This window comes from Cervus elaphus, chromosome X (assembly GCF_910594005.1).
Source record: "Cervus elaphus chromosome X, mCerEla1.1, whole genome shotgun sequence".
In the NCBI taxonomy this organism is placed as follows: Eukaryota; Metazoa; Chordata; class Mammalia; order Artiodactyla; family Cervidae; genus Cervus; species Cervus elaphus.
Window position 1 is genome coordinate 121006182 of NC_057848.1, and position 59995 is coordinate 121066176.

The 59995-nt window shown below is 47.0% G+C and overlaps 2 protein-coding genes and 1 long non-coding RNA gene across 3 annotated transcripts; 1 reads left to right on the forward strand and 2 right to left on the reverse strand.

The window, feature by feature from the left end:
- The first annotated feature begins 5909 nt into the window (after positions 1-5909).
- On the forward strand, positions 5910-17381 carry LOC122689207. The gene is made up of 3 exons (XR_006339745.1): positions 5910-6330; positions 16190-16256; positions 17067-17381. It is a non-coding gene; the product is annotated as an uncharacterized LOC122689207 (long non-coding RNA).
- Positions 17382-33963: 16582 nt separating this feature from the next.
- On the reverse strand, positions 33964-47325 carry SUV39H1 (SUV39H1 histone lysine methyltransferase). The gene is made up of 6 exons (XM_043895418.1): positions 47136-47325; positions 44927-45072; positions 42881-43543; positions 36589-36735; positions 36365-36494; positions 33964-35630 (listed from the first exon to the last, which is right to left on the reverse strand). Exons 1-6 carry the CDS (start codon positions 47152-47154, stop codon positions 35497-35499), a joined length of 1239 nt encoding a protein of 412 aa, XP_043751353.1. The 5' UTR covers positions 47155-47325; the 3' UTR covers positions 33964-35496.
- A 4406-nt stretch (positions 47326-51731) lies between these two features.
- Positions 51732-59566, reverse strand: WAS (WASP actin nucleation promoting factor). The gene is made up of 13 exons (XM_043895417.1): positions 59551-59566; positions 58804-58967; positions 58332-58472; positions 57115-57201; positions 56904-57006; positions 56758-56799; positions 56611-56664; positions 55659-55833; positions 54632-54674; positions 54275-54428; positions 53655-54067; positions 53281-53395; positions 51732-52031 (listed from the first exon to the last, which is right to left on the reverse strand). Exons 2-13 carry the CDS (start codon positions 58933-58935, stop codon positions 51976-51978), a joined length of 1515 nt encoding a protein of 504 aa, XP_043751352.1. The 5' UTR covers positions 58936-58967; positions 59551-59566; the 3' UTR covers positions 51732-51975.
- Positions 59567-59995: the final 429 nt, after the last annotated feature.

The window sequence follows — 59995 nt, forward strand, 5'->3', positions numbered from 1 at the left end:
TGAACTCTCTAGGTGAATTCAGATTCTCTGGTGACTATGATTAGGCTTCAAGGACTTTCTGGGGGACCTGTAATGCATAGTGTGAAATCTCTGGGATATTTTGGATCCTGGTCCCAACACAGGAGGTCTGTGAACTCATGGGCATCTGTGTTCATGGCCTGATGTCTCCATTTGTTTCCTGGCCTCTGTCCACGGGTTCGAGTTCTCTGAGCTTTTTAGGGTCTGGGTCCCAGGATGTGAACTTTCTGCGATTTGGGGATCTATGTTCAGAGTATGAAATCTGTGTGTTTTTTCAGGGGGAGGTTCTGTGACTCATGATGGGAATTATGAGCCATTTGGATATGTTTCCAGGTGCGTGAAGAATATCTTTCTATGGACAATCACTGATAAGGGTATGATATCTTTGACCTCTGTTCTGTTTCTAAGGGGTGGAGTCTGTTTAGTCATCTGTGTAACTGTGTGGGAGCACTGTTTGTCCGTGGATTGGGGTTCCAGAGTGTGAGACCTATGAACTGTTTAGGGTTTTGTGTCATATCCTCTGAACTGTTTTGGAGAGCTGAATCTCAAGGAAATGAGATCGCTGAGGTACTTACCACCTATGCCCCTGAGTGAATTGCTTGAGCCCTTAGGGGGTTGTGCGTTCCTAGGGTGTGAATTGCCAGAGCTGTCTGGGGTTTGTGTTTAGGTCTAAAGGTCTCTGACATGTTAGGATTCTATGTGACAGGATGTGAGATCTCTGCTTTGGATTTTCTCTGAACTTGCGAGGTCTGTGAGGTTGGCCAGGAGTAGGGGGTGAAGAGAGTGGACCCAGTCCAAAGCTTGAGGCGTCAGAATTGTTTTTTGCTGTGCCCACAGTGTAAGATTGCTGAGATCTTTGGGACACTGTGTCTCAGGGTGTGAAGTCTCTGCAGTGTTTCCGAATCATTGTCCCAGCTTATGAAATCTCTGAGTTTCTTGGGAATTGCTGTCCAAGGCCTCAGAATCATGTTCTGTGTCCAAGGGTGTGAGGTCTTCATGCTTGAATAGTCTGGTACCAAAGAATGAGATTGTTGAGATGTTCATTGTTCTTTTTGTTGCAGTGTAAGTTTTCTGGGCTGTTGGAGTGTATTTTCTGCATGTGTGTGAGGATTTGTGCTTTGCAGGGGGATATGGGTCCAGAGTTTTAAGTTTCTTAACTTTGTAGAAGCCTCTGTCAAAGATGTGGGAACTCATAACTCTTATGGGTCTAAATCTTACCACATGAAATCTTCGAGCTATTTGGCAGATGTTTTCATGTGTGAGGTCTTTGATGCTTGTGTGGGTCTCAGGTACGGGAATGAGGTCTTTTTTATTAAAAAAAATTATTGAAGTATAGTAGCCTTATCTTTAGCTCATGGGTTTCCTTGGTGGCTCAGTGGTAAAGAATCCATCTGCCAGTGCAGGAATGAGGGTTCAATCCTTGGGTCAGGAAGATGCCCTGGAGAAGGAAATAGCAACCCACCCCAGTATTCTTTTCTGGGAAGTCCAATGGACAGGAGAGCCTGGCAGGCTACAGCCCATGGAGTCACAAGTGTTGGACATCACTTAGGGACTAAAACAGTAACATCAACAAAACAACAAATAGTTGTTTTACAATGTTGTGTTAGTTTCTGCTGTACAAGAAAGTCAATCAGCTATATATATACATATATCCCCCCCTTTTTGGATTTCCTTCCCATTTAGGTCACCACAGAGCATTGAGTAGAGTTCCTTGTGCTATTCTGTAGGATCTCAAGAATAAGGCTTTTTATTTATTTCTGGGATCTGTTTGCAGGGTCTGGGTCCCTGAGGTATTTTTGTGAGTGTGTCATGCCATGGTGTTACACCTTTAAGGTATTTCAGGGTCTGTGTCCTGACGTGTGAGGTCTCTGAGCTGTTTAGGGTCTGTGTCCAGGGTCTTAGTTCCCAGAGCTGTTTCAGCCTTTGTGTTTCAGGGTGGGAGGTATCCAAGCTCTTTGGATTCTGAGCTCCATATGGTGATATCCTTGAACGATTTGGGATGTGAAATCTCTTTTCCTTTCAGATATGTCAGTCCCAGGATGTGGTGTCTTTATCCTGTTAGAGATTACTTTCTTTCTTTTTTCTATTTAATTAATTTTTTTTTCGGGCCATTCTGCATAGCATGTGGGATCTTAGTTCCCCGACCAAGGATGGAACTCATGCCCCTGCATTGGAAACATGGAGTCTTTTTTTTTGGGAAGCATGGAGTCTTAACCACTGGATTGCCAGAGAAGTCCTCTTTCTTTTTTAAAAAATAATTCAATTTATTAAAATATAGTTGATTTCCAATGTTGTGTTAATTTTTGCTGTACAGCAAAGTGAATCACTATATATTACTATATATAGTTATATATATATTTTTTTTTCATTCTCTTTTCCATTATGGTTTATCATAGGATATTGAATGTAGTTCCCTGTGCTATACAGTAGGACCTTGTTGTTTATCCACTTTCTATATAATAGTTTGCATCTACTAATTCCAAACTCCCAATTCATCCCTCCCCTACCCACCTCCTCCTTGGCAACCAGAAGTCTGATCTCTAGGTCTATGAGTCTGTTTCTGTTTCCTATATAGGTTCATTTGTGTCATATTTTAGATTCCACATATAAGTGATATCATATGGTATTTGTCTTTTTTTCTGACTTACTTCACTTAGTATGATCATCTCTAAGTCCATCTATGTTGCTGAAAATGGCATTATTTCATTCTTTTAAACAGCTGAATAATAGTCCATTATATGTATGTGTGTGTGTGTGTGTATATATATATATATATATATATATATATCTCCATTCATCTTTCAAAGGACATTTAGGTTGCCTCCATGTCTTCCATATCTTGGCTATTTAAATAGTACTGCTATAAACAGAGATTAGGGCTGCATGTATCTTTTTTTTTTTTTTGCATGTATCTTTTTTAATTGGAGTTTTCTCCAGATATATGCCAGGAGTAGGATTGCTGGATCATCTGATAACTCTATTTTTAGTTTTTGGAGGAATCACCGTATCATTTTTCTACCGTGGCTGCACCAATTTACATTCCCACCAAGAGTGTAGGAGGGTAGGGATTACTTTCTTGATTACGATGTCCCTGCCCTATTTGGGGTCAGTTTCCAAAATTATTTATGGGAGTGTGTCACAAAGTAGGACATCGCTATTCCCTTGGCAGGTCTCTATCCCAGAATGTGCAGTCTTAGAAATGTTTTAGAAGTCTGTGTCTAGTGTATAAAGTCTGTCAGGTGCTGTGTACCCATGTTTGGAGATCTGTGAGTGGTTTGGGATTCTTGGTTTTAATGTGCAAGTTGTTTGAGGTCATGTGCATCCTGAATTTTTGGATGTCAGATTTTTGAGTAAGCTGAGTTTTGTTTCCAGGCATGAGGTTTTTGATCGTTTTGGTGATCTCAGTTCCAGAGAGTGATGTGTCTACATTAGGGTCTACGTCCAGACAGTCAGGTCACTGAATTGTACAAGTGTCCCTTTTCCAAGGCATCTATGTTTTTTGAGTGTCTGAGTTCTTGGGTATGAAGTCTCATAGGCTACTTGTCGTTTATTTCTAGGGTTTGAAATCTTCTATTTTTTCATTTAACTTGTGTTGTAAGGTCTCTGAACTGTTTCCAGGTCTGCGTCCAAGATATGAGGTCTCTATGTTGTTGTGAACTTTGTGTCTTGTGTTTTGGGGTACCTGAGATATTTGGGCCTTTGTAACAGAGGGTTATATCTCTGCAGTGTTTTGAAACCTCTCTTCCAGGGTGTGGGGGGGTCTATGAGTATTTGGATGTCTGTGTTCCTGAGTATAAAGTCTCATTAGCTGTTTAGAGATCTGTTTCTGGGGTCTCAGGTTGCTGTACTATATTTATTTATTTGGTCACGCTGCATGGCATAAGGATCTTAGTTCCCCCACTAGGTACTGAACCTGTGCCCTCTGCAGTGGAAGTGTGGAGACTTAACCACTGGACCACTGGGGAAGTCCCCGCTATTCTATTTTTTGGTTCTCTGTCTTGTCCCAGGGTGTGAGAGTCTCCTGAGTTGTTTGGGAACTTATGTGCAGGATGTCACCTTTTTGAGCTCCTTGGGTCAATATCCTAGGGGGTGTGATCACTGAAGTGATTATGATTTGGGGCACAAGATTTGTGTCTGAGTTGCTTCTCTGAGCTGTATGGGTATGAGTTCTCAGAACACTTTGCAGGGCCAGTGCTCATCTCATGTCTTTGAGCATTTTTTTTCCACCTGCATTCCTACTTGCTTTCCCATTAACAGTATGTCTTTTAAATAGTCCCTCCAGCACCCTCATTCTGTTTGTGTTCAGGCCTCTGAATTGTTTTGCGGTCTATGTCAAGAGCCAGAGGTCTTTGCCTAGATTTTTAATGTAAATCTCAGTTGACAAGATCTCTGAGCTGTTGGGGGGTCTGTGTCTGTGGTAGGAGGTATGTGAGCTATTTGGGGTTTGTGTCCCAGTGTGAAGGGTCCCTGAGGCATTTTGGTGTCCCAGAGAGTAAAATCTCTAAGATGTTTGTAGGAGTCTGTGTCCAAAGGATGAGATCTATGAACTGGTTATCTATGCCTCATCATGTGAGTTCTCCAAGTTCTTTTGTGCTATGTCCAATGATGTGACATTCCTGAGCCATGTAGGGTATGTTTCCAGTGTTGAGGTCTTATTTTGTCTCACAGCCCATACTCTGTGGTATTGAAGAGGAAAAGTTAAAATTTTACATAACCTCCTGCTCCTTCTGCCTCTGTAATTCAGCTTGCTCCTTGCAAAGTCTGGATCACGTAGGTCACATAGTCTCAGAAAGTGGGGACTTACAATACTAGGAACTGGAGCTTATCTCACTCACCCTTGTCCTGTTCTTTGCGATTGCCCAGCACCTGCAAACCTGCAAACCCACTTAATCATGCCTGTCCGTATATAAAAATTCTGTAACCCCTTTGTTTGGGGCTCAGAGCTTGGGCCCACTCTGGGCCCAACTCCTCTGGGCCCACCGGCGTAATAAACCTGAGTTCTCCAACTCTCCGAGTGTGGTGCTTGGTTTCTAGATTACTGGTTTCTACAACAGTATGACATCGATTACCCTGCACCCCAGTTGTGTGTTTCTCATATTCATGTGCACACAAACCGGTGCATGTGTATTTCCTTAGAACACATATTTAGAAGTGGAACTGCTAGGTCAAAGGACTCAATTTATTCAACAACCCCCCACCCCCCACTTTGAGCACCTACTGTGTACAGGGCACAGTTTTAGGTGCTGTGGGGACACAGGGGAACTAGAAATCTCTATACACCCTGGTAGTACTGACATTCTAGTAGAAAGAGGTGTCTGTTTTTTTTTTTTTTAATTCTTATAGATGCTGGCACATAAATTCACACTTCCATCAGTGGCATCAGGGGAACGAATGCCTTTTTATGGGCCAGGGATCTGCAGCAGGGGGTTGGATCCCTTAGCATGGCTCTCAACAAGATCTTTAGGCTAGGATGCTCTATTGAGGGACATTTGAGAGGGAGACGGAGGATGGAACATGGGCAAGGGGAGGAAGATATGAAAGAGAAAGGGCGTCTTTAGTTATGTCAGCGTGAATCGAAGTGTGAATGATCCTTAGAGTATTGACATAAAACAGCTCTTTTTAGGTCACACACACAAAGAGCGTGAGGTTTGGGAATGAAGTTACTGACGAGACTCTGCACCTTCGGGACACTCCATTGCGCGACGCAGAGATGGAACAGTCCGCTGTGGGAGGTACCACGGAGGTGGGTGGGTAGTGTACTTTGGAAGAAACCATTTCATGTCTGGGGACACGAAATATCCCGCGCGTGTATCGGCCCCTTCCCCAAACTGAGAATAGCGATGCCCTGACCGACCTCGGCCCCGGGGGCCGGGGTAGGGTAAACTCCACCCTCAGCCACCGCCACGATCTTATATTTAGCCCCGCTTGAGTTGGCTACCGCTTCTAAGCAACAGCGGGGTGGGTGGAGTGGGGTGGAAGGTCGTGGAGTGGTGATTGGATCCTAGATGAGGAGGGCGGGATCAAATCTTGCCCTGAGCTTTGATTGGCCGCCGCGAGATTCCCTACTGAAGCTCTTCCAGGGTACCGAGGTTTTCTGGAATCACTTAAAGGCTACGAGCCCGGGGTTCACCGGCTGCGGGATGCCATTGGCTGCTGGTTTGGCGCAGGCGCTATGGCTCCCGGGTTGGCGTTCGGGGTTGCTGAGGCAGGGCTTTGGCTACTGGAGAGTGTAGGTTCGAATCCCATCTAGGAACTTCAGTTTGCGCACCTGTAAAAGAAGCTGGTATTATTGGCTGGCACAGAATGTGTCGGGTAATCTTTTCTATTCTCTTTTACCTGTTGTTTCTCTTTTTAGAACAATGCTTATTGCATCCCATTATATTGATTTCAGGATCCACTCACCATTCACAACAGCAACTGAGAAAAATTCTTCTCCAGGGTTCCTGATATCACTGTATTAGGCTGCCTTTGTAGGTCTGAGTCCGGCAGAGAAGGTTCAAGGCGATCTCATGATCCTCCTCCAAGCCATCCCCTCCTCCCCCGGGAGAGGATGACTTGGACGTTTCATACCCCTTCTGGACCAGGCCTGACTCGGGGTGTGTGGCAGTGTGTGTGTGTGTGTGTGTGTGTGTGTGTGTGTGTGTAGGAGTTAGGGTGAGGGGCTGGGTCATAAATGACTAGAGAGCGATGCATGATTTCACGCTCTAGGACAGAAGGATGTGTGACAATTAAAGGAGAATTTTGAAGGGGAGAAAGACAACTCAAAGGAGTAAACTTTGATGATGGGATTTTAAGCATCAGGCAGGGAATGTGTTTGGTTGAGTGTAAGTGAGTAGGAGGATAATGGTTTTTAAGTCAGTCGACTTATTATATGCTGTGTGCATTTTGGAGGACTGTGTTCAGAATGTGAAATCTCATTGCTTGGAATCTCAGTTCAAAGTATGACGTCTGTGGGCCTACAGTGAAGTCTCTCAGCTGTTTTGAGGCTCTTGTCACAGGGGTTGTGGTTTTCCAGACGTTTGTGGATTTCTGTCCCAGGGTATAAAATCTCTAAGCTGTTTGAGGGTCTTTGTCCTTGGGTAAGTGGGGTTTTTTTTCACTTAAAGTTGAATTCCTTTTTTTTTTTTTGGCATTTCTTTGACTACTAGAGGGACATAATGTTGTTTTCTGAGCTTGTGGAACCATGTATTTAAGGTTTATAAATTCCGTTCTATGTCCTTTGATCTTTTTTCCTTTAAAAAGCTTATTTTAAAAATCACTTTAGACTTAGAGAAAAATTGCACAAATAGTGCAGAGTTCTTGTATACCCTTTGCCCAGCTTCCCCTAATGTAAAGCACTTAAATAAAGATAATACAGTTTTAGAAGCAGGAAATGAATGATACTATTGTTCTTGAGCTGTTCACCTATTTGGTGTGTGTTCAAAGTGTGAAATATCTGAGCATTTTGGACCCAGAGCTCTCTTAGTTTTCCTGTCCCATACTTGATGTCTCTGAGCATTTGGTTTCTGTTTCTAGATGCTAGGTTTTTCATCTTCTTGGTGGTCTTTGCCCCAGAGAATAAAGTTTTTGACTTATTAGGGGTCTCTTGAAGGCACGTCTTCTCTGAGCTGTTTAGGCTTCTGTATTCAGGGTGTGGGGTCTTTGAGCACTTTGGGGGATCTATGTCCAAAGCTGTGTGTACTCTGTTACTTTTTATGGGTCTTTATCAGAGATTCTGAGGTTAGTAAGTACTTTTGGGTTACATGTCTAGGGCAGGATTCTTCAACCTCAGCACTGTTGACAGGTTTTTTTTTTTTTGGGATATTGCTGAAATTTATTACGTAAATGAAAACTCAAGACCATGAATCTTAAGATTATGATATTCTACACGAATTTCCCCCAAATCAAGAATAAGTGGATAGCATAGGAAACTTTACTCAATATTCTTTAATAACCTATATAGGAAAAGAATCTGAAAAAAGAATGAATATATGTATATGTATAACTGAATCACTTTGTTGTACACTTGAAACTAACACAACATTGTAAATGAACTATACTCCAATATAAAATAAAAATTAAATTAAAAAATAAAATGTGTGAAAGGAAAAAACTGTTTAAGCCAATGTGAGTAGATTTCTGTTGTTCATAACAGAATTAAATCAACCATTAAACTTAAAAATAATAAAAAATAAAGAGGAATACACAGAAAAAAATAATAATTGGATAAATAATACATTTTAAGTTGAAATATAATTGATCTACAACATGATGTTAGTTCCAGGTGCATAGCAATGATTTGATATTTCTATACATTACGAAATGATCACCACACACTATTGACATTTTGGATTGGAAAATTTTTTATGGAAGGTGTTGTAGGATGTTGTATTCATTTGCTAGAGCTGCTTTAAAAAATAGCACCACATCAAGGGCAGGAACAGAGACACAGATGTAGAGAACGGATGTGTGGACATGGGAGTGAGGGGGAGTAGGATGAATTAGGAGAGTAGCATTGACATATATACATTACTATGTGTAAAGTAGCTAGCTAGTGGGAGCCTGCTGTATAATGCAGGGAGTTCAGCTCAGTCTGTGATGACCTAGATGGGTGGGATGTGAGTGGGGTAGGAGTGAGGTCCAAGAGGAAGGGGATACATGTGTGTGTGTGTATATATATATATATATATATATATATATATATATATATAGCTGATTCACTTCATTGTACAGCAGAAACTAACACAACATTGTAAAGCAACAATAAAAATTTAAAAATAGTATCAAAAACTCGGTATCTCAAACAACTGACATTTATTTTCTCACAGTTCTGAAGGCTGGAAGTCTGAGATCAAGGTGTGAGTCCAGTTGGTTCTTTCTTGGGGGGTGAGAAGGAGAATTTGTTCCATGCCTCTTTCCTAGCTTCTGGTGGTTTGCTGGCAGTCTGACATTCCTTGGCTTTTGCTGCATCACCGCAATCTCTGCCTTCATCTCCACATGGCATTCTCCCTGTGTGTGTCTGTGCCCAAATTTCTCTTTTTATAAAGACACCAGTCATATTGCATTAGGGGCTCACCCTACTGCAGTATGACCTTGTCTTATATTTGTAATGACCCTATTTCCACATAAGGTAACATTCTGAGGTCCTAGGGATTAGGAATTCAACATGTGAATTTTGAGGGACACAATTCAACTCATAACAGATGTTTAGCATGAGAAAGAAAAGAAAGGAGGGAGAGAGAGAAGGAGCAGTCCCCAACATCCAGAAGTTGTCCTGGCACCCACAGGTAAGCTGTTATTCTCTTATTAGACATAAAAAATCTCATAGAATACGAACCTCAGACAAGGTTATTCTGAGACCATGCCAAAATGAGACAAAGCCAAGCCATGTTATAATGTTGTCTAAGCATAGGCAAAAACAAGGTCACTGTGCCATCCACACGATACCAAACATCCTTCTCTCTTGGTTAAAATGAGTCGGCCCTTTGCATCAGGTAGCCAAAGTATTGGAGCATCAGCTTCAGCATCAGTCCTTTCAGTGAATATTCAGGGTTGATTTCCTTTAGGATTGACTGGTTTGATCTCTTTGCAGTCCAAGGGACTCAAGAGTCTCCTCTAGCATCGCAGTTCAAAAGCATCAATTCTTTGGTGTTCAGCCTTCTTTATGATCCAACTCTCACATCCATACGACTACTGGAAAAACCATAGCTTTGACTATACGGACTATACGGAAGAGCTGACTCATTGGAAAAGACCCTGATGCTGGGAAAGATTGAAGGCAAAAGGAGAAGGGGGTGACAGAGGATGAGATGGTTTGATAGTGTCACTGGCTCAGTGGACATGAATTTGAACAAACTCCAGGAGACAGTGGAGGACAGAGGAGTCTGGCATGCTGCAGTCCATAAATTCACAAAGCTGGACATGACTTAGGGTCTGAACAACAACAACTTGGTTAAAATGAGTGACTGCTACTTCTCTATCAATTTCAGCATTATCCTTACTCTAGGCTGCCTTCCCCATAGATTTAAAGGCTTATTGGGATACCAAATAATAAATCTGCTCTCACTTTGTGACAGCATCCGATCTAGAGTGAGCCTGCAGTTCCTTAGACCCTTCCCCAAACCACTCAACTGAAGCCCAGATTCTATGATTTGTTCTCTCTAACACCCTCTTACCTAGATGTCCCACGGTTCCCCACATTCTTCCTCACTGCAATGAGTAATAAACCCAACTTGTTTAACTACAGGTATGTTCCTGGGGGTGGGGGGTCTTTGGCTAAAGGGCAATGACAAGCAGCATCCTTGATCTCTACCCTCTAGATGCCAATAGCACCTCTGCCCTCCCAGCCTTGACAGCCAAAACTGTCCCTAGATGTTGTCACATATGGTGGCTCAGACGGTAAAGAATCTGCCTGCAATGCTGAAGACCCGGGTTTGATCCCTAGGTCGAGAAGATCCCCTAGCAAAGGGAATGCCTACCCACTCCAGTATTCTTGCCAGGAGAATCCCATGGATAGAAGAGCCTGGCGGGCTACAGTCCATGGGGTTGCAAAGAGTCGGACATGACTGAGCAACTAACACTTTCACTTCACTTTCAGACCCTGTTTTGGAGTCTGGAACCCCTAAGTCCTGACTGGATGGTAGGAGAGTCTAACTTTTTGAATCATCTTTCTAAACCTTGATTTACTAAAGTTTTACAAGACTTAGCTCTGAGTCAATAGGACAATATACAGTCCACACATCTACACTCCCCTGACTTCTGAAAGCAGATTTCAGGGGTAGGGGGAGGAATGCAATCCAGGTAAATGCCATCTCTGGTCAGGGGCCACTGTGGGTCTGAGATTGTTTCAGTTGGAATGTAGGAGTAACATGCACATATCATTTACTATAAATGTGTATTGGATTCAAGAAAGAGTAAATAAATACTCGCCAGATTTGTGTCTCCATCTCTACAAAATTCACAATTGTACTTCACTTGTTTGCTTGAGAACAGGCATAATTGACTGTATACCATGGGGCAGGGCTACACAATGAAGAAAAAACATTGTTCCTCTTGTGAAAACTGTAAATCTGGTTATAAGACAGACAGGTTTGTGCATTTATGCAAGAGGTTAGGTTCTGAACTCTGGAGAAAGGCTTTGGGAGAGGGTGCAGAGGCTTAGGGGGCTTCCCAGGTGGCGCTAGTGGTAAAGAACCCGCCTGCCAATGCAGGAAATGTAAGAGATGTGGGCTTGATCCCTGGGTGGGGAAGATCCCCTGGAGAACGGTATGGCAACTCACTCCAGTATTCTTGGCTGGAGAATCCCATGGACAGAGGAGCCTGGTGGGCTATAGTCCACAGAGTTGCAAAGAGTTGGATACGACTGAAGTGACTTACCACACATGCACACAGAGGCTCAATGAGTCAAAGAAGCCTTAAGACAAATTTTTTAAAATAGTTGAAACTAAATGAAAATGAAACTAAAACTCCCTAATTTGTGGAATGCAGCAAAGCAATGCTTACTTAGTTGTTGTTCAGTCACGAAGTTGTGTCCAACTCTGCAACCCATGGACTGCAGCATGCCAGGCTTCCCTGTCCTTCACGATCTTCTGGAATTTGCTCAGACTCATGTCCGTTACTCAGACTCACATCCAACCATCCCATCCTCTGTTGCCCCCTTCTCCTTCTGCCCTCTAGGGAAGTTTAAAAGGCATTTTGGCTTCTGCCTTGCTCTTTCTGGGATCTCTTGCTCTAGTGGAAGCCATCCACCATATTGTGAGGATACTCAAGCAGCCCCTTGGGGATACACCTGTACCACATAACTGAAGTATCTCAGCCAAAAGCCAGCACTAATTCATTAGCCGTGTAAGAGATCCAACCTGCAAGTGGAGCTTCTGGCTCCACTCCAGCCTTCAGATGACTGCAGCCCAAGAGATCCAAAGCCAGAACTGTGCAGTCAAGCTTCTCCTGAGTTCCTGACTCCTCAAAACTGTGTGAGATAATTAACATTTACCATTGTTTTAAGCTGCTAAATTTAGGGGTAATTTGAGGTGTTTCTGAGCTCTTTGAGAGTCTTGGTCCAGGGTTCCAGAGTCCTGAGTTTCTTGTAACCTGTATGTATATCTGTATGTTTTAAGCATTCTGTGCTTCACATTTTCAGGTCTCTGATCTCTGGGTTCTCTCTCTCTATGTTTTAGATGTCTGAACCAATTGAGGATCTAGGTCTAGAATTATGGGAGTTCTGGGATGTTTTTCTGTTCATGTCCAGAATGTGATCATAACTACTTGGGATTTGTGATCCCACAGTATAACGTCTCTAAAATACCTTGTATTGGAGTTCAGGATTTGAACTTTCTGAGCCCTCTGGCAGTCTGTGTTCTGGGTGTGAGGACATTGAGGCCTTTAGGAGTTTGTGTCTCAGATTTCACAGCCATGAACTCTTTGGAGGATGCATACAGGTTTTGTTTGTTCTTTGAACTCTAGGGATTTTTAGGGCCCAGAAAGAGATATCACCGAGGTGACTAGAGTCTGCATCCAGGGTACTGGGTGTCAGAACAGTTTGGGCCACTGAGTTCCTGGATATGAAGTTTCTGTGGTGTTTGAGAGTCTGTGTTCAGATATTAATATGACTGATTTTGAGGGCAGGGGGAATCTGTGTCCTAGGGTTTCAGCCCCCTAAACTGTTTAAGGTTGTTGTAAGGTTCCTGTGCTGTTGTTGGATGTATGTTCCAAATGTGTGGGATCCCTGACATGACTGTGGCTGAATGTTGCAGTATAAAAGGTCTCTCTCTGTTCATAGGTATACATACCAGGGTGGAAGGTATCTGAGCTCTTTGAGTGTGTGTCTGAGATCATGAAGTCTCTCTGATCTATTTGGGTGTTGTTTCCCAGGATGAGAGACTTCTGATTTGGTTGGGGGTATATATTCCAGGATGTGAGTTGTCTGATCTATTTGGGTGTGAATGTCCAGAGTGTGAGGTTTCTGCTCTGTTGTGGGTATACATCCAATGATATAAAGTTTTGGTCTGCTTGTAGGTATATATTTCAGGGTATGAGTTCTCTGATCTGTTTGTCATTGTATGCTACAGAATTTGAGGTCTCTCTTCTTGGGTGTATGTCAAGGGTATGAAGTCCCCGATCTATTTTGGGGGCTTATACCCTTGTTGGCTCAAGTAGTAAAGAATCTGCCCACCAATGCAGGAGACATAAGAGATTCAGGTTTGATCCCAGGGTCAGGAAGATCCCCTGGAAGAGGAAATGACAACCCACTCCAGGATTTTTGCCTGGAGAATCCCATGGACAGAGGAGCCTGGCAGGCTACAGTCTATAGGGTCACAAAGAGTCAGACACGACTGAAGTGACTGAGCATGCACCCTTGGATATTAGAGCTCTGATCTCTTTGTAGGTGTATGTGCCTGTGTATGAGCTCTCTGATCTGTTTGTGGTATGTGTCCCAAGATATGAGGTCCCTGGGCTCTTTGTGGATATATTTCCCTGGTTATTATATTTCCCAGATTTTTTGGTGTGGTTTTCTGAGGGTATAAGTACTCTGATCTGTTTGTTAGGTGTGTGTTGCATGATGTTATGACTATTCTATCTGAGGGTGAATGTTCCAGAGTGTGAGGTCTCTGCTGAGTTTGTGAGTGTGGGTGTGAGGTCTCTAAAATGTTTGTGGGTATGGTTCCCAAGATGTAAGTTCCTTGAAGTCTTCGTGGGTGTATGTCCCACAGTATGAAATCTGTCATCTATTTCTGGATGTATGTCCCAAAATGAGGTCTCACTTCTCTGTCCCTATACCAATACTCTTGATGGGTGTATGTCAAGGATATGGGTGTATGTCAAACTCTCTGATATTTTTGTATTTGTATGTCCCAGGGAATGAGGTCTCTGATCTGTGGGGTTTTTTTTGGGGGGGGTTGCATAATGTGAGTTTTCAAGTATGTTTGTGACTGCATGACTTATGATGTGGGTTTCTGATCTCTTTGGACATGTGTATCCCATGGTATAAAGTGTCTGAGCTCTTTGTTGGTGTATATCCCAAGTGTGAGGTCTCTGATATGTTGGGTGGTATATTTCCAAGAATGTAAGGTCTCTGATCTGTTTGTTGCTGTACACCAGTATGTGAGTCTGTTTTCCTTGGTGTATGTCGAGGCCTGTTTATGAGTATATTTCCCAGGTTATGAGGTCCCTGATCTGTTTCTGGGTGTATGTCACAGAGTAAGAAGTCCCTGATCTGTTTGTCCACAGAAGTCTCTGTATGTAAGGTCTCTGATCTTTTCATGACTATATCAAGAGTTTGAAGTCTTTCATCTCTATGGTTATTATTCCCAGGTGTGACATCTGTGTTGTGTTTGTGACTTTCTGTCTTGGAATTTTAGGTATCTGGGTTGTTTCTGCAATATCCCAGGATGTGATGTCTGCTGTTTCATTGTGTGTGTAGGTCTCAGTTGTGAGGTCCTGATCTGTTTATGGGTATATTCATCAGAATGGGAGATCTGTGATATGTTTGTGGGTGTCTGTCCCAGAGCATGAGGTCACTCATTTGTTTGCACATGTAGGTCCTAGGATCTGAGATCTTCATGTCACTATAATTACCAGTACGTGAGGTATCTTTCTTTTTCTTTTTTAAATTTTTTAAATTTTTTTGTGAGGTATCTTTCATGAGTGTATGCCAAGAATGTAAGTCCTCTGATATGTTTGTGAGTTGAATGAACCTAGTTGCAAGGTTTCTTTTTGTCTGTGGGTTAGGTCTCAGTGTGTGAGGCCCATGAGGTCTTTTGGGGTGTAGGTCCCATGGTGTAAGGTTTGGGGGATTATTTAATGGTTTATGAACTTGTGAGGGTTATGATCTTTTTTGTCATTGTATGTTTAAGGGTGTGAGATCTGTGACTGTTTGTCATTGTATGTTCCAATATGTGAGGTCTCTCACATGGGGGTATGTGAAAAAAAATGTAGTCTTTGATCTATTTGTGGTTGTATGTCCCTTGATGTTCTTGATGTCCCTTGATGTTCTCCTTTATTCCTGTTCTCCTCTATTCCTTTCTCCAGAGAGAGAGAGAGGTAAGGTCTTTCATCGAGTGACAGTATATGGCCTGTGATATGAGGCCTCAAACTGATTTGTTGGTATAGTCCCAGGATATGCGCTCTCTCCTCTCTTTTGAGTGATGTATTCCAATTTGAGAGGACTCTGCTTTGTTTCTGGATGTTTTTCCCAGTATATGGGGTCTCTGATCTGTTTGTGGTGGATACTGCAGGATTTGAGTTCTTTGGTATATTATGTTTGTATGTCTCAGGTTGTGAGGTTCCTATTCTCTCTGTGGGTGAACATCACAGAAGGGGTTATCTGATCTGTTTGTGTTTGTCAAGGGTGTAATGCATGATATGATTGTGCATTTATGTCCCAGGATGTAAGGACCACAGCTGTTTGCAGGCATTTGTCCCAGGATGTGAGGTCTCTGATCTGTTGGGTTATGTTTGTCCAGGGGTGAGATTTCTAATCTGTTTTAGGGTACATATTCCAGGATGTAAGGTCTCTGATCTCATTGTGGGTGTAATTCCCAGGATTTGATTGAATGATTCTCTGATCATTTGCGAGTTTCTCTACCTTTTAATAGGTGTACATCCCAGGCTGTCAGTTCTCTGATCTTCTAGGAAGATTATTTCCCAAGATTTAAGATTTCTTTCTTTCTTTTTGGCTGTGCTGGGTCTTTGTTGGTGCATGCAGGCTTTTCTCTAGTTGTGGCAAGCGGGGGCCTACTCTCTAGTTGCAGTGCACAAATTTTTCATTGTGGTGGCTTCTCTTGTTATGGAGCACAGGCTCTAGGGCACTCAGGCTTCAGTAGTTGTGGCTTCCAGGCTCTAGAACACAGGCTCCATAGTTGTGGCTCATGGGCTTAGTTGCTCCACGGCATGTGGGATCTTCCCAGATCAGGGATTGAACTCATGTCTCCTGCATTGGCAGATGGATTCTTCACCACTGAACCACCAGGGAAGCCCAGGATTTGAGATTTCTATTTTGTTTGTGGGTACATATGAAGTCTTAGATCTCTTAGGCTGTGTATGACCAGAGAATGTAAGGCTTGTGACCTCTCTATGGGTGTGTTTCATGGTATGAGGTCTATTCTCTGTTCATTCCTATGTTTCAGTATGTGATGTCTGCTCTTGAATTTTGTCAAGGATGCACATGCTCTAATCTGTTTGTTTTGTATTCCAGGACTTGAAGACTCTGATCTGCTTGGTGGTGAATATCCCAGAGTGAGGTGTCTGAGCTCTTTGTATGTGTATGTCTCAGGGAGGGAGGGTCGTGACGGGTTTGTGGGTATATATTGTAAGGTTTCAGATCTGTTTAGAAGTAAATTCCAGCAGGTGATGTATCTGAACTCATTTTGAGTGTATGTACCAGGCTTTGAGAGCTCTCACATGTTTGTCAGTATATGTGCTAGTGTGAGAATGCTAATCTCTTTCTAGGTGTACCACCCTACATGTGAGGTCTCTGAACTCTTTGTCGGCTTATGTTGCAGGATTTTAGGTCTATGATTTCTTTATGGCTATATTTTCCAGGTTTTTAGGTCCCTGATCCGTTTGTGGGTATATAAATCACATATGAGTTCCCCGATTAGTTTCTGGGTGTGTGTCTCCCAGGACATCATGTCTCGACTGATCTATTCATGTACATCTCTGTTTAGCTGAATACTGGTGCTCACTAACATCCATGTCTCAGTCCCTAGGGAAAGTGTTAGTCATTGAGTCATGTCTGACTTTGCAATCCCAGGCTCCTCTGTCCATGGGATTCTTTAGGGCAAGAATACTGGAGTGGGTTGCCATTTCCTTCTCCAGGGGATCTTCCTGACCCAGGGATTGAACCTGGGTCTCCTGCACTGCAGGCAGATTCTTTACCATCTGAGCCACTTGGGAAGCCTGTGACTATGTTAACTTTCTGGCAGAAGGGACTTTGCAGATGTGATTAAGTTAATCACCAGGAGGCTGGGAGTTTATCCTGGATTATCCATGTGGGCCCAGTGTGGTCACTAAGGTCCTTACATGTGGGAGGCATGATGGTGAGAGTCAGAAATAACACTGTGACAATGCAGGCTGTCTAAGAAGGTGATGTAATGATGGAAGCAGAGTTGGAGAAGGAGATTTGACAGCTGAAACAGAGAGAAGAGAGATCAGAGAGACATTTGAAGATGAAACGCTGCTGGCTTTGAAGATGGAGGAAGGGGCCATGAACCAAGGACTGCAGACAGCCTCTAAAACTGGAAAATGAAAGGAAGTGCATTTTCCTGGAGCTTCCTGGAGTGAAGTAGCTCTGCTGACAACTTGACTTTATCTCTGTGAGACTCAAGTTTAGGTCTCTGACCTATAGAAATGTAAGATAATAAATTAGTGTTGTTTTACAATACCAAGATTTTAGTGATTTGTTATAGGAAATGAACAGTGTCCTGGGTTGTGATGTCTCTATCTGATTGTCAGTGCCCATCCCAGGATGAGAACTCCATTACCTGTTGGTGAATGTGTGTCAGATGGTGTGAGGGTGTGCCCCCAAATATTTGGTCTCTGAGCTGTTTGTTCCTATATGTCTCAGAATGTGAGGTCTCCAATATGTATGTTTGTGTCCTAGGATATGAGGTCTTTGAGCTGATTCAGGATGTATGTCCAGTATTTGAGGTCTTTTTTGGGGGGGTGGGGCATCATGCCACTTGTGGGATCTTAGTTTCCTGACCAGGGATTGAACCTGGGCTTACAGCAGTGAAAGCACAAAACCTATAACCACTGGACCGTCAGGGAATGCCCATAGCATATGAGCTTTTTAATAAGATATCTGGGATTTGCATTCCAGGTTATTAGGTCTCTGGTGTGTTTCAGAGGTATTTCTGATATTAATGGACTTTCTGCTTTTCTCAGTGATATATCTACCATAATATGAAGTCTCAAGCCTATTTTGTTATGAATATCTAGAGTGCTAGGTTTCAAAGAGCTCATTGTGAGTTTATGTCCCTTGGTCTGAATCCTCTGATCTCTTGTGAGTACTTATGCTTGGCTTTGAGCTCTTTGATCTCTTTGTGGGTATATGTCACTAGATATTCGTTCTGTCATCTATTTCTGGGTCTTTTTCATAGCATGTCTTGTCTCTGATGTTCTTGTGAGTATCTGTTGCAGGATTTGAGATCTCTGATCTAGTTGTAGTTGTATGTGGTCTCTGAAGTGTTCTAGAGTATATCCCATGATGTGAGTCCCCTGATATGTTTGTTGGTATATTTCTCAGAGTATGAGGTCTCTGGTCTCTTTGAAGGCATAGACTGCAGGGTTTGAGGTCTGTGGTCTCTTTGTGGTTACGTGTCCAGGTTGTGAGGTCTCTAATCTGTTTGTTGAGGTGTATCCCAGGGTGTGAACTCTCTGATCTCTCTGTGTGTTGGGTGGGGGGAGCAGTACATGTCTAATGGTGTGAAGATTCAGATCTGTTTTCTGGTAAGTGAACCGGGTTGAAAGGACTCTGATGTGTTTGAGGGTGTTTTCCCAGGATGTGAGTTCTTTGATCTGTTTCTGGACACAGATCTTAGGACACGTGGTCTCAGAGCCCTTTGTGGGTGTACATCCCAGGTGTGAGTTCCCTGAGCTGTTGGAGGGTGTATATCCCAGGGTGTTAGATACTGATACTTTTGGTGTTATTTGTAAGCATATGAGATTTCTAATATGATGCTTTTGAACTGTGGTGTTGGAGAAGACTCTTGAGAGTCCCTTGAACTGCAAGGAGATCCAACCAGTCCATCCTAAAGGACATCAGTCCTTAGTGTTCATTGGAAGGACTGATGTTGAAGCTGAAACTCCAATACTTTGGCCACCTGATGTGAAGAGCTGACTCATTTGAAAAGATCCTGATGCTGGGAAAGATTGAAGGCGAGAGGAGAAGGGGGTGACAGAGGATGAGATGGTTGGATGGCATGACCAACTCCATGGGCATGAGTTTGAGTCAACTCTGGGAGTTGGTGATGGACAGGGAGGCCTGTCATGCTGCAGTCCATGGGGTCACAAAGAGTCGGACATGACTGAGTGACTGAGCTGGACTGAACTGAACTGACGCTAAAACATATGATGGGATGAGAGGTTTATTATGTGTTAAAGTGTGTATATCCAAGGTATGAGGTTTCTGAGTTCTTTTTGAGTGTATATCTGAGTTGAGGTCTCTGATCTGTTTGCAGGTATGTGCCCCAGGATTTGAGCTCTCTCATCTCCTTGTGGGTGTATGTGCCAAGATGTAAAGTATCTTTAATCACTCTGGGAGTATGTTCCAGGATACTCTGACATATTATGGGTTCTTATTGTTGGGTGAAGTGACTTAGCAGCAGTAGCAGCATTGTTGGGTTTGAGGTCTCCAAGCCATTTTTGATGGTATTTCTCAGTGAGGTCTTTGATCCATTTGTGTGTGTATCATGGTAACTGAAGTTTTTTTTGTTTTCCTTGTCTCTTCTGCTTATTAGGCAAGGGTATGAGGTCTGTTTGAGTGGGAGTATGTGTCCCCAATTTGTGAGGTTCCAGACCTGTTCCATACACCTGTTTGTGGGTGTATGTCCCACGATGTACATCTCTCTGCTCTCTTTAGATGTCTGTCTGAGGGTCGGAGGTCTCTGATCACTGTCTAGATGTGTGACTCTGGATGAGGGATCTGAACTGTTTCTGGTGTATGCCCCAGGATTTTAGGTCTCTGACCTTTTTGTAGGTGTGTGTTTTTGTGATATGACATCTCTAATTTTGAATGTCTGTCTCTGCTGACTTAAAGCCTTCTAAAGATGTCTAAATCCTTGTCCAATGTCTTCAACCTTGAAAACTATGAAAATGTGACCTTACATGTTAAAAGGTACTTGGCAGATATGATTAAATTAGGCATCTGCTTTTTAAAATGTATTTTTAATTGAAGTATAGTTGATTTACAATGTTGTGTTAATTCCTGCTGTGCAGCACAGTGGCTCCGTTACACACACATATACATTCTTTTTATATTCTTTTCCATTATGATGTATGCCAGGATATTGAATATAGTTACCTATGCTATACAGTAGGACCTTGTTAAATTAACCATCTTGAGATGGGGAGATTTTCTTAGATTTTCTAGGTGGGTCCAGTGTAATCACAAACATCCTGAAATGAGGGGGTGGTTGTTGTTCAGTGGCTAAGTTGTGTCCGACTCTTTGCAACCCCATGGACTGCAGCACACCAGGCCTCCCTGTCCCTTTCCATCTCCTGGAATTCACCCAAGTTCATATCTGTTGAATCAGTGATGCCATCCAAGCATCTCATTCTGTATCACCCTCTTCTCTTTTTGCCTTCAATCTTTCCCTGCATCAGGGTCTTTTCCAATGAGTTGGCTGTTTGTGTCAGGTGGCCAAAGTTTTGGAGCTTCAGCTTCAGCATCAGTCTTTCCAGTGAGTATTCAGGGTTGATTTCCCTTAGGATTGACTGGTTTGATCTCCTTGCTGTCCAAGGGACTCTCAAGAGAGGGACAGAATGGTTATTGTCAGGAATGGAAATGACAAAAGCCAGATCAGACACAGCGACCTGATTTGAAGATGTTTGTGGGTATATGTCCCAGCTTGTGAAGTCTTTGAGTTGTTGATGGGAGTCTGTATTAGGCTATGACATCTCTAATTGTTTGTATGGATGTGTCCGGGCAACTGATAGGCCCCAACAAAGGGCATGTGCCAGGGAGCCCTAATCGAGGAGAAGATAATGAGAGAAGCAGAGACAGAGAAGATGTGATGACCCAGGCAGAGATCAGAGAGATTTGAAGATGAAGTGCTTATGGCTTTACAGGTGTAGGAAGGGGCCCAGGACCAAGAATGCAGGTGGCTCTGGAAACTGGAAAAGGCAAGGAAATGGATTCTCTTTAGAGTCCCCAGAAGGAAGACAGCTCTGTTTACATCTGATTTTAGGACTGACTGGAAGACCCACTTTTGGGTTTCTGACATACAAAAATGTAATATAATAAATAAATGTGTGTTTTTTCATGACACTAAGATTGTGGTGATTTGTTAGAACAGCAATAAGAAATGGATACGGTGTCCTGGATCGTGACACCTCTATCTGACCATCTGAGGATGTGAGCTCCATGGTGTTTGTGAGTGTGTGTCTGATGGCAAGGGTCTTAGATCTGTGTGTGTGAGTGTGTGACCCCAGGCAAGAGGTCTCTGACCTGTTTGAGAGTGTGTGTCCCCCTAAAATTGTGGACTCTGAGGTTTTTGTGGGTGTATGTCTCAGAACATGTGGGCTCTGATCTGTTTGCGAGTGTGTGCCCCAGGACATGATGTCTCTGTACTGATTTTATGTGTACATATGTGAGGTCTCTGAGGTGTCTGTGAGTTATGTTTAGGTTGCTAGGTCTTGGATGTTTCATAGGTGTTTCTGAAATAGGAGATTTCTGATTAATTTGGTGATGTATGTATATATATATTTACATATACACATATACTTACATATACACATGTAGATGTATACATATACACATATGTATGTATCTCTGATCTATTTCAGTGTGTATATCCAGATGTGGGGCTTCCCTGATGGCTCAGCAGGTAAAGAATCTGTCTGCAGTGCAGGAGACACAGGAGAAGCTAGTTTGATCCCTAGGTCAGAAAGATCCCCTGAAGAAGGAAATGTTAACCCATTCCAGTATTCTTTCCTGAAAAATCCATGGACAGAGGAGCCTGGCAGGTTAAAGTCCAAAGTGTTGCAAAGAGTTGAACATGACTGAGAAACTGAGCACAAAAGCACATACATCCAGGTGTGAGGTTTGAAGCTTATTATGGGTGCATTTTGTATGGCTTAAGGTCTCTGATCTTTTTGTGGATCTGTGTCCCAAGATATGAATCCTTGGAACTCTTTGTGGGTGTTTTGTGAAGATGTCAGGTATACAATCAGCCTCAAGCTGTTTTTCCTAGAGTGTGAGGTCTCTTCCTTGATTGTGGGTGTGTGCTGCGGGACTTGAGAGCTCTACTATGTTTGTGAGTGTATGTCTTGGGTTGCAGAGAGTCTCACCTCTGTGTGTGGGTACATTTGTCATATGAGGTCTCTGTTCTGTTTTCACCTTTCTATCACAGAATTTGTTTCTGGTTACCTTGTGTGTGTTTGTCAAGGATGTGAGATATCTTCTATTTGTAGTTATATGCTTCAGTTTGTGAGGTCCCTGCCTTGTTTGTGGGTAGATGATGTGCACAGAACATGTGCCTCACTCCTTTTTTGGATGTATGGCCAAGGGTTGGAGATCTCTGACCTCTTTGGAATTGTATGGCACGGAATGTGAAGTCTTTAAGCTACTTATTGGTATATGTCTCAGGATGGGGTGTTTTTAATTGTGTGTGGAGGTATACGTGGGGTTGTTGGAATAAAGGTCCCTGAAAGATGTCCATGCCCTAATCTCTGGATCAAGTCAAAAAATCCTTTGTAGATGTGGTTAAGTAATCATCTTGAGATGAAGGAGGTTATTCTGAATTTTCCAGGTGTGCACAGGATAATCACAAGGGTCCTTATAGGAGAGAGGCAGAACAGTTGGTCAGGGAAGATGTCAGATGTAATGACAGCAGTAGAGATCAGAGAGAGAGATTTGAAGATGAAACGCTGCTGGCTTTGAAGGTGGAGGAAGGAGTTACGAGCTAAGGAATGCAAGCATCTTTAGAAACTTGAAAAGGCAAGGAAACATTTGATTCTCCCTGAGGGCCTCCAGGAGTGACACAGCTCTGCCAACAACTTGGGTTTAGACCTTTGAAACCCATTTTTGGCTTCTATAATAAATGTGTGCTGTTTTATGACACTAAAATTGTGACTTGTTACAGCAGCAATAGGAAATGAAAACAATGTCTCAGGTTGCACTGTCTCTATCTGATTGTCAGGGCACATCCCAGGGTGTAAACTCCATGATCTGTTTGTGAATGTGTGTCTGAGTGGGAGGTCTCTGATCTGTGTGCGGGTGTATGAACCATGTTGAGAGGTCTTTGAATGTTTGAGGGGGTGTGTCCCAGAACTTGTGGTCTCACAGCTGTTTGTGGGGATATGTCTCAGGATGTGCGGTCTCCACACATTTTTTTGGTACGTGTCCTTTCATATGAGGTGTCTGACCTGATTTAGAGAGGACATTCCAATATCTGAGGTCTCTGCAATGTTTGTGGGTTGCATTTCAGTTTGTTAGGTCTCTGATCTACTTGGGGGGGTATTTCTGGTGATATGAGGTTTTTGATTTGTTTGATCATGTGTTTACCAGAATGTTGGATCTCTGATTTATTTAGGTTTATATGTCCAGTGTGTGGGGGAGTCCAGAGCTCTTTGTGGGTGTGTGTCCTTGACTTGAGGACTCTGATCTGTTTGCTGGTTATGTCTTAGTACATGAGCTCTCTGATCTGTTAATGGATCTATGTTGCAAGATATCAGGTCTCTGCTGGTGTTTTCTTAACCTGTAAGGTCTCTGATTTGATTGTGGTTGTGCGTTGCAGGATTTAAGGTCTCCATTTGTGGGTCTCAGGTACCTATGATCTCAACATTGTTTGTCAAACATATCCCAGGATTTGAACTTTCCGATCTGTTTGTTATATATGAACCAGGGCTTGAGGTTTCTGATCTATTTGTGGGTGTGTGTTGCAGAGTTTGAAGTCTGTGGTCTTTTTGTGACTTCATGGGAGGGTTGTGAGGCTCTAATCTGTGTGTGGATGTATATCCTAGGATTTTAGGTCCTTGATCTGTTTGATGATGTATGTCACATGTGAGGCCTCTGAACTGTGTTTGAGGTCTCTGATCTGTTTATGGCTACATGTCCAGGTGGTGATGTCTGTACTCTCTTTGTTGGTCTATGTCCCAGGATGTGAATGCCCTGATCTGTTGGTAGGTAGCATCTGATGCTATGAAATGTCTGATGTGTTCACTGGCCAGTGAACCAGAGTGTGAAGTCTCCGACCTATGCCAAGATGTTCTTCCAGGATCTTAGTTCTCTAATTCATTTGCTTTCAGCATGCTCTAGGAAGTATTCAATCTCTGAACTCTTTATGGATATTCATTCCAAGGATATGAGTTCTCTGTGTCATTGGCGCGTGCATATTCCAGGTTGTCAGATTTCTGAGGTTTGAGGAGGATACTTCCAAACTTATGAGATTCCTGGTTTGTTTGCCTAGATAGATAGATAGATATATGTCTGTGTCTATAATGCGAAGAGCTGACTCATTTGAAAAGACCCTGATGCTGGGAAAGATTGAGGGCAGGAGGAGAAGGGGACGACAGAGGATGAGATGGTTGGATGGCATCACCGACTCAATGGACATGGGTTTGGGTAGACTCCAGGAGTTGGTGATGGACAGGGAGGCCTGGCGTGCTGTGGTTCATGGGGTCGCAAAGAGCTGGACACGGCTGAGTGACTGAACTGACTGACTGATGTCTATATCTATATACTTATCTGATCTGAAGGTATGTACTTCCCAGGGGGCACTAGTGGTAAAGAACCCACCTGCCAATGCAGAAGACGTAACAGACATGGCTTTGATCCCTGAGTCTGAGTCAGGAAGATCCCCTGGAGGAGGGTGTGGCAACCCACTCCTGTATTGTGGCCTGGAGAATCCCATGGACAGAGGAGTCTAGAGGGCTACAGTCCATAGGGTTGCAAAGAGTCGGACATGATGCAGAGTTGGACATGATTGAAGTGACTTAACACACACACACATGTCTATGTCTATGTACTTATCTGATCTAAAGGTATGTGTGTCTAGGCTGTGAGGTTACTGAGCTCTCAGTGGATTATTTTCTTTGTTTTGAAACCTCTGACCTGTTTGGGAGGAATGTCCCAGAATATAAGCTCTCTGACCTTTTAAGTGGTATATGTTGTAAGATCTCAGGCCTATGACTGGTTTCTGGCTCTTTTTTCCTAGCATACAAGATCTCTGGGCTTCCCTGGTGGCTCAGTGGTAAAAGAACCCACCTGCCAATGCAGGAGACACAGGTTCAATCCCTGGGTCAGGAAGATTCCCTGGAGAAGAAAATGACGACCCACTCCAATATTCTTGCTTGGAGAATTCCATGGACAGAGGAGCCTGGTGGGCTACAGTCCATAGGATAGCAAAGAGTCGGACATGACTTAGCAACAGAGCAAACAAGCAAATGAGGTCTCTGACTTGATGGTGGGTATATATTGCAGGATTTGAGATCTCTGATTTGTCTGTGGGTGTCTATCTCAGGTTGTGAGTTCTCTGATATGTTTGTGGATGTGCATGTCAAGGTGCCATGTCTCTGTACTCATTCTGGTTGTATTTCCTGTATGTAAGGTAGTTTCATGCTGCAGGATTTGAGGGCTCTGATCTCATTTTGGTGGTATTTCTCACGTAAGGTCTCTGATCTGTTTGTGAGCGTTTATCACAGTATGTGAGTGCCTGAACTCTTTGTGCAGGTTTATCAAGGGTGTGAGATCCATTTAGCTCACTGCTATGTGTCTTGTTTGTGGTTTATGTCTAAGGATGTGTTTCTCTTGGCAATTTGTGTGTGTGTCCCAGATGGTAAGTTTAATTCCAAGTGATTGAGGATGCCGAGCATTTTGGTGGGTATGTGTTCCAAAATGAGTGTCACTCTGTTCTTTTTGGATGGATATTACAGGGTGGGGGGTATCTCATCTATTTGGAAGTATGTGACTCAGAGCGTGAGGTCTATGAACTATTGGTGCATGTTTGTCTTTGGTGACTGAATAACAGCCCTTCTAAGAGGTCCACTCTCTAATCCCTGGAACCTGTACTTATGTTACTTTATATGGCAAAGGGGGCATTGCAGGTATGATTATGTTAAGCATCCTGAGATGAGGAAGTTATCCCAGATTACCCAGATGGGCCCAGTGTAATCACAAGTGTCCTTATAGGAGGGACACATGAAGGTAAGAGTCAGAGAACACAATGTAGTGACAGAAGTGGAGTCAGAAAAGGTAACATGATGACATAAGCAGAAATCAAAGAGACATAGAGATATAGATAGATAATAAAAAGAAAGAGAGATCTGAAGATGAAACACTGTTGTCTTTGAAGATGGGAGGAAGGGACCAGGAGCTTGGGAATACAGGTGGCCTGTAGGAACTAGTTTCTCCCTTAGGAACTCCAGAAGGAGACCAGCTCTACTGCCACCTTAACTTTTACCTTGTAAAACTCCTTTCCAGTCTTTGATCTGCAGAAATGTAAGATAACAAACTTGTTTTATGACAGTAGGATTGTGGTGATTTGTTACAGCAGCAAGTTCTGAGAAGATGAAAGGCCTGCATCTTCAAGAAATGGAATAGGGAATTCCCTGGTGATCCAGTGGTTAGGACTCCATGCTTTCACTGCTGAGGTCCTGGGTTCAATCCCTGGTTGGGGAACTAGGATCGCCACAGGCTGCACAATGTGGCCCAAAAAATTTTTTAAAAAAGGAATAAATGTAGTCTTCTTCTCTGGAAGGAAAGAAAGAAGGAAGGAAAGTAGGAAGGATGAGAGGGAAGGGGGGAGAGAGGGAAAAAAGAAGAATACAATGTCCCAGGTTGTGATGTCTCTGTCTGGTTGTTAGTACACACCCAAGAATGTGAACGCCATGATCTGTGAGTGTGTGTCTGCTGATGGAAGGTCTCTGGTTTGTGTTCGAGTGTTTGAACCAGGGTGTGAGGTCTCTGTTGTCTTTGATGTTGCATGTCCCAGAATTTGTGGGCCCAGCTGTTTTGGAGTAAGACAGGAGCCCTCTGATCTGACTTTGTGTACAGATCCCAGGATGTGAGTTCTCTGAACTGTTGAGGTATGCATGCTCAGGGTGTAAGGATGCTGAGCTCGTTGTGGGTACATTTCCCTTTGATTGAAACCCCAGATCTGTTTCTCGGATTATGTTCCAGGATGTGAGGATTCCTGATCTGTTTGTTTGTCTCAGTTTTGTGGTGAGAGGCCCCTGGTATGTTTACTGGTGAATGAAGCAGGGAGTGAATCCAGGTGTATATGCCATCATGGGAATTCTCTCATCTGTTGGTGGGTACTTGTCTGATAGTGTGAAGTGTCTGGTGTTTTCCTGGGGGAGTGGACAAGAGTGTGAGGTCTCTGATGTGCCTGACGGTGTTTTCCCAGGAGGTGAGTTCTCTGATCTGTTTCTCAGTGCATGTCCTAGGATATGAGGTGTCTGGTGTTTTGTGAATGTATAATACATCCCAGAGTGTGAGATCTCTGAGCTGTTTGTGGGTATTTATTCCAGGTATCTGATGTCTTATGGGGATAATTTAAGCATTTTTTTTTTTACTTGTTTGATGGCATATATGCCATTAAGTGAAAGTCTTATCTATTAAAACCTCTCTATATCAATATTCATATCACTATAGATAGATTAAAGTGAAAAGTGAAAGTGTTAGTCACTCAGTCATATCTGACTCTTTGCAACCCTTTGGACTGTAGCCCGCCAGGCTCCTCTGTCCATGGGATTCTCTAGGCAAGAATACTGGAGTGGGTTGCCATTCCCTTCTCCAGGGGATCTTCCCGACCCAGGGATCGAACCCGGGTCTCCAGCATTGCAGGCAGATTTTTTTTACCATGTAAGCCACTAGGGAAGCCCAGATAGACAGAGATATATCCAGGATGTGAGATTTCTGAGTTCATTCTGGGTGTGTGTTTTGGGATGTGAAGCCTCTGATTTGTGGGTGCATATCCCACATTGACAGCCCTCTGAGGTGCTTATGGGTGTATTTCCATGCACTTGTTTCGGGGAGGATCTCTGTAGGTGTGTATCCCACGATCTGAACTCTCTGATCTCCTTGAGTCTGTGTGCCCAAAGATTTCCAGTGTCTGTATTTGTCTGGGTGCATTTATCAGCACGTGAGGTCTGTAACCCGTTTGTCAGTGCATGTTGCAAGATCGAAGGTCTCTGGTGTGATTTGGGTTGCGTTTCTCAGACTGAGTCTTTGATCTGTTGTGCGTGTATGCCACATGCAAGTGTGTCATCTCTTTGCGTGAGTTTGTAAAAGGGTATATGAGGTCTGTTTCATTTGAGGTTATATGTCCCAGTTTGTGAGATCCCTGACCTGTTTGTGTGTGTATGTCAGAGAATGTGGGCTTTTTTTTGCCCTTTGTGTGTGTACATATCCCAGAGTTAGAGGGGGTCTATTTGTGGGTCCTAGAATGTGGGTCCCTCTTTGTGGGGGTTTATCCCAGGATGTCAGGTCCCTCTTTTCTTTGTGGGTGTATGTCCCAGAGAGTGCATTCTCTTATGTCTTTGTGGGTCTGATTCTCAGAGTGTGAGGACTCTAAGCATTAATTGGTGAATGTTCCAGAATACCCAGCTGTCTCATCTTTCACAAGTATGTTCCCAGGGTAGAAGGTCTCTGAGGTATGTAACTCCAGATGTGAATTCTTTGAGCATTTCATGGGTGTATGTACTGGGATGTGAGGCCTCTTTTTGTTTGTGTATGTATATTCTCTTTGGTTGAATAATAGACAATGTCCTCACCCCATTCCTAGAACTTTTTAATGTATTATCTTACCTGGAAGAAGGGACTTGGCAAATATGTACTAGTAAGCATCCTGAGATTGGGGCAGTTATCCTGGATTACCTTGGAGGATCCAGTATAGTCACCATATGATCTTTATATGAGGGAGGCAGAACCTTCAGTATCAGAGAGGATGAAGTAACTGTGTTTATTGAGACATGGAGGGCTATGTTATGACAGAGGAAAGTCACAAAAAGTGATGTGATGGTAGAAGCTGAGGTGAGAGAGATTTGAACCTACAAATGCTTGGATCCTCTGTCCTCTTTGTGGGTTATGCCACAAAATGTGACATCTACAATCTTGTGTATTTGCTGGATGTATTCTTCAGCACAGGGAGTATCTAACTTGATTGTGGATGGGTGTTGCAGGATTTGATGTCTTCGTTTTATATGCTCCAGGCTGTAAGGTCTCTGATCTTTTTGTCAATGTACACCCTAGGACTTGAGCCCTCCCATCTATTTGTGGATGTATTCCCCCATATATAAGGACCAGTATGTTTCTGTATGTGATTTGTAGGTTTTTATGTGTTTGATCTGTTGGTGAATGTCCAAGGATGTGAAGTCTCTGAGGTGTTTGTGGGCATATTTCCCAATACATGACTTTTTGGGGAGCTCTTTGTGGATGAGTATTCTGGAATGTGTCTCTCTCTCCACTTTGTGTGTCTATTTTGCTGAAGGGAGGTCTCTGATCTGTTTGCTGCTGTCTTCCCAGAATTTCAGGTCACTGATAGGTTTTGGGTATCCGTCTCAGGATCTGTTATCTGTATCCTCTTTGGTTTCAGGCATCAAGATGTGAGGTCTCTGATTTGTTGTATGTTCTAGGATACAAGGTTTGTGAATGGTTTGTGGGTGTGTTTTGCAGGATTTCATGTCTTTGATCTGTTTGAGTGTGTGTTCTAGGATGTACGGTTTCTGATCTGTTTCTGTGTATATTTCCTAGCATGTGAGGTCTGTGAACATTTTGTTACTCTATGCCCCAGGGTGTGGCAGCCCTGATATCTTCATGTGTATTGTCAAGCATTCAAGGTCTCTTAATTTGTTTTTTGCTGTTTGTTCCAGGATGTGAAATCCCAATCTGTTTGTGGATATGTGTCCCAGGCTGTGTGGTCTCTGATCTATTTTGGGGTGCATGTCCCAATGTTTGAGGCCTCTAGTCTGTGGATGTGTTTCCCAGGATTTTAAAGTATATTTCCTAGAACATGTGTCTCTCTCTGGCCTTTTTCAATGTATGTCCCAGGGTGGGCAGTATCTGATCCCTTTGCTGTGTACATTCCATGGTATATGCTCTGTGTGACGTTCTGTGTCTTAGGGTCTGAGGTCTCTGTTGTGATTATGGGCGTATGTCCAAAGACATGAGTTATCTGACCTCTTTGGGGGTTTATGTCCCAGGATGAGAGCTCTTGCATCTAGTTCTGTGTGTATTTCCAGCTTTCAAGGTCTCTTACTTGTCTGTGGGTGTATGTCCAAGGGTGTAAAGTCTTTGATCTATGTGAGGACCCATGTCCCCAGGTGTCACATTTGTTTGTGGGTGTACTTCAACAGCTCTAGTGGTGGTGTGTCTCAAGATATGAAGATCTATTCTAGTATGTCCATCAACAGTGTGTAGTGTCTCATCTGTCTGGGGCTCTGTGTCCCAGATCACAAGGTTTTAACCTGTCTTTCTTGTCCTAGCACATGAGGTCCCAGGGTGTTTTGGGTTTGTGTTTCAGGATTTGAGTCTCTGGTCTTTTTGTGGGTGTGAGTCCCTCATCCATTCTTTGGTTTATTTCCCAGGATATGAGTGCTCTGATCTGTTTGTGGATACGTATCCCAGGGCTTCCCTGGTGGCCCAGCAGTAGAAGAATCTACCTGCCAATGCAGGAGATGTGGGTTCCATCGCTAGGTCAGGAAGATCCCCTGGAGAAGGAAATGGCAACCCACTCCAGTATTCTTGCTTGGAGAATCCCATGGACAGAGGAGCCTGGCGGGCTGTAGTCCATGGGGTTGCAAAAGAGTCAGACATAACTTAGCGACTAAACAACAAATGCCAGCATGTGGCATGCCTGTAGGTTTATGTGCAAATATTGCAGGGATTGAGGTCTATGATGTTTGTGGTATATGTCCCTGAATGCTGTTTCTCTGAAATACTTGTAAGTGTGTATCTCAGCCTGTGTGGTTTTTGATCTTTTTGTGAGTATGTCACAGGATGTGAGGTCTGGTCTTTCGGGGCTTGTATTTCCTAGAATTTGAATTCTCTGAGCTGTTTTTGTATGTATGTCCCAGGGTGTGAGTTTCCTGATTTGTTTGGGTGTGTGCGTCCTGCGATTTGAGGTTATTCGATGTTCTACATCCAGCATATTTTCTTTGAATTATATTTTAGGGTCTATATCCTAAGTCTCAGAAGGACTTCTGAATGCTGGATTTGGGGGTTCTGAGCTCTTTCTGGTCTACATTCCAGGGGTGAGTTCACTATGTTTTTTGGGTAACTGTCCTAGAGTCTGTGGTCCCTGAACTCTTTTGGTTTGAGAGTTTCTTGACCTGTTTGGGACATATTTTCAGGCCTCTTCTTTTTGGGAGGCCTCAATCCCAGGGTGTGAGCTATCTGACTCATTAGGGATTTGTTCCCGGGTCAAGTTCTCTGAGCTTTTAATGGGGGGATGGGGGTTGCTGGTTAATGAGTTTTCTGAGCTATTTGGAGGTCTTTACCAGGTGCGTGAAATCTCTCAACTCTGTGGTAGTTTCTGTGCAGAGTATGACATTTCTGAACCATTGAGAAGTGGTGAGAAGGTGGCTGAGCTGTTTCGGGTGTCACCCCCTGAACTGTTTTGAGCCCACATCCCAGGGAATGAGTTCTTGCTGATGTTGGGGATTTTGTCTTTGGGTGCGATTTTGAGGGGCAGTTTCTGGATATGTTTCCAGAGTTTGGGGTCTTTCTAATGCCTCAGGCCTCGGAGGTGCTTCACCCTCTGTGTCCCAGAGCGTGAGATCTCTGAGCTCTGTATCCCCTTGCTGTTGAGGTCCCTCACTGTTGGGGTGTGTTTCCAAGGGTGAGGTAACTCCTGTTGGAGGAGCCTCCATCCCAGGGAATGGGGTCCCTGACTTACTAGGTTTCCAGGGTTTGAGGTCTCTGAGAGGTTTGGGGTTCTGTCAACAGTTTATGGTGTCTCTTGGATGTTTTGGGGTTCATGTCCTGGTTGTTAAGTTTCTGAGCAGTGTAGGGGTCTGTGTCATAGGGCGTGATGTTCATTAATTTTGAGCATTTTGGCACTGTGTATCTGATATGTGAGGTCTCTGGCCTGTTTGCAGGTCTGCTTTCCAGGGCGTGAAGTTAATAAAGTCTGAGGGTTTTTGTCACACAATGTGAGTTGCTTGTTTGTGGGCATAGGGAGCCAGGATGTGCTGTGTCTGAGCCGTTTTTGTGTTTGTCTCCCAGGATAGAAGTTCTCTGATGCAAGGTCTGCAAGCTGTTGTGGGTCCGTGTCCCAGTTCTGAGGTTTCTCTGCCATGTGGGGCTGACTCTGCCCAAAACGTGAGGTTTCTGGGCTGTTTGGTGATCTATGTCCATGAGGGTCAGGTGTCTGAAGTCTTCCTGGATACAAGTACAAAGTGCAAGTTCCCTGAGTGCTTTTGAGGTCTGAGTCCAGGGTGTGCTATTTCTCAATCATTTGGCAGTCTGTGTTTTTTTTGTTGGGGATGTTAGCCTAGGGTATGAGGTTTCTAAGCTGTTTGGGGTCTGTGTTCAGAACGTGTGACCTCGGAGATTTTTGGGTCTGTATCACAGGACATGAAGTCTAGAAGCTGTAGAGGATCCGTGTCCAGATTTTCAGGTCTCTGAGCTCTTCTGTGAACTAGAACATGAGGCCTTTGAGCTGTTTGCAGACGTGTCTCAGTGTTGAAGGCTCTGAGCCGTTTAGGGGGAATCTCTGTCCAATTTGTGACATGTCTGAACAGGAATCTGTTGAGTGTGAGGTTGCTGAGCTGGTTTAGTGCCTGTGTCTCAGCAGATGTGGTTTTGGTGTACCCTACCATCATGTTTGGGATATGAGGTCTCTGAACTGTTTGCCCATCTTTATCCCGGTTTGGAAGTTCTCTGAGAAGTTGCTGGGTCTTTATCCTTGGTTGTGAAGTCTGTGAGTTTTGTGGGGATCTGAAGTCAGACTTTCAGATCTCTGAGCTCTTTGGGTATGTGGGTTGTAAAGCATGAGGTCTCCGAAATGCTTCAGTCTTTCCTAGGATGCCCTGACTCTGAACTGTTTAGAGGTCTGTGTCGGAAGTTGTGGGGTCTCTGAACTGTGTACAGATGTTTCCCAGGGTCAGAATTTTCTGAACAGGGTCTGTTTCTGGGACATGGAGTCTCTGAGTTCTTTGGAGTCTGTGTCCAAGACGTGAGTCTGAGTTGTTTGTGGCACTGTATTCTAGGGAACAAGGCCCCTGAAATGTTTAGTGCTCTGTGTTCCAGGGTGTCTCAGTAACTCGGGGGTCTGTGTCTAAAGTATGAGGTTTTATAACCAGTTAGGGATCTATGTTCTCTTGGGTGTTTGGGTGGTCCATGTCCAGGGTTTCACAGCTCTGCTGTTTGGGGTGCAGGGGTCTATCTGAGGCTGAGGTCTCTGGGCAGTTTGGGAATCAATGATCAGGGGTGAAGGCTCCGAATAGATTGGGGAACAGTATCACAGGTTGTGAGGTCTCTGAGATGTTTATGAATCTCTATCCCACAAATTGGATGCAGTGTGGGGGGCAGCATTTGTAGCCTCAGGGTTCTTTGGAAGTCTTGTGTCCCCTAGTTTCAGTGCAGCATGGGTTATATGTTGTTCGTGTCCAGGTGGGATTGCAGAGCTGTAGGGAGATGTGTCCCAAGGTGTGAGGTCCCTGAGGTCCAGGGTCAATGTCCAGGTTATAAGGTCTATGAGCTGTTTGGAGACCCATGCTTAGGTGCCGAGATCTCTGAGCTGTTCAGGATCCTGTCGCCTGTGTGCAAGGTCTCTGAAATATTTGGGTACCTGTGTCACAGCATGTGTGGTCTCTGAGCAGAACCAAAGGGCATGGGTTCACATTCAGGTTGAAGGATGATGAAGACAAGTATGTATACTTGAAACACCATCTCTTTCTTCTGTTTTATACCCTGGCACATATAGGTGCTCAATAAATATTTGCAGAAAAGCTTCCCCCAGCACATACAGACTTTTCTCTTTGAATGTAGTAAGCAGGCTTCAGGCTCAAAAGTTTGAAAAGCATGGATGATCCAGCTAGAATTGTGTCATATGTATGGCCAGTGATAATGGTTTGTCCATTTCAACAGCAATGGATTTAGTTTGCTTGTTCAGTGTATGATAACATTTAAGTATAAAGCCAGCTTATTTTAGGTCAGCATGTATGTAGACAATGGTGCAAGTGGTGCACTGCAGGGAATGTTAAATGGCTGAGGTTGGAGGACTGCATTCCTGGGCACCCCTGCTCCCAGCCTCTCATCTCCCCAACCCTCACCTACACAAGGTCTTCAATCCCCACACCTTGTTTTTTTCAGTCAATAACCTGTTTTATTGACGCCCATTCCCAGACTGGGAAGGCCAAGGGGATATACAAGAGGAGAATCAGATTCAGTCCAAGCCTGAAGGTCAGTCTGGGGGTGGGGAGCACAGACACACAGATGGACACAAAAACAGACACACAGATCTGGCATCTGCTGGCAGGGCACACAGTCTCACGTGGGGACACTGTGTACAGGTAGTCAGGGAAGGAAGGCTTCCTAGAGAAGACCTCACAGGGGAAGCAAGGGACGAGGCAGCCATCAGCGCCTTCACCTTTTATACATTTGTGGGCAGGGAACTGAGACCAGAGGACCCAAGGTGAGTGCAAAGGGCTGGGGGGTTAGGAGGCGGCAGGGGCTTCCCCTCACCTCGCCACACCCTGGTGGGTAAGCCAGCCCCACCCCATTCTTGGTCTGTGCTTTGCCTTCTGCCACACGGGCCCTTTCCTGGGATCCACCTCCATAGTTTTCAAGGCTTCCCTGAGACGATCCACGTGGACCAGGTGCTCAGCCCAGTGCCTGGCACCTCCTCAGCACCCCATCCATGCACGTTTTGTCTAAGTGCTGTCTACAGCCTAGCTAGGTCTCGGGTCCAGCTCTGGGTGCTATCAGCAGTCCTCACACCGCAGGTTAAGGGCTCCCAGCATCCTTTGAGCTCAAGAGCCCTGGGCACCTTCTAGCTGTTGCAAAGGCAGAGCTGAGTCCCAGCTCACCTTAGTGAAGTCGCTCAGTCGTGTCCGACTCTTTGCGACCCCATGGACTATAGCCTACCAGGTTCCTCCGTCCATGGGATTTTCCAGTCAAGAATACTGGAGTGGGTTGCCCACCTTAAGGACAGGCAAAGTCTGGGCTGCCTCTCATTGGCCAACAGGCCATGGGCATCCACTCTCCTCTAGTGGCATGTGGGTGTCTGCTTCTCAGAGGCACAGCTCTGAAAAGGAGACCCTACAGCTGGCAGGCCAACACCAGCCAGCATGCAAGCATGAGCAGGACCTAGCCACAGCCTGCAGCCCTTGAAGACACCCCCCCTCTTTTCACTAGCACATTTCTGTGGTGGGGGTGGCGAATGGGCTGGGAATCCTGGGCTCTGGGGTCAGCCTGTCCTGGGAGTGCTTCCTCACACCCTTGGGGCAGTAGGGAGAGGGCCTGCAGCAGACCCTTCAAGCTCTGGCCAGAAGCAGGTGCACAAACAAATGTTTCTACTTTGGGTATGGGCTGGGGTTCAACCCTCGGACCGCCTTGCTAGGCCATGAATCCCAACTGCAGAAAGTCCTGGTGTTGAAAAATCACTTCTGAAGGTGGGCAGGGGTTTGTAAGTGCAACCCATGGATGGGGCTGGGACAGGGAGAGGGGACTCCTGGAGTCCGTCCTCCCCATGGCCATGCAGCCCTGAGCAGGGGGCAGGCGGAGGCAGGCAGGAGGCCCTGGCAGTCGTTCTTCAACAGGAGGGCAGCAGTGGGTGGGTGGGGTGGGCAGCTTTTTAGGCCCCCCTGGTCAGTCTGGCCTCAGACTTCATGGGGCTAGAAGAGGTATTTGCGGCAGGATTCAGTCCCACACTTGCATTCAATGCGGACCCGCTTCTTGGGAGAGCCGGGGAGCCCAGCCAGACCAAAGTTGGAGTCCATGCGTGTGCTCTCCATGTCCACGGGGTCCACTGTGGAGTCACAGCCAGAGGGGGGTACTTGTTAGACAGAAGGCCAAGATGGAGGGGTCCCGCTGCCCTTTTTACCATAGGACCCAGGGGTCTGAGGGGCGGGGAGCAGGTCTGAGATGTGAGTCAGGTAGCGGGTCATGGGGTTGGTGGTTTCAGGCAGGGGCCAGGGCTTCCACTAGAGGGGTGTTCAGGTGTTAGGAAGATGGCCAGGGAGTGAGGGTTCTCGGAGGAGGCAGGGAGCTGTCAGGGGTGACCAAGAGGGTTGTATCAGACAGGGGTCAGGAATGGAGGGTCACCTGGGCATCCAGAGGGGCATCTGAACTCTCCTGCCAAAGATTCCCCTTGAGTGTCTCAGAGGTGGCTAGTTTGTCAAGAAAGGGACTGGCTGGAGGCCACAAGGGTGTCCAGAGGCTTGGAATGAGGAAGGTCAAAGGGGGTTAGGAGCAGTGAAGGTTGGGGGACTGGGGAAATTCAGACAAGATTGCAATCAGGAGGAGTGTCTCAACTCTTGAGCCAAACATCCTCCCCCAGGAGCCTTAGGAGAAGTTGGTATGAGGGTCTCAGGCTTGGGGTCCAGTGGTTAGGAATGAAGGGATCCCCAAAGGGTAGGCATGAATCCAGGAGTCCAGATAGGAGACTGGGAGTGAGGAAGAGCATCTTAAAGCTCCTTGGGGAGGGGTCCTCATGTCCCATGTCATTGTGTGTCCCTGCCCCCAGTCCCCTGCCACCCCCACCTTGCATGTTGTAATCAAAGGTGAGCTCCTCGCCTGCCCGGATGGTTCTGGTGGCAAAGAAAGCAATGCGGGGCAGCCGCTCATCAAGGTTGTCTATGAAGACGTTGTACACCTGGAGGTTGGGGTCACACTGGGCAAAAAAAAAAAAAAAAAAACACGGCAGGAGGGTGAGGAGGGGCCCCAGCCTGCTCCTCCCAACCCCCTGCCCACCTGCGGGTACCCACACTGTGGTTGACAAAGTGGGAGATGTTGCCGTAATAGGCGGCGTCCACAGTGTACACATCCTCCACGTAGTCCAGGTCGAAGAGGTAGGTGGCACCCTGGCGGTCATAGATCTGGCCCCGCCGCTCTGCCTCCTCTGAGGTAATGATCTGGGGAGAAGGCCACAGGGGAGAGGAGGTTGGCCCAGAAGGTTCAGGAAAGCCAGCACAGCTTCTGACCCCCAACCTGGCCCCCTGGAGGAGAACAAGGGAGCAAGGAGGCACCCCTGTGGCTGGCTCAGCAGCAATACACAAGGGCTGCCAGTCCTTCTCAGGCCTCTAGAGGGTATGGTGAGTCTCTCAATGGTAGGTGGAGGCCAGCCACAAGGTCCAGGAGAGAGAGAGAAACCCCCTTAGTGAGAGACCTACATCAAAGGTGAGGAAGAAAAAGACCCAGGGCTGAACAGAGAAGGGCGGGGAGAGTGGGAGTGAGAGGCTGATCCAGGGCAAGAGAGCCTGAGGCATTGAAAGACCCAGCACAAGAGAATCAAGCCAGTGCAGGTCGGTGTGTGTGCACTGTGTTCTCAGTCGTGTCCAACTCTTTGCAACCCCATGAACTGTAGCCCGCCAGACTCCTCTGTCCATGGGATTCTCCAGGCAAGAATACTGGAGTGGGTTGCCATTCCCTTCTCCAGGGGGGTCTTCCCAACCCAGGGATCAAACCCATGTCTCTTATGATTCCTGCACTGGCAGGTGAATTCTTTACCACTGTTCCACCTGGGAAGCCTATGCAGGGCAGTGTAGACAGCAAAAAACACATAGTGAGCAAGAGAGGCCTGGGGAAAGGGAGACTGAATGAATGAGAGAGAGACTGAGATGCCAGAGCCAGAGGCAGAGTTAGACACACAGAATCTTAATGCAAAGGTCCCGGGTCCAGAAAAAAGGCCAAGACCCCAGAGAGTCTGATAGCACACACACACAAAAAAAGGTGGAGGCTAAAAACTCAGAGAGAGAAGGAAGAGGAAAGTGAGACCAGAGCACAGATGAGACCACCTCACTCAGGTCTAACATTGTGCACTGCCAACAGCTGGTATTTAAGACAGCAAGAGGCATATCCTCCTCCCCAGCTGGGTCCCCGCCTGTCCTAGTAACTGGACCACTATCCTAGCCCAGCCTGTCCTTGCCTCCCAAGTGCTGGCAACAGACTCCCCACCCCAACCCCCGCCACACACCACCCCTCCTCTATCCCTCGTGTCCCCTCTTCCTGGTCAACCACAGCCTTCTGGTAATCCCCAACCATGCTGCCTCTGGGTGAGGTCCCACCAGTAGCAGAGACTTCCCCTTCCCCAGCCTGGGTTCCCCTAGACCAGGGTCAGCCTCATTCTCCACTCCTGGGTTCTTGCTGCCTATCAGCCACAGGTGTCAGCGCAGTATGCCGCTGACCTGCAGCAGACACCTGTCGTGTATTCCGCTCTCTAGCTCGGAGCCCTGACCTCTGTCCAGCAGTGGTTCTAAAAGCAGCTCAGGTACTCTTTTTGCCACATCCCATCTTCCTTTCCTCTCCCTCTGTCAGAGACCACCGCCCACCACTACCCTCCTTCCACACTGGACATAAGCCTGAGACCCACCCCACCCTCCTTTCTTGCTCATTCTCATGCCAGCCTGTGACCAACCTCTGTTTTCTCTAGCCTCCTCCCTGCCTCCTCCATAATCACCTCCAGCCTCTGCTCCGTGCTGAAGGCTGATCAACAGCCCCCTTAGAAGACGCAGGCTTATCCCTTGGGCCATGCTGCTCACTGCCCCATACTCCAGCTCCATTCCTTGAGGAACCTGGTTTCCCCATCCCAATTTTTGTTTGTTCACTCATTCATTCAGTAGATTTTCATGGGGCCTACCCTGTGCCTGGTCCCAGTACTCAGGGGTCACAGTTGGGTGGGGGAGACACAGGACCAGGCTGGTCCTGGCCCTCGGGGGCCATTGGCGGGAGAGTACAGGGACCAGGCCCGGTCTGGCCTTCATGGATCACAGTCTAGTTAGTGCTTAGAGCTTGAGGGGCAGTGGAAAAGACAGATACCATCTAAAGGCAACTGCAGATCACAAAAGGGCTTTGACCAGATTGAAGAGTGGGGACTCTCCCCTGTGGGACAAAACAGGAGTCACAGAAGCATTTTGAGTAGGAGTACATCAAGGTCAGCCTCCTTCCACCTCCCAGGGAACACACTCTACCTTCTGATGTCAGCTCCCACAGATGTCACTTATCTGTGCAGCCTTCCTGAAGCTCCCGCTCCCCACCCACCACCGCCTCTAGAAGCCTGGGATCAAAGGGCAGCCTCTCCTGGGCTCACCAGCAGACCAGGTGGTGCCTGGGCTGGTTTTTCCCTTTGGGTCCCTCCCCAGCCAGACGGAATGCCCACCTCCTCCCCAGTTTCTGTTTTCCTGTCTGTTCTTCTCCTACTTGCTCCCTCAGTCTCCCCATGAGTGAGTCACACTGCAGACCCTGCAGGGCACAAATGGTTCCTTCTTGCTTCTTTTCAGCCCCACTCTGTAAGGGTTGGTCCACCCCAAAAACTTGAGACCGAAACAGTCCATGTCCCTGCTCCCTACCAGAGTGACTGGGGAAGATAGACGGGCTAGAAGCTGGCAGCCGGGAAAGGATTTTGATGGGAATGGGAACCAGAAGACTCAGAAGCCAGTTGCTGCTCTGCCCCCTCCCGGATATGGGATCCTGAATGTTCTCTCCCTGTGCCTGTTTTCTCAGCCAAATAAAACAAACAAACAAACAAACCCAAACCACAACACTCCACCAGGTCTGGCAGGACACCAGTTTTAGACATTTGGGCACGTTACCTCTCTGTGCCTCAGTTTTCTCATCTGTAGAATGGAGAGCACAATAATCCCAACTTGACAGGGGCTGTTGTAAGAATCCAACAAGTTCAGATATGTGAAAGGGGTTTCTGTTTGTTTTCGTGTTAGGAGTGGCTGAGTACTGTAGCTTGTCAAAATCTAACAGGCTCCCTTCTTTTGTGTGCCCTTTCCCAAGAAAAGAAAAACTTCTGCTAATTAAATGATGATATGCCATCATTTAATTAAACTAATTAAAGTGAGGTTCACCTTCATTTCAGAGTTGAAAAAAACATGAAGAAAGTGCATGTTTCAGAATGGATAAACTAGGCTATGTTCTCTGGTGGGTTAGGGTGGTGATGTTTCGATGAACGTGGAAGCACAGCTGGTGTGGGGACTGACAGAGCAGAGGTGGAGAGTGAACTGGGTTCCAGAGTGAAGGGGGTCAGAGGTATGCCCCCAATTATGTAACACCCAGGAGGCCAGCACCACATAATCAAGTAAGTTAATATTTCTGCAAAATGACGAATATGCACACCAAGTGGGGTAAACACACTACAAATAGGCATATATCCAGTCAGGTTGGCTTTTGCAGCCAGGTAGGCTACAGAAATTTTTGATGTCTGGGCATTTTGGATGTTCTGAATTTTGTTTTTGTTTGTTTGTTTTTTAGTTCTACCACTTTATTGCTACCAACCCATCTCCCTCCACCCTTGTCATGTAATACGTCATGTGAGCATGTCACACACATGCTCAGTCATGTAACCCCAATGGACTGCAGCCCGCCAGTCTCCTCTGTCCGTGTCCAGCAAGAATACTGGAGTGGGTTGCCATTTCCTTCTCCATGAATTTTGGACTATAATGGCTAACGTTGTTTGAAGACTTACTGTGTATTGAACACCAAATGCTTCACACATCATAACTCACTTTAGTTCTTGGAACAAGTCTATGCGGTGGGTGCTATTATCATTCCCGTTACACAGATTAGGAGACTAAGACAAACAGGTTAAGTGACTGCTGATGAGTGGTGGAGCTGGGATTCAGCCTCAGGCACCCAGACTCCATCCTCTTGAGCCCTCTGCCATGCTGCCTTGTCAGAGTGGGATGCAGGGGGATGGTTTTGGACCTGGCCGTGTTTGGGGGCCTGTGCTGCCATCAGGAGGACCCATAGGTCTAAGGATGTCAGAGGTGGGCCTGGAAGTCACTGAATGTGGCAGGAGGGAAGCCAAGAAATACCTTGAAGAGAATGTGGGAAGAGTGGGAAGAGTGAGGATAGGAAATGAGAGGGTCCCCAGTAACTGCCATGTTTATAGCATGGAGGAGTAAGGATGCTAAGGAAGAATGGTGTGAAAAGAGTCAGGCTTGTGGGCCCTTGGGGTGCCAATGAGCTGAAGACTGTTCCTCCTCCTCGCCTGTCAGCATCTTCTTGTGCTGCTGACAACTCCTCCAGAGACGGCCAGTGCAGTGAAGCTAGGTACACCCCTGCTCTGGACTTCCTCAGGACCACTGAATCCTGTGGGTGTGGACACCTCCTCCCCTGCATGGCTACAACCCTCTGGGTTGTGACATCTCTTCCACACTGTTGCTCTCCCTCTAAGACCTGAATATCTCCACCGGAGTGTCAGGGCTCTGAGGGTGTGGACACTTCCTCCAGGCTGTCAGAGCCTCTTTGGTGTACACCTGAGCTTCTTGACTGTCACTATCCCACTGGGGTGAGGACATTTCACTTTCCTGACTGTCAGGGCAGCGTGAGCGTGGACACTTCTTAACTCGGACTGCCAGGGTCCTATGGAGAGCTTGCCCTCTTCCTTGGGTCGCACTGGGACATAGACACCTCTTCCTACAGACTATCAGGAACCCTCTGAGCTGTGGCTGCCTCCTCCTTCCTCTAGACTGTAAAGTCCTTCGACACGTGGACATTTACTCCACCTGACCCCCAGGATTGTCTGGGGTGTGGATATCTCTTCGTTCAGACTGTCAGGGTCCTCTGCAGTGTGGACTGCTCAGTCTCTAGACAGTTTCTGTTCCCCCCACCCCCTGGGGCTATGACCCTCTCTATAGTTCCCTAGGGCTTCCCAGGTGGTGCTAGTCGTAAAAAAAAAAAAAAAAAACAAACACCTGCCAATGCAGGAGATGTTAAGACATGGCTTCAATCCCTGGGTCAGGAAGATTCCCTGGAGGAGGGCATGGAAACCCACTCCAGTATTCTTGCCTGGAGAATGCCGTGGACAGAGGAGCCTGGCAGGCTACAGTCCATAGCGTCGAAAAGAGTCAGACACGACAGAAGCAATTAAGCACACACACATAGTTCCTCAGAACAGGAGCCTCTCCTCTTCATCACTGTTATCACTATAGCCAATGCTGTCACCTCCCAGCTTTATCACACCCCTAAGAGACCCACAGAAATACAGAGGTGTCTGGGGCTGTCCCTGTGACAAGGTACACTCATGGATTTAAATGGTCATGGTCCAGGGATGTTAAATGTTCCCCAATGCATGACACGGTCCTATGTAACAAACAACTGTCTCACCCCAAATGCCCACCACGACCCACTTCAGAACTTGCTGTTGCAGACACCTGCTAGTTATTCACCCAACCCCCTTTTGTTTTCCACTTGGGCATATGGCTGAATCATGCTTCGCAGCTGCCTTTGAACTGAAGTAAGGCCCATGACTCGGTTCCAGCCAATAGGTGTGGGCAGACATGATATGCACCGCATCCTGGCCCGGCCAATTAGAGACCTCCCCTTCTGCCCCCCTCAGCCCACCCACCAGGCAACACTGAGGATCAGAGGCAGCTCTAAGACACGGTAAAGGCACAAGAGGGAAAGAACCTAGGCGGCCATGCCATTTGGGTGGAAGGATACCACCCAAATGCCCACGTAGACAGTTACAGGAGCAAACGGATTGAGAACATGTGAAGCCCCTAAGATGTTGTCTGGCATGCAAATAGCCTGCCTAACACAGCATCAGCTTTGCCCTAGTGTCCTGCAGTGGCTAGAGGGGGAGGTAGCCAACCCTGCCCCCGCTTCCCGCCCAAGGCAGACTGTGTTCCTTTTGTGCAGATTAGTAAAAAAAAAAAAAAAAAAAAAAAAAGTGCTCCTGGGCAGACACTGCCTGGTGATAAGCTGGACCCTCATGAAATGAGAAGAGGAAGTGCCTTTTCAGATGATGCAATCCTGTGCAGACCACGTGGCCTGTTAAAAGGAATGCTGTCTGGATTTCAGTTCCCACTTACCTCTTTGCTAGGTACCCTTATGAAGTCAACCCGGTTTGAAGGTATTTCAACGTGCCTTTAACTACCAGCGTGGAATATGTGCCCAGGATGTCCCTCTCACACTCAGGTTACCCCCTCAACACCTTTTCCCCAGGGAAAGCAGGAGAGCTTTGGGCATACAGCGGGGAGAGGCAGGCGCTCAGGGTGGGAACACACAGTGGGGAAAGCCATACACACCCACCCAGCCCTGTCTCCCTACCTCTCCCACGTACTCCATGACGAAACTGTTCTTGCGGATCTTCTCCAACGTGCGGACACCCCAGCCACGTCCATCATCCGTGCGGAAGATGCAGAGGTCGTAGCGGATGCCCTTCTGTACCACGCGGTTAGGGCAGTCATAGCCACAGCGGCAGCGGGAGTTGCACTCGTAGATGGGCAGCCCGGCTCGCAGGCGCACCTGGCCCTGGTCATTGTAGGCAAACTTGTGCAGTGATGCCCCAGGGCAGCAGCCTCCGGCCGGTGCCCACAGACAGTCCTGGCACTCACAGCCCACAGCCACCTGGTTGAGGGTGATGCCCTCACCAACACGGTACTCGTTGATGTACACGAAGGCCCGTGGGGGGCCATCCAGGTCCACTTCGTTCTCCACGGTGATGCGTCCCAGGTGGCTGCGCTTGGCATTGAGCTCCTGCTCCCAGCGCCGCAATGCCCGCCTCTGCTTGGCCTTCTGCACCAGGTAGTTGGCCAGGCTTGGGTCCAGGTGCCGGGGTGGCTTCGACCGGTGGTGCCGCCGGAGCAGCTCCCTTTCCAAGTCCTTGTGGAACTGCTTGAGAATGCGCACACACTTGAGATTCTGCCGTGGTTCCCAGGTGCTCTCGGAGTCTGGGTACCCACGCCATTTTACCAGGTAATACTCCTGTTCCTGGGGGGGGGGTGGGGAAGGGGTGGGGGCACTGTAAGTGACAGATGAGACCCTTGGGCCAGCTCTTGTGGCACTTCCATCCCAACGCCTGTGGGCAACACCCAAACTGCTCCTTTCCTAGAATGACTCTTTGCAGTGATTAAAAAACATGGGCTCTCAGAGTGAGGCTCACTAGGTTCAAATCCCTCTCTTCCCCTTACTATCTGTCTATATCCAACTTTTAATTTTATCTTCCAAACCTATTCCCTCCTGCTAGCTGTTCAGCTTCACCTCTCAGAGTCATCTTTGACTCCTTTTTCTCACACTCCCCACATCCACCCTCAGGAAACCCTTCAAGCTACATCCAGAATCCTACACTTCAAATCTCTGTCACCACCCTCATTGCTCGCCTGGAATACAGCAGCAGCCTCCTCACTTGTCCCTCTGCTTCCACCCTCACCCCAGGTCTGTTCTCCACACAGCAGCCAGAAGGATCTTTTCTTGCTGAGAGGCACTACAGGATAGAGTTTAACTACACAGATTCTACAACTAAACACGTTGGGTACACATCCTGAATCTGCCGCTCCCTAGTAGTGCAGACTTAAACTCAGGCAGTTATTTAACCTCACTGGGTCTCAGTTTCCTCATCCTGTAAATAAGAAAAAAAGAGCAGATATTTGTCTAGCATTCATTATGTAGAAGGTACTGTTCTAAGCAACTTATATGTATTATTAGCTAATTTAACCCTCACAACTCTATATAAGGTAGATACTGCTAATTATCCCCGTTTTATAGATGAGGAAAATGAAGTACAGAGAATTTGGGTAAGTTTTCCAGGGTTACACAGCCTGGATGTGAACTGAAGCATGCTGGCTCCAGGCTGTTCTCTTAACTGTCCTGCCATTATCTACTCCGGCAACAGTAACAGTTGCCATTTTACAATGTTGCTGGTGGGATTAAACTAGTTTCTAAAAGAAAGTGCCTGGCATACAAAGTGCTCAAAACCATTCAGTTCAGTTCAGTCGCTCAGTCCTGTCAGACTCTTTGTGACCCCATGGACTGCAGCATGCCAGGCTTCCCTGTCCATCATCATCAAAACCATTAGCTATCATTATCTCCACTCCTGGGCTCAGCATCTCAATCTTTGCAATTGGTTTGTATTCAGAGGGAGGTGGGAGGAGAGATTTATTTAGGGATTCTTTCTGGCTCTTGCCCTTCTCAGAAAGCCACTTGGTTTTCCCACCTGTAAAATGGAGATGATAAGAGGGCCTACGAATCCTACGTTTTTAAGATCAGAGGAGAAAACTGCTTTTGGAAACAGATGTGGGTAATGGGGGAGGAGGGGGACAGGAAGCCAGCTTCCTTGAGTCACCTCTGCCCTGGCCACAGTCACCCCAGACTCACGCGGATCTTTTTGTAATCGCACAGGTACTCGACTTCAAAGTCATAGAGGTTCCTCTTGGAGACGCCAAGGGCAGGGCAGGAGAGCTTGGCCAAGCGGCACAGGTCCTGTAGCTGATTCCAAGAAGATTTGCAACACACACTGCAGCCTAGAACAAAGAGGGCCAGGAAGAACTATTGCTGGGCATCCTGGTGAGGCCAGGGGTCAAAGAGGACCCCAAATCATCCCTGGGACTTCCAAAGGACTACCTCAGAGTCAGTGAAATTTAATCCACAGGCCTTCCCAATGCTAAGACCCTTCTACAACAAAGATGTGCCACTCCCATCTACCCCAGTGCCCACTGTCCACGGCTTACCCTGGAGCAGCAGACTTCTAAGTGGTTTCTGCTGCTTGGATCAGATCGTCCTAAAGGAATCTATTCCCCACCCCTCCTCCGGAGCTTCCAGCTCCCTCTATATCATTCTTTAAACTGCCTGCAAACCTCCTAGGAGTTCAGGACCTAACTGTCATTCTCCCCACTTTGCAAAAGAAAGAGAAAAATCCCCATCTCAGTAGGGTGCACTGTCCCAAGGTGGGTGGGTAGGGATGGAATTAAAGCCTCCAGGGTACCAGACAAAGGCATTAACTGGAAAGACTGGTCCACAGTCTCATCTGTAACCCCTGGTGCCAGGTGTTTTAGAATCCAAATTCTTTTTGGGGGATTTTACAAGTGTAGTTCTAGGTATATCCCCTACATTCCCTAACACAGCCCTAGTGTGGTCAAGGGCATCAAGCCATAATCAAACACATTAATAGTTCTGCAGAAAAAGTGAATTTTCACACTGAATAAGAGAAAGATGAAAGATAGTGGCAGTGACAGCCTAATTTTGCCACTGAATGACACCAAATTTAAGTTTTCAGGGCTTTTTAGATTTTGGAATTAAGAATAAGAGATTGTGGAGTGGTATTAGATTATAGGAATCGTCCCCAAATGATTCATGTGGGTGCCTTAAAATCCGTAAGATATATTTTTTTAGGCTGCATTTTGATTTTGTCTCATTCATATTTCTGTGAAGGGTAAAGCTCGCCCAAAGGAGTGTGCTCTGAATTCAAGAACAGACAGAACAAATAGGTTAGTGTGGGGGGGGGGGGGGCTACCACAGGACAATTTTTTAATTTAAAAGACTTCTTTTGGTTCAAGGCATGTTCTTGATTGCTGTGCTTTAGAAGCCATTTTATAAAATCATTTCACAAAACCCTTGTTCCAAATGTAATCAGTCAGTCCTCATCCTGTTTCATCTTTTAAAAATGTTTAATATTTTCTACCTTACATTACAAAACCCGAAACTCATGGTTAAATACTCTAGATGTCAACCTACAAATGTACAAGAGCTTTGCAAAATTATTGCGTGTGCATTTCCACCCCTTCTCTTAGACAGGCCTAGTGGAGACTCGGCCTGTACCCACGCCTTCCTTTCCCTATGATGCCTCTCCCTTGCAAACTTGCAATTGAAGCCCCAACTAATGTGATCCCAACTCACATATGCTGCTGTCTCCGCACTGACCACAGGTGGACTCTCCTACCCTCAGAGCTCCCCCTCACACCTGTGGAACCCATCCTCCCCGCAGCTTCCCTCATCCAGAGGGGCCCACCTTCCCCAACACACTGAGTCACCCCTCTTTGCCTGCGCATGAGGGAGCCCAGCTCTCCCATTAGGGAAGCCCTCTTCCCCTCTTCCTGGGGAAGTTCTCTCTGCCGCAAATCCTTCCCCCATCACGCTGCGAGCAGATATCCTCCCCCTGAAGAATCCCCTGGCCCCCAACTCTGAAAAGGAGGTCCGTCCCCTTCCCTCCCTCCCCTTCCGGCGTCTCGCGTGGACACCAAGAGGGTAACGGTCACCGGCGGCCAATTTTCCCGCGCGCGGGCGCGGCCTCCCCCAACAAGCCCCCGCGCGTGCGCGCGCCGTCCGGTCGCAATCCGCGGCGCGCGCCCCCCTCTCGCGTCCCCACTTAGCCCCGCGCCCGCCGCGTTCCAAGGCACGCGCCCCCTCCCCTCAGCCCCGCCCAGCCCCGCGCGCCAGGCCCGCGCGCCTCGAGCCCCAGCCTTCAGGCGCCGACCTTCCGGCTCCCGGCCCGGTGGCCTCGGACGCCGGGGGCCCCGAGTCCGCGACACCACCCCTTCAGCCCACCCAGCCTGCCAGCGGGCCCGCATCGCTGCCGCCACTGCTTCACCTTTTAAATTTTCCGCCATCTTTCCCCACGGCTAACGACATTCGGGCCTAACCGGCCTCGCGAGAAGAGAGCTCGCGCGGGCGTGGCCGAGAACGCGCAGCCTATTGGCCGCGCCGTGCAACGAGCAGCGCCTGCGCGGACCAACCGGCGAGCCGTGACCGGACCCCTCCCAGCCACCCGGCTCGGTCCCGAAGGCGGGTGCTCGCCAGTGCTTTGCGAGAGTGCGTCTGGGGGGCGGCAGCGGCAGCGGCAGCAAGGGCGGCTGAGGTTGCCGGAGGCCCTGCCCGCACGCTGGTCTGTCTGTCACGCTGTCAGCCAATCACGTTGTCAGCCAGCCACAAGAGGGGATTCTCCGTCCTGTCAGACCCCCAATTACCTCCGTCAGTCAGTCCGTCACCATATTTTAACCCCAAGCAGGCCGTGACTCCCCAGGTGGACTACCGCCGCATACAGCTGCTCGGGCAGTCACCCGACTGAAATCCATCACCACTACCACTGTCTCATCAGACCCCCGCCCGCCATTCACGCTGTCAGTCTGTCAGTAGCAGCATCCATTCTTGCTTTCAGGCCAGCTGCGAGGCCCCCGAGGCAGACAAATGGCGTTGACAACAGCTATGCCGCTGTCAGCCAGCCTGTCATTCCCTTAGACTGTCCCTTCATCACACCATCAGTCTGTCCAGTAGCCAGGCTCTCCATCTACCCTGGCCCTGGGAGCAGCTCCGAATTCCCTGGGGGAAATCGTCTCACCACCGCCCAGGAAGCCAGCTGGGCCCTCCGGCTGGCTGTGATTATGTCAGGACAGGCTGTCATTGTCAACATCGAATGTAGCCCTGTCGTGTGGGCTACACTCTCCACTGTCAGCTGGTCACTCCGTAATTCTCTCAGGTTCCTCCCCATTCATGCCATGATCAGGCAGTTTATTCCCCCAGAGCACGTACTCACAGCAGCTAAAGCCTCCAGGCCACCTGTCAGTGGCCAGCAATCTGTCATTTCTCAGGCAAGGCATACTCTCCATTGGTCGATAAGTCAGCATTCTCTGACCCCCGGGCCCTTTAGGGTGGATGTGATTCTGTCTGCAGACGGCCATGGTTTCAGGCAGCTACACTGATTTTTCAGTGGGCCAGCTGGCCTGTGAATCATTCAGTCTGCCCCTTGTATCAGTCAACCAGGTAGCCATTCTCAACATCTGACTGATCACACGGTCTGTCAAGCATGCTGTGATTTGTTCACAGTAGACAGTCAGTCACTAGATATAGTTGCCTATCAGGCAGCCACAGATCTGTCCATCAGTCAACCTGAAATTCCCTCAGGGTAGACCTCCTTTAGGGGCTTCCCAGTGGCTCAGTAGTAAAGAATTTGCCTGCCAAGGCAGGAGATACAGGTTTGATCCCTGGGTTGGGAAGATCCTCTGGAGTAGGAAATGATAACCAACTCTAGTATTCTTGCCTGGAAAATTCCATGGACAGAGGAGTCTGGTGGGCTGCAGTTCATGGGGTTGCAAAGAGTAGGACATGACTGAGCGACTGAGCAGATCTCCTTTACACACTCCCAGACAGTGTAACATCCACACACACCCTCCGGTGTGATTCCTAGCAATAGCCAGCCATTCACAACATCCGGCTACCCAGGCAGGCAGCAACAGCATGGGTCATCAGTCAGTCAACCTGTAAGTCCATCAGGAGGCTGCCTCTCTTTTGCACCATCAGGTCATCAGCCCCAGCCAGTCCCAAGCAGGCTGTAATTCAGTCAGATTTTAAGTAGCTCACAGTGTCATGTCCTCAATTTGCATAAACCATGCTGTCATGTCCTCAAATTGCCCCTCTCCCTGATGCTCCATGCTTTATGTAGTCAACCAAATGGTTATTCTGTGCCTGCCAGTCCAACTGTGAGCCAGCTGGAGAAATGACTGGTCAGGATGAGGTTCCATTAGCCCCTGCTTGCCATGGGTGGAACAGTTAACAGTGGAAGTCTCACCGTGAATTCTTCTTCTCTCCCTTATTACTTCTAGAACAGTCAGATGCTGGTCCTCACATGACCCCAGTCTCCCCAGGCAGGCAGGACCATCCCACTCCTAGGAGCCAGGAGGCCTGTCCAACCCACAAAAGTAGTTTAAGGCATGAGCTCTTTCTTTTTCTTTTTTTTGGCATGACCTCTTTCTGCCTGAATCTGGGGAAGATGTAGTGGTTTACAGGTGTTGGGGACCATCCCTCAGTCTTCCCTAAATAGGATAGTATAGTGGGTAAAGGCTTGGATTTTAGAGCCCAACTACCTGGGTACAATCCAAACTCAACCCTTCACTAAAGTGTGGGACCTTAGGCAGTTTCTTCATCTGTAAAACCTTGGATGAGTGACCTTGGGGTGGGTATCTCTTGCTCATCTGGGAAATGAATCTTTCTGGGCTAGCACCTTTTTAGGATACCGCAAAGTAAGAAAAGACCCTATTATCACTGTGTCCTACACCCAGCTGCTCATCTGTTCACTCAGCATTAATTTAGCCCATACTCTGTAGACTACTTCTCCCAGTGCAGGGCCAATACAAGATTTTATCCTTTCCAAGCTGCACAAGTTTGACTGGCTTTTAATATAAACCTCACATTGGAGTGTACCACACATACAGAAAAACAAGGAGACCATGGTTGGTGACCCCGTGTAATGAGTTTCACAAATGAACATACATGTGGAATCGGAATTCAGGTTAAGAAACATTGTCAGCCAGGGCCCTAGAAGCACTTAATTGTTTAACATCTCCAAAATCAGACTGTCTTAAAAGCACTGATGGGTCATAACTTAACTGAAAGTACTTTTTTTGTCTTTTTAAGTGATATATAGAATAATGGTGCATTTTATAATCAGTGGTGACTCAGGATCAGCGACACCCAATAAAAAAATGGTAACAACAGCAGAAACAGCATCTCATGTTTATAAATGCCTACAAGGAACCAGGAACTTTGCAAACACTATCTACTTTCATTCTTGTCACAACCCCGTGATTACAGTAAGCATTTGTATCTTCATTTTAAAGACTGAAGAAACTGAGACCCAGAGAGGTCAAGCAACTTCCCCATAGTCAACTCTTTTACCCCACATCTGTGCTTGCTCTAGCCAATGCTCCTGCGGATTCAGAGGTTGTATGATGTAAGGTCTTTTCCAGAACAAAGCCTGCCCAAAGGGTTATGGAACTCTGGATTTGGCAGGGGTAGAAGTGATATGACAGGCCCTTCCTAGACTCAGTGCTTGCCATGGGAACCCAACCAGGGTGGGGTGGGGAGTGGAGTAAAGGATGAAGAATAATGAAAGAATTCAAGGGAACCCAGGACTCCCTCCTTCTCCAGCTTCCATGGCTGCAGGGAAATTCTTAAGGGGCAAAGTCAGCTCCTACTCCTTACACCTCCACCCTTCTCTAACCCCTTAAGCTGCCCTTGGATGGTTCAGAAATTCTTGCACTGGTCTTGCAGATGGAAAAAGTCTGCCCCCTTTGAATTCCCCCTCACCTTTATTTTCCTCCCTGCTCTCTTCCTACTCTGAAGGTAGGAAACCTGAGATCTTGTATCCACCAGGTTTCAGAAATGGGAAGGGGCAGACCCCTCTATTCTAGGCTTTGATGTACAATAGTTTCTAATTACCCCCTTGGAAACAGCTTTGAACACCAGGGACAGTTTTGAATTGGGCCTTTATCGCCCTCTGGAGAGCAAGTTATAGAGGAGGAGGGTGACCCAGTGGGATCCCAGTTGAAAATAGGTTACATATTGTTGCCCCCATTGTATAGATGAGGAAACTGAGGCTCAGAAGTGAGTCATCTTGCCTGGGATCTAGAGCAGATCTATGTGATTATTAAATCTTTGCCTCTTTCATTGCCATTGGCCAGGACTTAGATTGCACTGGGAACCAGGCAGAATCAAATTTTGGCATTGAGAGGGGGATCCTGCCCAGCAGGATCCTAGTGTAGGAGTTGTGTGGATGGAGAGTGGGAAGTCTGATCATTGAGTGCTCTCTTGATCTAATACTGTGTTGATTGCACCTTTTTTAAAATAAGTGTACAAATAACTCTCACTCATTCACCACATTCAGCCTCACACCAAGCTTTTTCCCACCTCAGGGCCTTTGCATTGGCTGTTCCCTCTGCCTGGAAGGCCTTCCCCTCTAAATATTCACATGGTTGATTCCTTTCTCTTTAGGTCCAGCATAACTGTCACCTCCTCCAAGTGGCTTTCCCTGAACTCTCCATCTTACCATCACTTCCCCTCAGCACAACATAGCTCTTACCACGATCTGTAACTCTTTTTGTTTTTACTTAATTCCTTGTTTCTTGTCTATCTCCTGCCCGAGAATGTTGACCTCACAAGACCAAGAACTTTTGTTGTTTGTTTCCCATTGCTTTATCCCCAGCCCCCAAGGTAGTGCCTGGCAATAAATATCTGTGGAAAGAAGGAAGGGCAGAAGGAAACAAAGAAATACAGACTAAATGACCAAGGGAACAAATGAATGAATAAATATATATATGTAAGGCGAAACAAATGAAATGGGAGTAAAAGGGACTTTGGGGGAAAAGGACCCCAAATTCTCATATTTGGTAGGTAAAGAAACTGAGATTTAAAGAAACAAAAAGACAGTTATTTTATTTTTGTTTAAAAATCCTTGAATGAGGAGAACTGAGACATTTTATATAAAAAGGTCCTTGGCTATTGCTAGGGTGAGTGTGTGTGGGAGGAGGCCAGTCAGAGATAACAGCATTGGAGGGGGGTGGGAAAGAAATGGGGCTTGGGGGCCTGGAAGTTAAGTGGAGGGTGGCAAGGAGGGCTGCCAGGGGAGTCCAGCACAGAACAGCGGAGGTGGTGGTGATTCAGTCGTCCCATTCATCATCATCGTCATCATCACCGGCCTGGTCCTCCCCTTCGTCTGGAGGGAGAGAGTGGAACTCAGGATGGGTAGGAGGGTTCAAAAGCCCTGGAGAGAGGAGTTACTAGGGTCTGGGAGGTTGGGATTACTAAACCCTGGGGCCTGAGATCTCCCACTTGGAAGTTAGATCTGAGGTTTGTGTGTTGGATAAAGGGACCTCCTAAGAGGAGGGAGAGTTAGGGGCAAGATAGGGACTATAGCTGGGGTCTAGGTACTAGTTGGAGTCGAGGTTAATATTATTATCAAAAATGTGTGGTTAGTGGGATATTGTTGCCACACAAAGGGTTACTTTTAACAGGCTTGTCACTCAATGGAGTGGATTTAAATATTAGCAAAGGTGGAGGAAGTTACAATGTTGTTTTTTCATAGTGGGTTAATGTTAACATTGTTGACACAGAATGGGGTTAGTGATGATGTCATGGTCAAAAGATAAGGTTTGTTATAATTCTGGCATATAATGGATTCCTATTGATCTGTGAACAGACTCCAGGGTTGATGTCAGTATTATTGTCAAAGCTGAACTTTAATTATATTATTGTCACACAGTAGGTTGAGGCTAATACTCTCTCTTTCTCTGCTCTGCTCAGTTGTGTCCAACTCTTTGTGACCCTTTGGACTGTAGCACACCAGGCTCCTCTGTCCATAGGATTTTCCGGGCAAGAATACTGGAGTGGGTTGCCATTTCCTCCTCCAGGGGTTCCTCCTGATCCAGGGATCGAACCCATGTGTCCTGCATCTCCTGCATTAGCAGGCAGATTCTTTATCACTGAGCCACCTGGGAAGCCCTGGGATAATAGTATCCTCATATAATTCTCATATAATGACAATGTTGTTGACACATCAAGGGACTAACTTTAACACTATTGTAAAAGATTGAATTAGTTATAATATTGTCACTTAATGAGTTAATCTTTTGACACATGACATTAGAGTTAATATTAGTGTCAAAGAAGGGGTTCTTTATAATATTATCATCACATAGTGGGTTAATGTTAATACTATTGAACATATGGGATTAATATTAATATTGTCAATGAGAGTTAATCATATTACTGTTACATAATGACAGTTAACACTGTCAAAAAAAGAGACTGCTACAGATTCATGTTCATTCTCTCATCAACAGATGGGACTAATTGCTGGTGGCTGTTGGGGGTGTTTTTAGGTCAACACTAGCTGGGAACCAGAGCCACAGGTCCTGGCAGGATGGGCTCTGAATGGCAGGCTCACAGGGGGGACGCACTCTCACCAGAGGAATGGATGGCTTTGCTTCTCTTCTGCATCACGTGCATCAGGGCACCCACCAGCCCCTCTGAACTCTGAGGTGGTGGCTGCAGCGCTGAGCTCTCTGGGGCCCCAGGGGTCTGCAGCAAGAAGGATGCAGCAAAGAGGGCTCAGGGCCTATGAGAGGAGCACTTCTCCCCACCCCTTCATCATTCTTTCTCCTCCCACATACTCTAGTTGCCTTGAAACTCACCTCTCCCCACCAACCTCCCAACCCTATCAGTGAACCCCCAAATCGTGGGACCCCCATCACTCTCAGCCCCAGTCCCCTGCCATCCTCACTTGCACAGCACACCCCAGAGTCCCAGTTCCCCAATCCTCCATCACACTGGTCCTCACCTTGTTCAGCTGAATTCCCTGCCGGATTTGATCCAAAAGTGCCCCCCGACCCCCACCAGGGGCCGGGCCCCCCACAAGCCCCAGAGAAGGAGGGGGTGGGGGAGGGATTGGTCCATCTCCAGAGCTGGGTGGTGGCGGTGGTGGTGGCGGTGGTGGCGGAGGCATGGGCGGTCCACCCCCAGCTCCGGAGGGTGGAGGGGGCGGTAACATAGAGCGTCCAGTGGCTGGAGGGGGTGGTGGCGGAGGGCCCCCTCGGCCCGGGGGTGGGGGTCCCCGGGGAGTTGGTGGGGGAGGAGCACCTCCCGAAGGTACAGGGGGCAGAGGCCCAGAGCGACCCTTGTTACTCCCCACAGTTGGGGGCCGGGGGGGCTGGTTCCCTCCTCGGGATGGCGGTGGGGGCGGTGGAAGTGGCTCTGAGGGGAAAGACAACACATAGCTGTTATTATAGTTTTCTTCAGAGCCTCAGGTTTGCTTACTTGTAAAATGGGTACCCCAACCGACCAACTCCCGATTCAAGCAGTATAGGGGTTTCTATGAGGACTGAGAGCCTGCAATGTATCTCTTAGAAATCAGCGACCAGGGTTGGAGAAGAAAAGGGTGTCCAGAAAGGGGGGGCTCACCCTGGCGCCTCATCTCCTTCCGCACAGCTTCCATCCCACCCTGGTTCTCAATGAAGTCATAGATAAATTTGGAGGTCTCAGCATCGGTGAGCTGGGCATCACTGATTCCCGCCTTTGAGAACAGGCTCCGCAGATCTGGGTCCAGGTTGTTCACCTTCCCAGGAGGAAAAAGGCCCCGGCAAGGGTCGGGGAATAAGGTGGGGAGGGGAGGGGCACAGATTATCAGGGGGTCCACCCCAGAGAGGGATCTGAGAGGAGGGTGGGAAGGATGAGGTCTGGGGGGTAAATCTGGAGCTGTGGACTATGGAAGGGTAGGCAGGAGTTGAGTGGAGTCCAGGGGACTCTGGAGTTACTCACGTCAAATCCATTCTGGGGGTCCCACCCCACGTGGCTGACATGTCTGAAGGAGGTGAGGAGACCCCAATGAACCGCCATGGCCGTTCCTTCCCTCCCTTCCTAGTGAAGTTCTCTTGCCCTCCCCTGCCCAGAGGGACTCTCAGGAGCCAGAATTAATGAGTCTTAAGTGAATGAATGAGTGAGAGTAGCAGTTATGGAACTAAAGAGGGTTCACAGTTTGTGAACAGCCCATCTGTCTGCCCATCCCTCTTTCCACCATCCATCCACCCATCTATTTGTCCACCTAGCCGTTCACATTCACCTGTCAGACCACTGATGTATATATATTTGTTTCCCCACTCATCTGTCCACACACATTTATTTACCCATTTGTCCACCAATCTGTCCTAACCCACACTTGTTCATCCACCCATCCATCTACCCATATGCCCATCTTTCCATTCATTCACTCACTTGACTACCCATTCAATCACACACTTCTTTGTAGCTACTGAATTGTCCTTCATCCACATATATGGCAACCTAACCATCCCCATCCACCTTGTATATGAGCCCATTGGCCTGTATATCATTCTGTCCACATACTCATCCACTCACCCACCCATCTACCTACCCACTTCCCATTTACCCATCCATTCATTCTCCAACCCAACCATTCATTTATTCATCCATCTATCTATCTACCCATCCATCCATTCACCCACCAGCCCAACCAGGGAGGGACTAGGTTGAGTGAAATGCCTAGGGAGCAAAATTTAAGGAGGCACTCACTCTTGGAGTCATGGATTATAGTTGGGTGATGTGGTGGAGAGTGACTGCCTCTGTAAAATTTGCAATCTTGATGCCTTTGGTATCTCTCCATAATCCTAGCTTTGCACTCCCCCGCCACCCATCCACTCATCTGCCTACTCTCTCACCTACCCATCCATTTTTCCATCCTTCCATTCACTCAGCTCTCCTCCTATCCACCTGCTCATCTGCTCCCCCACCCCCAGGATCCATGGGCCCACTGGAGAGAGGTTCTCACTTGAATCCACTGGGTGCACCAATATCAGACTTGTTGATCTTTTTCTTCCCTGAGCGTTTCTTATCACTTGGGCCAGGCCCAGGTGGTGGGAGCGAACGGTATCGTGAATTCGTGATGTCTGGGTTCTGGATGTCCACTGTCACCAGCCCCAGAGACACTGGGCTGGCTGCTGGGCCTGTGGGGAAAATGGGTGACTGGGCTATTGACCCATTTACCTACCAACCAGAGCATAAGAGTTAGACAGGAAGATGGTTGGGGGAATGTGTGTTAGATGATCATGGAAGGAGTGGGTGAGGGGTCCAAGTAGGTTTATGGAGAAGTGGGTGGGTAAGTCCTGCACACCATCCATACATTCACTGATTCATTAATTAATTTACTCACACCTAAGTATTGACTCATTTATTCACTGGCTCATTGACTAATTTGTTAAATTATTCATTCACTCATTCAATCATTGCTTTCTCCACTGACTGAAATTTTGTCACTTATTCATTTATTCACTGTTGAATTCATTCCATCACTCATTCATTAATTTACTCAATCATCCATCCATCTATTCATCCATTCACCCACATACCCATTCACCTACATCTATACACCCACCTGTACATCTACATCCTTCCATCAATTCATGCCCTCATTTAACCATCTGTCCACCACCAATCCATCCACACATATTTATCACCTATTTATCGCTGCACCCACCCATCTACTCATTTATCTACCTACGCCCCACCTGTGTATCTATTCATTCCCCCACTCCTTCCATGACCATCTAACACACTGATTCCCCCAACCATCTTCCTGTCTCTAACTCTTATGCTCTGGTTGGTAGGTAAATGGGTCAATGGCCCAGTCACCCATTTTCCCCACAGGCCCAGAAGCCAGCCCAGTGTCTCTGGGGCTGGTGACACCTGCCCACCCAGAGACACAGGGAAGATTCAGCACTCACCCCCTTGGTCTCCACCTGGGTGCGGGGGCAGGGGTGGGAGCCCTCCTCTTCTCTCTGGGAAGATGGAATGGATAGAGAACTATCACAACCCTGCCTCAGTTTTCTGCGCTAGCCCCTTATTACTGCTCCTTGCACTAGAGGACTCACCTTCACTGACTGGCGCTGGTGGAGGCGGGAGCTGGCGCCTGTCTGTGGAGAGACAGGAAATCAAAATCAGGAGAGGGGCTTTTCCAGCTCCCCACTCTTGCCCTCACTTCTGCTCAACCTCTTTCCCTTCCCCAAGGCCTCCTTACCCCCGCTTTGCCTCTGATTCCGTTTTTGTATCTTCTCCAGCACCAGGTTCCGGAAGGCCTGGGCCTCGCCCTCGTCTGCAAAGTTCAGCCCCGCTTGGCAGTCCTGCACATGCCTGGGGGGTCAGCTGCCTTCCAGACCCCCCCCCCCCCACACCTTTCCCCTCTCCTCCTTGCACCCCAACTGAGGCCCAGGGTTTAGGTGGTCACTTACATCTCCAGCAAAGGTGTGGAAAAAGGGGGTGGGAGCAGAGTAGACCAGCTGTGAGTACAGCTCCTGTTCCCACAGCAGCCGGCCAGCCTGGAGAGGGGGAGCACACTGGCACCAAGGCACGCCCTGGGTGGCGGGCCTCTGTTTTCCAGATAGGGAGCGTGGTATACAAATTTGGGGCCCCAGAATCTGATTTGGAGATTTCCAGCTCAGAACTGGAGAGCTGGGAATCTAGGAGTCAGATGTGGGGGATTAGGATACAGTATGGGAGTCAGACCCTTCAGCGAGAAACTTGGATTTGGGGTCCAGATGTGGAATATGAGGGCTTGAGTTTGAGGATTTTGGACTCTAGTTCTAGGAAACTGAGTCCATTCAGAGAATCTGTCCCAAATGCCCCCTCCCTTTTATGGGGGTCTTCATTAGGGTGGGTAGGGTTCCAATATTAGGATTTGGGATTGAGATTTGAGGTTCAGACATACAGACTTGGGAAGGTTTTGGGGAGGGGGTTGAGCCAGTTTGAGCTTTGTAGAGCAGAGTTATAAATTAGGAGTTTGGTCAATATTTTTTGACCCTGGGATCTTGATGTGGTTCTATTGGATCTATATCGGTTTAGTGGGATGAATTTGGGGTTTATGCTTGGAGAATTTAGGTTAAGTGTTTGTGGAATAGGTTTTTGACTTAGGAGCTATCTCAATATTTAGGTGATTAGGAGTTTTCATATAGGAGTTCTGGGATCCAATGCTGTGGGCTTAAAAGGACAGATTTGGGGTTGAAGATTCAATGGCATACTTAGGTTTGGGATTTGAGGGACATATTTATGGCTTTATTCCGGAGTTCAGGAGTACTGATGGGAGGTTTCTGAGACCTATAATGTGAAGTTTTGAATAGATATGAGGTTCAGGTAAAAATATGGAATGTATATACGTATGTGTGTGTGTGTGTGTGTGTGTGTGTGTGTGTGTGTGTGTGTGTAGTTTGTGGAACAGATTAGATTTAGGGGGTATACTAATATTGGGGGTTGTAGATCTTGACACGAAGACTCTGGGGTCAGTCATCTCAGGCTTAGAAAGACAAACCAAAGGTTGGCATCTGGATGAAGTCTTTGGTTCTGGGGCTCAGAGGGTTCACTGATCTGTCTGAGGGCTCTGGGTTATGGACACAAATCTGGGTTTATGGGTTGAAAACTGGGTTGTCTGTCCAGTGGGGGGGGTGGGGATCACCTGAAGGCCATAAAGGCGGATGAAGTAAGACTTCTTGGGGTTATCCTTCACGAAGCACACAGCCCCACAGTGTCCCTTGGTCCAGTGCTCAGCTCCAGGGGGCAGCGCCAGGTACAGCTGAACAACCGCAGTGGCCAGCGTCTGGGAGGGGAGAGTAGGACTCGTTGGAATCCAGTCAGGGGGAGCCAGAGGGTCTGGGAACCAGACCTGGTCCTTTCTTGCCTATGGCCATCATGGCTCCAAAGGAAGAGCCACAACCAGAGTGAAAGTGAATGAACATTGAGTTCTTCCTGGGATTGGTGAATGGGGGTAAGTGGATTCTGAGAGGAGATGATGGAGAGGAAGAGGAGGAGAAGGAGAGGAGGATGGGAAAGATGAGGAGAGAGGAAGGGGAAGATGAAGAGGACGAAGAGGAGGAGGAGGAGAAGAGGAGAAGAGGAAGACAGGGAGGGCCAGAAGATCCCCAGCTCACCCAGCACTTCCGTCCGAGCATCTCAAAGAGTTGTTGGTTCTCATGGTCCTGGAGGAGGGTGGACGGGATGTTCTGCTGACCCCCTTGTCCTCCGCGGCCCCCAGGCCTGCCTCCCGAAGGGCCCCCACTCATGGTGCCTCCTGCCCTTGTCCTCTCCGGCTGGGCTGAGTGCAGGGTAAGAAGAGGAACTTCCGCAGTGAGCGGGGGAACAGGAAGTGCAAAAAACCACAAGGGAAACAAGTCCTCTAGGGGCCCCTCAGTAGGCCTGGCCTCCTCCTCCCTTAGACTGGGGCCCTCCTCCATTTGACTGGTTAGATCCATCATTTGGACCAGCTTTTGTCCTCCTTTCTTATTCTCTGGGGCCCATCTCCCTCTGACTTGCTTGGACCCTCCTCCCTCTGGTTGGCCGGCAGTGAGGGATAGGCCACTGCAGCATTTTGCAGTGCCACGGGGGGCAGTCATGGGCTGAGCGGCCTTCTTCCTCCCCAAAGCATCCAGTTAGTCTGGGCCCAAGGTCCAAGGCTCTGGTGCTGAAGGGTTATTGCACTAAAGCTTTTCCTTTAATTACATAGCAAGCACCTGGGACCCCCACCTCTCTCCTGAGACCCCAACTCGCTCACACCTGGCTCAACTTCCGCATCCCTACCACACCATCTCATTTAACTGCTGTTGCTTCTGAACTTTTGAAAGTGTGTAATCTTTGGAGTCTTGTTTTTACCCCCACTCAATATTCTATGTTTTATTTACTTATTTAGGCTCTTTGCGGTACACGGGCTTCTCTTGTTGCAGCACAAGGGCTTCTCCTTGTGTTTGGGATTCTCTTGTGATGCGAGTGCTTAGTTGCCCCTTGGCATGTCAGATCTGAGTTCTTCACCCAGGGATCAGACTCGCATCTCCTGCATTGGAAGGCAGATTCTTAACCACTGGACCACCAGGGAAGTCCCTCAACATTCTATTTTTATCTAACAAACATTCATGTAGCACTGAACATGTGTGCCAGGCACTCTTCTGACCTCTTTGTAAATATTGACTTATATAAATCCTCCTATTGGCCTGGGGGACATATGCTATTTTTACCATTTGATGGAGGGAAACTGAGGCCCAGAGTGGTTAAATGATTTCCCCAGTAGCTCCGAGCTAGCATGCCAGGCAGGTTGGTTAGTGTGCACTTTTCATCAAGATGCTACACAGC

What these genes read in the sequence shown, in the direction of transcription:
- WAS (XM_043895417.1), bottom strand. Translation starts at nt 58,935, where the DNA reads ATGAGTGGGGGCCCTTCGGGAGGCAGGCCTGGGGGCCGCGGAGGACAA. An exon ending in CCCAGGTGGAGACCAAGGGG is followed by an intron (nt 55,834 to 56,610) that starts GTGAGTGCTGAA and finishes TTTTCCCCACAG; the next exon opens with GCCCAGCAGCCAGCCCAGTG. An exon ending in AGGGAATTCAGCTGAACAAG is followed by an intron (nt 53,396 to 53,654) that starts GTGAGGACCAGT and finishes TTCTTGCTGCAG; the next exon opens with ACCCCTGGGGCCCCAGAGAG.
- SUV39H1 (XM_043895418.1), bottom strand. An exon ending in GCGATTACAAAAAGATCCGC is followed by an intron (nt 43,544 to 44,926) that starts GTGAGTCTGGGG and finishes CCCCCCCCCCAG; the next exon opens with GAACAGGAGTATTACCTGGT. An exon ending in CTTTGATTACAACATGCAAG is followed by an intron (nt 35,631 to 36,364) that starts GTGGGGGTGGCA and finishes GTGACTCCACAG; the next exon opens with TGGACCCCGTGGACATGGAG.